Genomic DNA, 72,089 nt, shown 5'->3' with positions numbered 1-72,089 from the left:
CTACTGTTTTATTTATTAGTATCGTCAAATCAGTATTTACAGTGTTTCTGTCTTGTCTATTTCTTTTTCTTCTTACAAAATTGGAAAAATTTCAAAAATGATGATTAGCTGGAAAATGTAAATTGTCGGAAGATCTGTATGGCATATTGCACCAACACCAAGGAAAGGATTATGTAAACGTTTCTACTGTAGCTGTCGAACTTGGTGATTTACTACAAATTTAATTAAATGTTCTTACTTTAATATTCCACGAGGAAATAGTGGGCGACACGACATAGTATTAAATAATATTTATAGTACTTCTGAACAAATGCTACAATTTAACTTTTTACGTTACGAATACTGGTTCAAAATTCTATGGGAATTAGAACATTTTTTTGACGTATATTGAATCCGCCATTGTGCATGTTGAGAATTCAAGTATAAGTTCGTTGTGAATTGTTAGCAACCAGAAAAATCCCTGCCAACAATTTCCCAAACGTAAAAATCCGTACATCGAAGCGTATCAGCTGTCGCGTTAATGGATTTTCAGATTTTTGACATCTCAAAAACTAATTATTGGCTCAACTCGAAAATTTGTAATGTTTGATGTCTCATGATAAGATGTCATTTGGCAGAAAAGTCACATTGATGTACTCTTTAATCGAAACCTAAACTTCCAAGTTGAAGATTATTTTAAGGTCACGATATACTAGGCCAATGAATTTGTCTTGACAACAGTTATAATGTAACAAAGTTAAAAATAGATAGTGCGGTTTGAAATAAGCCGGTGACCTTGAAATCCTACAGAAATGACCTCGAGAAGAAGGTTCTTTTCATATATTGTGCGATTCTTTAAATTTTATTTTTATTATTATTTAATATTTCACATTCACAATTTATCCAATTTGGACATTTGGTAGAATTTCTTAGCTGTTTGATTATCACGTGGGTGGCTACCCCCAATGGGGTACCATCTTCATGTTTGTTAGGGTATATCCTTTATGAGATCTGCTGGGTGTTTACTCTTTAGTCTTCTTTCTATGTTTGTGTTGATTGTTTCCGCTGCCAGCCGGTTCGGGTACGTTGCTATTCTTTCTCTGTACCTTCTTGCGCATCTGCTAATCTCTTCCTTGACCGTTGGCGTTCCAAGGTCTTTCCGTATGTCCTCGTTTCTAACGTACCATGGGGCGTTTACTATTGTTCTAAGAATTTTTGCTTGCATTGTCTCTATTTTGGTTATATGGCTCATTGCTGCTGTTCCCCATAGTGATATTCCGTACGTCCAGATTGGTTTTATGATCGTTTTGTAAATTTTTAATTTGTTTTCTGTGCTTAGTTTGGATTTTCGATTTGTTGACCAGTGTATTTGTCTCCTTGCTGCCTGTATTTTGTCTATTATTGATTTAATATGCTGTTTCCATGTGAATCGTATATCTAAATGGAGTCCTAGGTATTTGACTTGCCTTGTTTTTATTATGTGCGTGCCGTTCAGTATAATGTTTGGTGGTGTCTGTTTTCGCAGTGTGAATGTAATGTGGTTGCATTTATCGGGGTTTGCATTAATTTGTTTATCTTGAATCCACTTTTCTATTTTTGTGACATGTTCTTGTAGTAATGTGACTGCTGTTACCGGGTTGGTGTGCCTGACTAGTACAGCTGTGTCATCCGCAAATGTCAGTGTTTTGCTATTGGTAGTTGTTCGTATGTTGGCCGTGTATAGTGTGTATAGAATTGGTCCTAAGACGCTTCCTCGCGTAATCCCTGCCTTGATGTCTTTAACTTCAGAGTATGTGTTCTTGATTTTTATTACGAAGGTTCTGCTGCTTAGGTAAGATTTAATTAAATGCTATATTTGCTCCAGGAATTGTTTCCTGATTGTTTGTAGTAGTCTTTCGTGGTTTATTTTGTCAAATGCTTTCTCCATGTCCATAAAGAGGGCTGTACAGTATTGTTTGTTTTCTAATGCTAGCATTATTTCATTTGTGAGTCTGTGCATTTGCTCTATCGTGGAGTGTTTGTTTCTGAATCCAAATTGGTGATCTGGTATTAATTTTTCCTTCTCTATTATTGGTTTTAAGTGGGCGCAAATTATTTTTTCTAGTATTTTAGAAAACACGGGAAGTAGTGATATTGTTCTGTAAGATGCTGTTTGGTGTGGGTCTTTGCCTGGTTTAGGTAACATTATGATCTATGTTAGTTTGCATAGTTTAGGATAGTATTGGATTCTTAACAGTGCATTGTAAATTATTGTGATTAGTCGTACCGTTTTTGGAGGAAGGTTTTTTTAGGATTTTACCATTGATTAGGTCGATTCCTGGTGCTTTATTGTTTTTTGTTTTCTCTATTATGTATCTAATTTCTTGTACTGTTGTTTTAGGTATGATATAGTGTTTGTCAGTTGAGGTACTAATGGTTACTGCATCCTTGTCGGTATGACAATTGAGGTTGCTGTTATTGATATTATGTGGTGTAAATGTGTTGCTTAGGTGGTTGGGAAATTCTTCCGCTTGTTCTTCATTGCTTCTTGCCTATGTTGTTATCTGCTTTTCTGATTGCTGGGACTAGTTTTATTGGCTTCTTTATTTTTTTTATTGCTTTCCATAGGGAGTAGTTGGTGTTCTCGTGTACGGATAGTGACTCTATGAATTTTGTGAACTCGTTGTTGTTGTGTTCTTTTATTTAGTTTTTTATTCCCTTTGCAAGTTTATTTAGGTGTTTTTTGTTTTCTTTTGATCTATGTTTTTGCCATTTTGCTTTCGCTTTTCTTTTTTCTCTAATTTTTTCGAGGATGTCTGGCGGAATTATTTTTCTTTGCCTATTTGTTGATTCGGGTATAGTGGATGCCCATGCTGCTTCCTGAATAGTTTCTGTAAATGTTGTTACTGCTTGTTCGATGTGATCAGGTGTTTTCAATGGGATGTTGCAATTAATTTTGCTCTCAATTATTTCTTTAAATGTTTGCCAATTGATGGTTTTATTGCATAGTGTCTCTGAATTGTTATAAGGTATTGGTTTGTTTCTGTATGTAATTATTATGGGTGTATGATCGGAGCTAAGCTCGAGGTTGGGTGCTATATTTAGTTTATTTGCGTTTAGACCCTTTGTAACTAGAAAATCAAGTAGGTCAGGTATTTTGCTCATGTCTGTCGGCCAGTATGTCGGCCTTCCTGTGGATAATATATTGAGGTTATTGTTTCTAAAGTATTTTTCCAAGGTTCTACCTCCTGTAGTGTACCTCTACCTGTAGTGATTCTTGATCCCCACATTGTGTGCTTTGAGTTGTAGTCTCCCGCTGCGATATACTTGTCACCTAAATGTTGAAAGTACTCTTCCCACTTTTGTGATGTAATTTTGTGTCGCGGTGGTACATATACTGCTGACAACTGAAAATGGTTGCTGCTAGCTTGTACTGTAACGGTGGTTGCTTGTATATGTTCCTTACTAACTTGGCTGTGTAAGTGATGTTTAATGTCGTTTTTTATTATTACTGCTGTCCCTCCGTGTGCTTTTCCTGAGGGATGCTTGGTGTCATAAATGGTGTAGTATAGAATTTTTAAGTAGCTTTTTGTAGTGAAGTACGTTTCTGATACGAGTAGTTTATCTATGTTGTTACTGTACAGGTATGTTTTGGTTTCTAGGGCCCTTTGTTGTAGGCCGTTAGAGTTCCAGGCTGTTATTTTAAGCGTGTCCATTTTTATTTCTTATTTTTTGCTCAGCATGTTTATAAGTAGTTGTAGCATAACTGTTATTTGTTCCGTTTGCTGTCTGAGCGCTGCGTTTTGTTCGCTTATCATTTTTGTAAGTATTTCAGTGCCTTTGATGGATTTTTTAAGTAGTTCTTTGATTTCTGTAGCATCTTCGGTGTTGCTTGTCTAATGTTTTGGGTCACTTGCGCGTAGCTTTGGTTTCCTTGGAGGTCTGTGTTTCTGATTATAGATTTTATTTCATTTTGAGTTTGCAATGTTTTTGAGTTTGCTTTGTTTTCCGTTGTATTTTGTTGTTGTTGGTAGTTATCAACTGATCTATTGCGAAGTGGTGGAAACAGTTTACGTTGTAGTTGTTTCCTGATTTCACATCCTTTATAGCTAGCTGGGTGGTTTCCGTTACAATTGTAACATCTAACTTCTATTTTTCCTGTGTATGGGCAGTGTATTGTTAAATGGTTTTTTGCACATTTAACACATGCTGGGCTTCTATTACAATAGTTTTTTGTGTGTCCGTATTGTTGGCACCGCATGCATTGAGGTATTTCTTTATTATTGGTTCTCGGTTCTAGTTCAATTAGGAATAATGGTAGTGGTTGCTTAGTGTCATATCTGGTCATATTGTTAATTGATCTTGTTTTATGGCCAATTTTTGCTAGTTCTTCGCTTAATTTTTCTGTGTTAATTTTAGGATGTAATCCTCTTATAACTATTTTGTAGCTCCTTTCCGTTTTGAGCTGGTACGTGTGGTATATAGCATTTTTTTCCTTTAGTTCATTTATCACTTTCCTATAACTCTCTGGGGAGCTTGTTTGGATTTTTACTTGTCCTAATTTTGTTTGTTTTGTTGTGTAATTATCCTTTCCAACTATATTGTTTAGTCGATCAATAAGCGGGTCTATTATTTGCGCCTCAACAAATACTGTTGGTGGTTTTGTAATGTGTGTTGGTTGAGTTGTGGTTTTGCTTGTTGGGCCATCGTCTATTTCTTCCGTTAGCGAGCTGAAGGAGTTTCTTAATGGTAATTATTGCAGCCATCGCTGCTTTTCTGAATCTAGATTACCTATTATTTTTCTTTTCTTATTGTAACTCGCCACCTTCCAGCTTCCATCCTGTTGAGCTGTTTCTTTATTGGTTTCCATATCGACTTCAGTTGTACATGAGCAGTCCTGATCTTGATTTATTTGTTGACTTGGTTTTGTTGTGTCTGTTGTTTTATTCATATAATATTGTTCGTCTTTATTAATTATCTTTATCGGTGTTATTTTCATTTTGTTTTTCTTTATAGTCTTCTTAATAGAAGACACGAGTTTCCACCATTTAGCTATGGGCGTAGCCGTTCGTGTCTTTATCGTACTCACTTGCCGTACTTTTTCTGACGCACTGTAGCACTGCTGTTTCACGTCCTCTTAGCTCGGCTGCTCGGGCAGAACTGTGGCAGTGACGTGGCCGTACATCCACACTATAGTCCCACCAATGACTTAAGATGGTACCACGGGGGTCGAGTGTAAGCCCGGAGGGAGTAGCGACCCCTCTGCTCGATCAATTGTGGGCTTGGACTCGTGGTGGCAGTAGTTGATGGCCAAGATGCTGGCAAGAGGGTCGATTTAAGGGGTACTTGGCTCCCCCCAATGGCCTTCGGCGGGTGAGCAACGTCCCATCTGCTCCGGAACCGTCCTGGAGAAACGGTAGGGCTTAGAAAACGCCCCGTTCGACCCTGAGACGAGCGACAGCCCCTGCCAGGCTTAACTAATCCAGGTAGCAAGGTACTGGGTGCCTTGTGCTCTGTTTGGGCGTAACCCCAACTCCTATGGCCCTAGGGGTGCCCGGGTGCTGTATGGCGATAAATTTGCGCTAAGGAAAGCACCCGTTACCAAAGATGACAATACTTGATCCTTTGTAACTACTCAGCCCTCGCAATTAGACACAGGGGAGTTTATCAAAACGTATCCGATGAAGTCCTGTTTTACATTGCACACAAATGTAGTGAGATTTTTTAAGCTATTTTTAGTGCTACAGATTATACATTGTCGCATGTTACGTTGTGGCAACTTTACTAAACCAATTGTTTCTTCTCTTACATCACCACGTTGAAAAACTTGTGCTTTCTTTTCCTTCATCACATTCAATTTCAAAAATAATATTCAAAATAAAATCTAACCGATTCATTGCTTTACCGTTGACTCTTTCCTCGTAAATTATATATGCATTTAAAACCATGCGACTGATGATGCTAAGAGTTACTTTTTTCCAACATTTAACTGTTCTTGGTTCATCGAGATAGGTACACAGGATTTTATCTAATTCATCGACACCATCCATGTAGGTATTGTAAGATTGAATAATAGTGGCTTTTGTCGAATGCATTTTTCTGTCGTGTTGCCTTTTTGTTATCGTCTCATTTTGATTCGCTATCTTCGTTGAAATTAGTAATACAGGATTTTTTACACTCTTCCTTTCGCCATACACACAGAACAACACTTCATTGTTTCGAAAATATTTTACTTCATTTATATTAGCTTTTTTCAAGTAATCGGGAATACATCTTTTACTTCTTCTAATAGTTTAACAACGTAACAAAATCGACGCTACTAAAGAAGTTGTCGAAAAAAATGTGATATCCCTTATTCAAATAATTACCGTCTTCTAATAAATTTACCACGACATCATATCCATTATTTCTATATTCTTCTATCGCTATCAGTTTTTAGTTTTGCGCCTTTGTAGCAATAAAACGTCAAACAATACTTTGAAACTGCATCGCGCAGCATCCACAATTTTATGCCTCAGCGATGATGTTTCTTATTTTGCAAGTATCGGGTTACGCTAGATTGACATAGTGTCCCAACTACCGATTCATCAATTGATGATTCTTTATGTGGTGTATAATGTAATTTGAAGATTCTGTTAGCCTGTCTAACAATTGACTCAAATTTTGCACAGGGATCGTTTTTCTCGTGAGCCGGTTGGAAAACGTAAAGAATTCTCAATCGGGCAAAAATATTTCAAAATTTGTTGAAATCTGTTTCTCGGGAACATTTTTCGGAACCACGGTATGCTCCGTGAATTTTTGGTTCAATACGAACATATATTGGATTTTTTGTAATTCCCATTTCTAGTAGTATTGCTGTTGTCACGAAGGAGACACAAGAAATCACGAAAATGAGAGATCACCGGTGATTTCCTCGCGTCGCAGTTCGAATGTTTCACGAATAAGGTGAATATATTGAACTTTAAATATGGTAATAGAATTTATTATGCAAATCCGACAGAGTAACGGTTCAGAGTGTTACAACAAAAAGGTGTCGAACGCTAATTTGGGAGGGTTTTTATACTGAGGTTTTAGTCCGTCTGGAGGGGTTAACGTCGGGTGTAAATCAGAGGCGGCTAATCCGATACTATCTGGTTATTGTTTCGATAGCTGTGGCGTGCAGGATATTTCTTCTACTCTATTATTGCTTCTGAGCGTGTGACATTTATGAGCATGGGACAGTGTAAATGCCTTCATCTCTAACGCAGTAACTGGTGTCCAATTCTCTATTTTGGATAATTATAATTCTAAAGATAAAAGCCCTGAATATTCCGCGTAGTAGTACTAGGTTGTCCTTAAAGTTTCTTTCGTTTTATAAGAAAATAATAGACGTAATGTTTTTTGTTTTTGTTACGACCGTTCGCGGAGAGACATGTGACATCAATTACTTCTTAACCCCATCAGAGATAAGACATCGACTCCCGACTGTCGGACGCCAAAGCTGCGACGCATCTTAGTCCCCATCAGAGATAAAACCTCGACCACCGACTTTCGGACTCCCTTGGAACCCACACCGAACCCCTCAACATCCCCAAGCCAGGGTGTATATAAGCCGAGACTTCACCCAGCTCGGGCAGTTCTTGTTCTAGTTGCTGTTCTTGTACAACACGCCTTTTTTTGGTTCAGCGTTATTCTATTATTGTAAGTGCCAAGGTTATAATAAAGTTCGATAAAAGAAAATTAATAGTTGGGTTACGAGTCAGCTTTCTTTTCTCTCACAACCCAAGTATCAATTTTACGTGACATTTTGGCTATCCGTGCCAGGATCCATCAACTTCGAGAAAACGAAATTAGGCATTTCGGCATATGTGCATCATTGAAGATTAAGGGATCAGCGGACCTCTGCATAGATCAGATCACTTTGCGTGAAAACGACTTCTACGGAAAGCGGACTACGGTCATCACCAAAACTGAGTAATTACCCTATAATGACGGACGAAGAGAGTATGAATGCCGAGGAATACCAAGGATCAACGCAACCACAGGAAGATAGCTTACTGTACGGTTCGAGAGGAATGACGGACCAGTAACGCACTTAGTCGGCACAGGAGCCGGCATCAACCTAATTAAAGAAAATCGGCTGATATCGACTGTTTATAGTACGAACGAACCACGAACATTTTATATGGGACAGAGTAAATACAGAACCAACAAATACGTCCTACTTAGAATATTTGGTAAAGACCATAAATTTTGTATTGTACCTAAGGATTTCCCATTAATTGAAGATGCTATATTAGGTCTGCCATGTCTAGAAAAATACCGATACGAAATATCAAACGAGACATTAAAATTAGACGATAACGATCTGCACTTCCAGAAACCCATAGTAATTCGACCAGGAGAAAAGAGAGTTCAAACGATCTACTTGGAGGGACAACCAACGAGAGTATGTTTCTTCAATACTGGTGAGAAAAATCACGAAATTTCCAGTTATATAGAAAACAATAAAGATTTAGACCAAATTGCAAAATTCAAAGCCATTTTGAGGACAAATCATATCGAACGCGAATTTAGAGAACCTATAGAAAAAATACTAATTCACTATATAGACGTGTTCAACTTAGAAACGGACGTTTTACCTTGTACGAACTTGACGAAACACGTGATTACACTGAAACAAGATAAAATTATTAACACCAAATCTTATAGACCCCCAGAATGTCACAAAGCCGAGATCGAGAAACAAATGAAAGAAATGTTAAACAAAAATATTATCGAGGAATCGGATTCACCTTACAATTCACCAGTTTGGGTAGTCCCAAAGAAAATAGACGCTTCAGGAAAACAAAAATGGAGAATAGTCATAGATTTCAGGAAACTTAACGAGCTGACAGACCAAGACGCCTACCCTTTACCTGACATAGAAGACATACTGAGTCAATTAGGGAATGCTAAATTCTTTTCCGCGTTAGACTTATCATCAGGATTCCATCAAATACCCATGGATTTAAATTCAAAAAAATACACCGCGTTTTCAACACCGCAGGGACACTTTTATTACAACAGAATGCCATTTGGATTAAAGAACGCACCCGCGACTTTCCAACGCATGATGGACACAGCTTTCAGAGGTTTAATCAACAAACACTGTTTTGCTTACTTAGACGACATAATAATATTCGGAGATACCATCCAGAAACATAATCAGAATTTAGCAATAGTTTTGCAAAGACTTAGGGAACTAGGACTCAAGATACAACCCGATAAATGCGAATTTCTGAAACCGGAACTAGAATATTTAGGACACGTTGTAACGGGTGAAGGAGTGAAACCTAACGCGAAGAAAATACAAGCAGTAACAGACTTTAGGGCACCGAGAAACCCCACAGAAGTCAAATCATTTTTAGGACTGGTAGGATACTACCGTAAGTTCATAAAAAATTTTTCTAAAATAGCTAAACCTCTAACAGACTTCATAAAAAAGGACGTCAACTTTCATTGGACGGATAAACAACAAAACAGCTTTGAAACATTAAAACAGAGACTATGCGAAGCACCAGTCTTAACATACCCCGACTTTACTAAGACTTTTACGCTAACGACCGACGCAAATAACCAAGGACTGGGAGCAGTTCTTTCACAAGAAGGACACCCATGCTGTTTTATTTCTAGAACACTGAACCCACCTGAAACGAATTATACGACGACTGAGAAAGAACTATTAGCAATAGTTTGGGCATTGAAACGATTACGACAATACTTGTTAGGACGAAAATTTATTATTAGAACGGACCATCAAGCTTTGAAATGGTTGAATAATCGCAAAGATCCATCGTCTAGATCAATGCGATGGAAACTAAAGCTAGAAGAGTACGAATACACAATCGAATTCGTTAAAGGCAAAGACAAGCCAGTCGCAGATAGCTTATCTAGATTTGACGCTATTCAAAAGGTGGAAACCCCTGAAGGAACAGTAGTCTTAGATTTCTTATAACATTTTACGAAATGGAAAAAGAAATCAGAAATCCCAAAACGATTAGAAATGAGACCCAACGGTCAATCCTGTCCTTTGACTCGAGTTGATGTAGACGCACTGATGAGATTTGACTGTTACTTGACTGTTCTGTCGTCGTGAGAACAAGTATAGAGATGAAGTGACTGCTCTGTCGTCCAGAGAACAAGTTGGCTTTCCTAGTCTAGTAGAAGAAGTTGAGTTGACCCTCCTGATGTCGTAGAAAAAGTATAGAGATCAAGTGACTGCTCTGTAGTTCCGAGAACTAGTAGAGGGATGAAGTGACTGCTCTGTCGTTATGAGAACAAATGCAGTTTGTTCTTGTCTGATTACGGTGAAAAGCTCGGAATGGATGTGTCTTTTGAACTCAGAACGTGGATTCGCTGTTCACAACTTTCGTTAGAAAAGTGTGGGTAACAATCCGCGATGCCCAACGTTATTAAATGAAGACTGGAGGAGGAAGCCTCCTACCGACGTGGCTCGGGGGTGACCTTGCTCATGGGAAAAACCGGCTTTTCCCTTAGGCAAACATCCACTTTTCCCGTTAGGTAACTACCCGCTTTCTCCGTAATTTGTAAGAACGTGCGATAAACCCAAGGACTGTTCTAAGGACCAGCCATAAATCGAAAATACTTCTAGGATTATAATATCCTTCAGGACAAATAGATTAACTTAAAAAACATGTGTTAAAACAATTAAGTTAAAAAGTTAAAGTTTATGGTGGGTCCTTAGGTTTATTCAGGGTCGGAATGATGGTATGTGGACCGTAGGCTGCCAGGTAATAAAGGACGTCGCACGGACCATCTCATGCGACGTAACAGAGTGCTTTTTTAATGTTATTTTAATTATAACGTTTAATGCCCAAAGAAATACAAATTACATTTATTATATTCTCAATAAACAGAATTTGGGTTAAGAAGTGGTTCTGACAAAAGTATCGTTAACGCGACGGTACGACGTAATCGTGCAATATTTGGTGTAGGATTTACACATTTTTTACATTGCAGTAATTGGTTGTATTAAAACTGCTCAGAAGCGTACTGTTATACGATATTGGATTTTTTTCCTGTTGTCTTGAAAATTTGATGATAAAACTGTACAAATCCGCAGAATATTTTTTGGTTTTTCTGAGATTGAGGATTTGAGTAAAGAGGGGTGTTGCTGGAGAAGGCAGGTTTACGTTTTCTTCTGTGTTTGTCTTTTGTGTCTTTTTGCGGAAGAAACATATTGTAACGAGAACGAGTGTATTCAGCGCGGTATGAGTGTTAGCTGTAGCAATTGCTTCTGCTACTTGATATTATTCCACAAAAAAATGTTTAGGAACTCGGAAATTAAGCCACAAGTAAATGTATGATAATGATCGAGCTTGTAGGCAACCTACTTTCTCCCGGTTTCAATGATTTTTCAACAAGCCGAGACGCATTTTGATATTCTGCATAATGGGTCAGTGCGAGCTTATACGTGTCTTCATTTATACCTTCGTTGCCAATGATTTGCTGTTTGTTTAGTTTGTGATACGCAGGGTATGTGTAATACTAATTGCTAGTTCAGTGTAGTTATTGAAATTCGTGTCTGGTGAATACAAAATTGTTTTTATAGTTTTTATAAATAAAGCATTCAATCAAATGAAATTTTTTAAATGAACTGACAAGAGATCTGTGCTTATATCAACTATACGCGAGTCTCAGAAATATTCTCTACAAACCACTACTAGAAGAAGAAAAACCTTGCAAAAAGCCAAATGTTATACTGAGCTACAATGAAGCGAAAAAGGAGTCGATTTTCCCGATCAAATGGCGGCTTATTATAACTCTTTCAGAAAAACAATAAACTGGTGTAGAAAGATGTTAATAGAAATTATTTGCGGTACAATGTTGGTAAACGCTTGGTGCCAGCATACAAAATTTGGCGCAGATACAAAATTTGGTATCTTGGAATTTCGTGAAAAGATAATTGACGATTTGTTAACTGAAAAAAAAAAAATCTTTAACATCATTCCCATCGAACAAAAAAAAACATATCTTTGAAAAATATAACCACAATAAAACGATGTAAAGAATACTATCATTCCCTAAGCAAGAAAATAGGGAGAGGAAATGATATAAAGTCAACAATTTACTTTATGTGAAATATAGCAAATATGTTAACTTTTACTGTCTTTCTTTTTTTTTTACTTACTTTTACAGATTGTAAGAACAAAGCTACACTTTGATCCTCATACTTTGAAAAAATTCATAGTTTGTTATTTGAATAATACTTGTTACTTTAAATTATTTACATTGAATAAGCTGCATATTTTCTGTACAATTGAAATTATTTAAATATTTTTGTAAGTAAACACTACATGTCATTATTTAGTCTTTTTCGATGACATTTGAGTTTTATTTCAGTTTTGGTTAAATTACATTTTTATAAATTAAAATTGGAAAGGTAAATTGCATGAATCACCGGTGACCTACACCGTCAGATAGAAGTATAGATTGTGGCCAACCGATGGGTCACGTCGGTTTGAACGTGTCAATGCATTGTAAGTCTCAGCATTTTTAACAACTTTTTCCTATTCATATAGTCAGTGCGGTGGTTTGCCTTAGTTTCCGAGATCTTCGTAAAAAATTGTCGGAACCACTGCAGCATATGGATCAGTATTGGTTGGCAAAATCCAACTCAAATTTTTATTATCCCTTATCTTCTGTTTATAGTATATAGCGATCGAAATTACAAAATTGATTACTAATGGACGTATGTGTCGTTAGATTTACAGAGTCGAACCGGCGAAAAATCACGTCCTGCATGACTATATACTGACTAGTGATGAGCGTTCGTTGAACTTGCGGCTACTCGTAGGTGAGAGAAGGATAAAATGATTCAGAAGCATTAACCGTATTCACACACAGTTGAAGATTTTTAGTCGATCGGCAAAAACAGATGGGCTCTTGTATGAGTATGTCTGTGTTCTAAAGCCTAGACCAAGGTAAAGCAAAAACTGCCTAGGTCGAGTTTGCTGCCAAGACACAAAAACGCGGGTGCTCGGCAAAAAAAGAATAAGCCTATGAGTCACTGGTCAACAAAATAAACTCGATCATTACAAACGACAATATAAAGGAAATTTATATCGATTTTTCCCTAACAATAAATAATGTCAATGCTTTGTGTACATTTATTATACAATTACATTATTTATATAAATGTCTCTTATGGTGTACAATTACATATATTTAAATAATGTGGGGAATATTGCTCTTTTTATATCTACATTCCAACAACAGTTTTGTTTTTCACTATACTTACATACACGTATCTTAAATGTTATACATACTTTGCATGTATCATATTTGATGTATGATGCGTTCATAAAGATCTTGTTAAGACGGCTTGTTAAAATTGTACTTACATATCTAATTGTACTCTACAAAATTGTACATACAATCATATCTATTATTCACTCTTAAAGTACAAATATTATACATTTATATTCTTATATAATCGCGCAAGTATGTGCGCAGGTACTCTGTTGTACTGCTGAATTATAGCCAATCAACGAGCAGTACTGTAAGCAATTCTAAATAATAGCGGTTGACCGACGCGAGGCACCGCACAATCGTTCTGTGGAAACGCACATGGTTAGTTGTGTGTCGTGTTGAAGGTTGCCTACAATGTGGATATATATCAGTTAGTAATGAATGCTAAACAAAGAATTACAAAGTTAATCTGTTAAATTTTGGTAGAAGAGAATATACAAATACAAAAGATGTAACACTTGATCGACTATTGGTTTATTTAAGGTAAATATTTTATATATGTTTATACAATTAAAGATTTTACTTAAGTTATTTTTATATGAAACAAACATGTTTTATATAATTTAACCTATATTATTGCGGTACACCAAACATATCAAACCATATATACAAGGTGATTGGTAACTGGTAGTACAAGCGGAAAGGGGGCGATTCTACGCGAAAAAGGAAGTCGAAAATATAGAATAAAAATTTTTCGTTTGAGGCTTTGTTTTCGAGAAAATCGACTTTGAATTTTCTCTCGGTACGCGTGCACTTTATCACGTCTCGTTATAACGGATCTCACTGTAGATCGTTGTCTCGATGGAAAAATAAAAAAAAAAAAATTAAAAAGAAATTTTTTATTCTATATTTTCTCCCCCTTTCCGCTTGTACCACCAGTTACCAACCACCCCGTATAAAAGATAAATAGAAGAAATCGTAGATCTAGACGATCTAGACATAGATCTAGATCGTAGATAAGAGAAATAAACGTGGAATATGTATTAAAAAATACGGGATTTATGTTCTTAATTCAATTATATTTTTATTAACTGTGTAGATGGGTTCGTACTTTTTTTATCTAATACTAATACACGACTACCTAGGAATATGTACAGAACCGAAAAAAATTAAGCGATAAAATACCTATTTGGGATTATTGGTATGGGCCTACGTGAGGATCGATAACGCTTAACTTTGCAATTTTCATAGTTCAGTTTGCGATGCGATATACGAAATTTGTTTAATTTCTATCCTTATTGCACAAGGTAATAGGTTTCAAAGTTTCATTTTTAAATGTAAAATATTTTCTTTTTCCTCCTTTTTTAATTAAAAGTTACAAATTTGCCATATTGTCGTAGTACCTTTTTACCACGTTTCGTCATACTATATAACAGCAACAAAATTTCTTGTCTATAAAAAATGAAAAGACATCGCAATGTAAATATTATATTAACAGGAAATACGTTCAAACAGTGCTTAAAGTCAGAAAGCGGTATGAGCTAGATTTCAGGTGTATATGAAATTTGTATATATTTGCAAATATGTATATACAAGTTTATATGCTCTTCTTATATCATGGTCTTGTAAAGTTTCACAGTAAAATTACAATATCAATTTGTTTATGTTGCAGAATAAATATAGGTAGCACCCATATATAGACGTATGTATGGAAGACCTTATGAAATCAGAAGATTGAACTGCCAAGACTGTTTCAAATGTATTTCAGCAGTAGTTAATGACATCCATATTGCTCATATATCACTGTTACTTTTCATAAGTTAAATTGTGAGTATAGATATAAAATTGTATTAGATATGAAATAACAGGCAGGAAACCACTAATATTGATACATAGATTTTAAACCATACTTATGCTATACAAACAACAATTTTTCAGTGCGTTAATATATGTTAAAACCTATCTTTATTTGTATTAACATTAATATATGATAAGCAAGCATTGAAGTATTGAACATTTATTTACTCTTCTACTTTTTGTCATAACTTATATGTACGATTATTATTATCATCAAATGTACAATAATGTACACCTTCATGAATTGTAAAAACTTTTAACACGCCAAATGTATCAAATGAAATTATATTTTAATAATCCAAAATATGTGAAGCGCTGATGGATTATTTTGCTTAAATATGTCAACATTTCTTTTATAAGTGTAAAAATATTACAACATTGCAATGTTAAACTTGAGAATGTTTTCTTTTTATGTAGATTAGATCGCTTTAAAATTATTTTTTTCTATATATTGTGAAACATTGATTATGGAATTCGTTAAGATTTTAAGAACAAGACCAATTTCATTGATCAATGATCAAACAGAAGAGTGTGCTTTAATCATGTATGTTAGATAACAATCCATTAAAAAGTTTTAGCAAGTGAAACAACATATATCCTGAGAATACTTTGCGAAATTCTGAATGTTATAGCTATAAATTTATTTATAACTTATATATAAATTACGCTATAAAGATAATACAATTTTATATTTTAACACTATGTTATTAATTATTATCAAAATTTTCTTATTTAAAAGCATTTGATGAAATTCAAACAAATAATGACAAAATATTGTAACCTAATTGTATGCATCAAATATGTAATTCAATATGATACTCTTATAAAATAATCATGTCTCAATTTTAATTTCTGCATTTATCTAGCTTGCTTTAATTTCTCAGGGTGCTCAAAGTCTTTGGATCTCCAGAAACCTACGTACGGATTTCGTGTTATTCAACTAAACCTATTCTCCTGTAAAGTAAATCATTATAAATCTTCTCTTACGTTGGTATGGTGAGTCTTTTTTTATTATCTTTATTACGAAATGCATGTAATCATGCGTTCTCCTTTTTATTATGACGGATTTAAATGATGTATTGCGTGTCTTTACCAATGAATGTTTACAAATGGCCATGATACTGCTCGATGCGATAAACTCTGTATTAAAAATATAATTAAAAACATCGGACCAGCGGAGTGACATCTCTATTGGTAACGTGCCGCCTGCGTATAGAAAAGAGTAAAAATCACCGTGACCTTGTCGCGAATAGCGGTTGAACTCCAATTTGAAATTGTTTGTGTCGTGCAACCCAACTGTTAACGCCACCATCGCAACCTTCCTTGCGGAGGTTGATCGCGCCATTTCGTTTAGCGAATGTTTTTCTTTTTCTCTTCTAATTAGTTAACTATGATATGGTATGGTATGGTATGGTATTAGGTAACTAATTAGTTACTCGATTTTATTTATTTATTTATTTTTTAATTCTTTGGTATATAGTTTACATAAACATGACGTATTCCTAAAAAAACGTTCTCTTTGTCCAACGAATCCTCGATTCCTATACAACCTCTCCTGGTTATCTTGCGTCCGCGTAACATTCACGTACCGTTACATGCGTTGTCATTCCACACTTTTCGTATTCTTCTTTTTATACAATTACTTGAATATAGAATTATAGAAAACATTAAAAAATACAAAAGTACAAAAATATAGAAAATATAAAAATAAAAAAATACAAAACTATCAAAATTACAGAAACTCTGATTAAACATTAGTACTTCTATTCTATACTCGTTTCGTGTTACATATACATTTTTTATTATATATATATGAACCAAAATAGAATATATAAAGTATATTTTATATAACATGTTTCATGTCCCACTTTTTTCTTAATCATCACATTTTATTTCAGACAATTTCCTCAGACTTTTCTTCTGAACCTCTACTAAGCTGCATATCATTTTTTGCTTTCCTCTTTTTCTCCCCCCCCCCCCTCATACGAGTCGTGATCGAAAAGATCGTTGAATTTTTCTCTTATTTGAGAAAATATTTATTTGTTCGTCTATATTTAAGTTATTCCCTCTGAAGATGTTGAAGTAACTACTTCATGAAAAACTCTACATCTTTATTTATGTATATCCGTGACCTAGAGTCCTCTATTACGCAGAAAATAGAATTTTGTGAAACAAAATTATTCTAAATAAGGAGAGGTCCATATTATTGTACCATTGAACACACATTTGTTTTGGGTTACAAGGTCTAGGAACAAAAAAACTAATAAATAGATTTCCATTTATGTTGCTTGTAGCCTTTCGCTAAAGCTACAAGGTTAACTTTTTCGGTAATGTCCTTTTGCTATAAATGAACGTGCTCCTTATCGATGTTATTGTATTGTAACACTAAGAGAGTAAGAATCTAAATCAGCATAAACTTATACATTATACTTATACTTATCCCTTTATTTATTTCAGTATATTTTTCCATTACAAATTCGACCACTCGTTCTTCTATCAGTCAACCTCAAGAGAATACAATATATTTTTGCCAGCGTATCTTTCAATCATTAACACATTTCTGAAAGCACTTTCTTCTATAGTGTATAGTTCGCATAACGATTTTTGTTTTATTTTGTCATTCTGGAGAATAACAAATAATCGCAAGGGAGCGATCAGGTGAATATGGCGACTGTAAATGTTATTTTTTGCGAGAAACTGCCGAGTCAGTAGTGACGTATGAGCTGATGTGTTATAGTAGTATAATTTCTACACGTTATTGTTTCACAAATTCTTCGAATTGCTTCGCGCAATTCAAGTGAAACGCTCATATAGAATAAATTTTTGGAGAGTTCAAATAAAAAGCAGAAAAGAATTATTTGTTATTTGAACAAGTTTAAAGACATTGTTTAATATAATGAAATTAATTGTTATTTACAAATACAATTTTATATTTTATTTATTACTTTTATTTGTTATTTATCGATCGTTGAGCAAATTTATTTCTACATAAATATAACATTTCAATTAGAAAGATCGCTGTAAATTATAACTTGTAATTTTTAATAATATTAGGTGAGAATAATATGAACTGCGATCTGTCTATTGAAAAACAACTATATTAATTATACGATTCTTTCATTGTACAAAATGAAACAGATAAGACAAAAACAAAACATATTTATATATTATCATTTGGGATCGGATTTAATTCAAATAGAAAATAAAATTTCATTTACAACTAAGAAATAATAAATAAATTATTTTTGGTATCGTCTAAACGATTATTATTTAAAGAAGAAATTTAATTCTTATTCAGAATTAAAATGCTATTTTAATTTATTATTTATTATTTACTAGACAAATCAAATTTTGCTCAACTGTGTTTGTAAGAAAACAGAAACTTAATATACGTAATTAATCATAAAAAACCATCTTTTTTACATTATTATTTTTTTATATATGGAGATGTAGTTCCATTTTTATCAGGAATTATGTATTTTTTGGCATCATTTGATAATGCTTCTCAAGATAAATTCTCACTAACCTTTCATGTATATTACCGATTTCAATTAATTTTTGAGATATTGTGCTAATAAATTGATTGCTTTTTGCGGGAAAATATTCCTCAAGTGGGCCAAAAGCGCGGCTGGTGGTCTTGTTCGCGTCTGAAGCGCTATGTATCAAATATTGCATTTTGTGAAATAATTACTATCAAATCATGTGAAGAAAGATATATAGTTTTATTTTAGTTTTATCTTGAACTTCACTGCGAATTTGAACTTTACCTCCATATCTTGGGGAATGATGATGTACACAAGTTAGTCTTTGTTAAAAATGTGCCCTAATTGTGTCATGCAATCGTCATGTGACAAATTTTTGCTACCTGCAATACGTCAGGCAATTTGATATATGTTGAAATGATTAAATCTGTTATATGTATGTCGGGGATGAAAGAACACCGGAGCCTTTGGAATTTTGGATAATCCCTTAACACCGTAAAGTAGATTCTATCATAGGCGTAATTGAACAATTGTCGTCATTCGATCCGATTGTATTTGTTCTAGATTTGTGATAATGAGTCGCCGAACGTAACCGCGGTCACGGGATGAACGTGTCACGTAAAATTGGTACTTGGATTGCGGTAAGGAACTTGAGTCGTAACCCAACTACTAGTTTTCCTTTATAAAACTTTATTATAAATTTTAACACTTACAGGAATGACACTGAACCGGGGAAAAGAGGTTGTATGAGTACAGCAACTAGAATAAGGACAAGAACTATCCTAACTGGGTGAAGTCTCGGTTTATATATGTTTTGGTTTTAGGGTGTTGAGCGGCTTTTTTTTTATACGTGGAGAAATCCTCATGGACACTGCTGTAGAGCAACAGCTGAGTAGTGTCGGACTCTTACCGACCAAAACTCCACGGTGGCCTCCTGACGTCTGCGGGGATGTCCCGAGTTCTCTTACGAATTTCTATCGATCGATATCCCCCGTCTTGTTCTTTCATAGAGACGACCTTATTGATGGATCACCAGGGGGATTACTCCTGGTTGAATACTCCCACTTGAGGTCTTCCTCTCCGTGTCCTCCTCTCTTCCCTGTCAGTTCTCGCTCTTTTGCCAGCATTACTTGCTAGCAGAAGGCGCGGACGGCAGAGTGTCCCTGGCGACCCCCGAGGACCACCCTAATCAGTGTCTCTTTGGGCCAGATCTTCACCCACCTTCATCCTCAATACCCTCCTTGGTTCTTCCCACGCCGGGCAAGCTGCTAGTGTGTGCTGCGCCGTGTCCTCGCTCGTCCTGCAGTGATGACATATGGACGTTGTTACTTTTCCTATGCGTTCCAGGAATTCCCCAAACAACCCTTGTCCGGTTAGTATTTGGGTCATCCTGAACGTTAGTGGAGCTCCATTTTTGTTCCTCCACTCCTCCCAGTTGGGAAGCACGGCGCATACTGCCCGGTGTGGTCTGGTCCGGGTTTCTTCTTCGAGCCATGCGTGCCAGCGTCTCCATATATTCAGCTGTATTTCCCCCAAGTCGACGTGCCTGGGTGTCTCCTAGGGTCCCTACCTGCAGTAGTATTTTCTTGTTTTCATATCTTTCTTTGAGTGCGAGGGCCTACAGCTATGAGGTCCCCTTACCAGGGCCAAGCTACGCCGGCTCGCACTCAACTCCCTTGCCCACACAGAGGCTCCATACAGGACCCGGGAACGCACCACACCTTCATAGAGGCGTCGTACTCCTAATCCCGTGTCTCCCAGGTTCGGCAGCAGGCCGCACAGCGCGCTTGCCGCCGTGGCCACCTTCGGCGCGAGTTGCTCAAAATGCGGCTCGAAGGTCCATTGGCCGTCGATGGTGAGACCCAGGTATTTCATTCGTTGTTCCACCATCACCTTTCCTTTATCTATACTTATGGCCAATCCTGGTGGCAGGGGGGGCTCTATGTCGGTTGTCATAGAACCCCAGCACTTCCGACTTGGTAGGCGATACACATAGTTCCAGCCGCTTAATCTCTTTTATCACGCATGCCACCGCATCCTCAGTCAGGTTGGCAGTCTCGTTCCACCACCGACCCCCGGCAAGGACTAGAGTATCATCTGCGTAGCAGACCACTTCCGTACCCAGCGGTCTCGGGCAGCGCAGCACCCGGTCGTAAGCTGTTATCCAGAGGATCGGTCCCAGCACTGACCCTTGCGGGACCCCCCTCTCGACCGGTCTTCTCTCTATCCCTTTCTGGCTGCTGAACTATACCCAGCGGTCGCTGAGGTAGATCCTGATCACTTCCACCAGGTACTTCGGTACTTGGTAGCGACGCAGAGCCTCCACGATCCTATATCAGGGAATCGTGTTGAATGTGTTGGAGATGTCTAGGGAGACTGCCATTGCCACTCCCTGACCGGATACCATCTCCTACGTGGTTTTCCTGGCATGCTTTATCGCATCGATGGTCGAGCGACCCTGGCGGAATCTATACTGTCCGTCGTGCCAGCCGGGCTCCCTCTGCTTCATATGTGTCTCCAGACGGGCGGCGATGATTCTTTCGAGTATTTTACCCACCTCGTCCATGAGGCATATTGGTCTATATCCCGATGGGGAGTCCGGCGGCCTTCCTTCCTTCTTGAGCAGCACCAGTCTCGCTACCCTCCAACTCCGGGGATACGCTCCTTCCCTCAGGCACCGGTTGAAGAGGTGTTGCAGGCGGGGGGCCATCAGATCTATTGTTTCGGCCCAGATTCGGCCTGGAATACCATCTGGACCCGGTGCAACGTCCCGGGAGGCCATCTTCCTTACTGCCCTCATGAGTTCTTCGTTGGTAATCCCTTCCTCCTCCTCCCTCCACTCGGAAGAACCTCTCTCTTCTTCTTCCTCGCTGTCCGAGTGAGAGGGAGAGGGGATGCTCTCTCGCTCCTGAGGGCGTGCCTCCTGTCTGGGGAACAAGGCTCCAGCCATCTTGTCCAGGGTTTCCGGGTCGATGCTCTCAGTCTGTGAGGGGGGGGGGGGGCTGTGGCCTCAGTTTCGGTAGTACGACTTTGTACGGCCTCCCCCATGGATCTGATTCGACTGCCTCGATCAGTTCATTCCAGGACCGATCCTTCGCCATCTTGATCTCCCGTTGTAGCACCTTTCTTGCTCCTTTATAGGCTGCACACGTTCAGGAGATCTCCTCTGCGTTTCTCGTCCACCTGCGACGTTGGGTTCGTGCAAATCTTCTGCGAGCCTGGTTGCGCTGCTCCCTCAGTTTGGCTATCTCTGGAATCCACCAGTACATCGTCCTTCTTGCATTCTTGTTTTTGGAGACGCGTGGCATCGCTGCATCACATACTACCTTCATTTGTTTTTGGAGATCGTCATCCACTGTCCGTACTTTGGAGACATCACGAGCGTCCCAGTTCCAGGCTGCGCCGGTGGCTGCCACTTGTAGCGCTTCTTTATCTCTGTCTTTTAAGCGCCATCTGGGCGGTGTAGGACCGGTCTGCCTCACTCCTATTCTGCTATCGTTGTCCTTTCCTAGCTTCAGCTCCATGCACACGTAGAGATGGTCGGATAGCGTCTGCACTCCCTCCGCCACATGCCAGTTCCGTATCTTTCGGTATAGCTCTGGTGTGGCCCAAGTGAGGTCGACGACCGACGCACCCCTCCATGCGACGCGCGTCTTCACTGTTCCTTGGTTCGCTAGTGCGAGGCCATTACCAGCCGCCCAGTCGGACAGCCACCTTCCTCTTGATGTTGTTCTGTCATTCCCTCATTGTGTTGAGTGGGCATTGAAGTCTCCGAGGACCATTACCTGACGGGGGTAGCATCTTCTGACACAGCCACCCACTTCGTCCAGGAAGTCCCCGAATGCCTCCAATCCGCAATTGGGGGAGACGTATATTCCCACGACTGCTATCCCTGCCCACTCGACCGCAACGTATCCGTTGCCTCGGTCGAGCAGTACGCCGTGGGGGCCCAGCCCTGGAGATCAGGGTATATCAGGTTCTTCCGCTCGTGTCCTGCGCCCAGTTGGTGGTGTTTGGAACGCTGTACGGCTCAGCGATAACTGCGAGAGCTACCCCGCTCTTCCGGATAGTCTGGTAGAGCAGATCCTGAGCTCTCTTCGCATGCCCCAGATTACATTGAATTATTTTTGGGTTGAATTTAACCCGTCTCCATGAACTCCCCCGAGTCGTTCCTCGTTACGCTTATCGGACCTCTTCTGTAGTTGTTATTGACTTCCTGACCCGGGGGTCTCCTCCTTCTGATTTTTGGGGGAACACATGCTATTCCCCCCATTCGATGCCCTGCTGGAGGGCCTAGCGCTTCACATAGAGGGCAGTTTGTCTTAGCTGCCGCGCATTCTCTGGCCTTATGGCCGCTCTTGCCGCATCGGTGGTACAGGTTGCCCCTGTCTACTGCCGACGTGCATGTTGCTCTCACATGTCCCAGCTCGAGGCATCTATAGCACTGTAGTGGGCGTTTGGGGATAGCCGTGACCGTGGCCCAGGACCATCCCACCGCTATTTTCCTTTCTCGCGCAGCCGCTCGCTCTTCAGCCAGTTCACGACGAAGGGTCGCGTTCTCTTCCTCCAGGAGTGTTACTCGTGCATCCGCGTTTTCGTCTTTAGCTTCCTTCTCCTTGCGTCTTTCCCTGGATCTCTTCCTCGTTTTATCTTTCCAGGCCGCAGAGAAGAAGGCTGCCGCATTCTTTAAATCTCTTATGTACGTGCCTTTCAGGTGGGTAGAGTTGATTGCCACCTTCATGACGATCGCCACCTGTCTGGCATGTTCTGCACTAACATCTGCCGGGGAGTTCGTGCCAAGCTCCTGCATGAGCTTCTCGGAGACCTTCGGGGATACTGATGAAGGAGCCAGCTTTCGTTTTTTGCCACTCACAGGTGGGGATGAAGCCACCGACGACCTTGATATTATTGAGGTATCGGATTCCCCATCCTCCGTCCTCGTTCTGTGAGCTTTCTCCTTGCTCTGTCTTCTTATCTTTTCTGCTGAGGCTGGAACGAGGAAGGTGTCTTTTATACCTTCCCCTGACCTCCTGGGACTCCTCTCCTTTCGGGTGTGGGACGTATCTATCTCCATTTCCATCCCACAATCCCTACCTTCTTTCTTGTTTTCCGTCTCTGCTGCCTCGCCAGGCGTATGGACACGTCCGAGGGCCTGGCGGTCCACCCTCGAACGGCCGTGGTCGTGAGATGACGACGCAGCGGAGCTCACTTGAACACCCATGCCTGCGCCGGTACTGGGGTCTCCCTCCCCTGCACCGCAAACGTATTTCTTTTCATTGTCGCAATCCATAATGCATAATGAGTTAATGCGTGTGTGTCAGCATATATTTTCATATATGCCGTCCAGTCGTCAGCAAATTCCCGTCCTGGTGCCACTCACTCTTTCGCACCATACCCCGGTCAAGGCCGGTGCAGGGTGACGGGGAGCCCCGCGAGAAGATGATTGGTCTTGGCAGGTATGAGCCCACCAACTTCTCCGAAATTCTCCGCACCGGATCAGCGAGCTGACGGGTACCAAAGGCACCGACCAGCCGCCACCCGACTATAGGAAAATATCAGATCCAGGGCGTGGTCCTACGCCCTGAGAACCCATACCCGTCTCGTGCTCCCCAGTGAGAAGTTTGCCTGTGGTAGTGTTAATTCTTGTAATTTCTATTGGTCTTCTGCAATGTCCATGACCATGTCCATGTCCATGCAGCGACCGAAATACGGTGCGTCGTAGCGGTTCCGGTGCGAATGGTCTTCGGTCGAGAGATCAAAACATATTCCGACATCCTGATCGGGAAATCGCACCTTCATTAATTGCAACGCGCTAGAGCCAGACTTAATTATCTCGCGCAACTCGGTATCGTTTTGTTGCGCTGCGGCTAGCGTTTGATGATCAACTGATTTCCCGATCGCTTCGATCCGGAATAGAGCATTGGCTACATTGTTGTCTATCCCTTTTATATGCCGGATATCGGTCGTAAATTGTCCGACGTAGTCAAGGTGACGATGTCAAGATGTAACCGTCGAACTCCTGCCTGTTCACATTGGGGGACAATATCCATTGATACACATAATGTCCTCGACTCTGATGCCAACCACCCCTCTCTTGCTGATCAGCGTCTCACTAGACGCCTGTCGTCCATTAAAAAGAGTGACCCATAGCAATGCATCCCGGACCGTATCATTGTACCAATACGGTAATTGTTTTTACGGCTCGGATACTTTCACTATGTCCACCCCGTTTTCGCACACATATTTAGCTAAAAGATCCTGCATTTATTCAGATTAATCTGCAGGACCTTTATCCTCTTAGTCCCTAGTCTCCACGCTGACCATCGGGCAGGCCAGCGAGCTCGTAACGTGCCTAACATTTGCACCTTCCTTTCTGGAGCACATCGCACATCTCGGCTCCTTCGTGCACTCCTTCATTGTGTGTTCTCCACTTCCATACCTCCTGTATAACTCCCTACCAGGTTATACCACGGTGCATCTCGCCGCCGTATGACCTAGCATGTGGCACCTATGGCACCTCTGCACATCCGGCAGGATCCTGGCCGATGCTATAGTCAGGTCAGTCCTAAATTAAGAATTTTTTGTGAATTTTTTTTTGTCTTTGGAGTTATATTAAATTTTGTAATTCTCTTAGCCTCTGCGAAGCCTGGTATAACAAAGGAAAATTTAAAAAAACATAATGCTATTCAAGGGATATGTGACGGATAGGTACCAGCAGGACGCCGACAGGTCGAGGCATCAAAGCGGTCGCAACACCTCCCGGGCGATCCGGGTACCAACCGCCAACACCAGAGGACCACTACGACGACAACGAGTCTGTCTATCTCGCTAGTGGTCGAATATACGGGCGCATGATACAAATACCGCACCTAGCGAGACTCCCTCTACGTCTAAGGCAGGGACTACCGGGCATAGCCTTACTGACGAGTCCAACGGTAGTCCCGGGACGAAACGCTCATTCCCTTTTCACACGGCAGTGCCATAACACTGCCAAAATGAATGCAAGTGTGACATGAATCTCATCTCAACCATGTGATATCGACCCCGAGCTTTGGACTCCTTTGGACACATCACCTTTGGACATTAGTAGTTGGGTTACGACACAGCATTCTTAGTACAGTCCAAGTACCAACTTTACGTGACATTTCGGCGGTCCTGCCAGGATAATGAAAATTGTAAAGAAATCGCGCAGATGCAAAGTCGCGTGGACCTTTCAATCCAACAAACAAATGAAGAAAACAAGCAAAAGGTTAAGGAAATCGAAATATTGGGACGGACGGTAGCTAAATTAAAGGTAGGACTGGACGAAGACCGAGCCACGTTAATGACAGAAGACTTTGAATCAGTCCACGATGATACGCCTCGGCGCACCCGGCCGTCTGCACCAGAGACGGAAAGCGATGACGATGACGTGCAAATGCAGCCAAGAAACACACGTGAACCTCTTCTGACAGCAGAAAAAGCTCTAAAATATATCCCGATACTAAACGGTGATGACGACATAGGTGTAGAGGATTTCATAGCAGATGTCAGAGCAATAAGAAACTTATGTTCGCAAAAGGCATTACTACTAACGGCTATTAAAATCGAGAAAATAATAGGCCGAGCAGCACAAGGCATCCGGAATATACGAATAGAGAACTATACTGATCTATTCGACGCATTACGACAGAGCGTAGCCGCACAAGTGACGTCCGACGAATACGCAGAACAACTCCGGGAACTAAGGCAAGGAAAAGAAGAGTCAGTTCAATTTTTTAACATTAGGTTCCGACAAGTGCTTAACAGACTAACATACGCGACAACCAACGAGAATCCGCAACCGTTGACACGAAAAGTAACACTCGAGAAAGTAATGAAGGGAGTAAGCCGGACATATCTGAGAGGACTACGCACCGAGATAGGACGAATATTAATGCCGAGTAAACCATCAACCTTAGTAGAAGCCGAGAAAGAAGCTGGAGATATCGAAAGATTCTTAAGGGAAGAACAACAAAGACGCGTACAACCTATGAACAGATACCCAGAGAAACGACCCCAAATGAAAAGATTCACCACGGGCCGAGGAGCTATACCGCGCAGGAACCCAGTACGGACGAATGACGCAATGCAAACTAAATGCTTCAAGCGTGGCAAAATCGGACACATCGCACATCGGTGCCCAAATTTTCAGTCACCCAGCCAAAGAAACCGACCACCTTCACGGGTCAACCAAATAAAGTGGAAACCGAACTACATAACGGAAGAAATCAACCAGGATACAGAGGAACAAAGTTATTGGAACAAGAAATACCAAGGGCCAACGCGACCACCGGAAGATTGCTCACCGTACAGTTTAGGAGAAATGACAGACCAGTAACGCACTTAGTCGACACAGGAGCCGGCATCAACCTAATTAAAGAAAATCGGCTGATATCGACTGTTTATAGTACGAACGAACCACGAACATTTTATATGGGACAGAGTAAATACAGAACCAACAAATACGTCCTACTTAGAATATTTGGTAAAGACCATAAATTTTGTATTGTACCTAAGGATTTCCCATTAATTGAAGATGCTATATTAGGTCTGCCATGTCTAGAAAAATACCGATACGAAATATCAAACGAGACATTAAAATTAGACGATAACGATCTGCACTTCCAGAAACCCATAGTAATTCGACCAGGAGAAAAGAGAGTTCAAACGATCTACTTGGAGGGACAACCAACGAGAGTATGTTTCTTCAATACTGGTGAGAAAAATCACGAAATTTCCAGTTATATAGAAAACAATAAAGATTTAGACCAAATTGCAAAATTCAAAGCCATTTTGAGGACAAATCATATCGAACGCGAATTTAGAGAACCTATAGAAAAAATACTAATTCACTATATAGACGTGTTCAACTTAGAAACGGACGTTTTACCTTGTACGAACTTGACGAAACACGTGATTACACTGAAACAAGATAAAATTATTAACACCAAATCTTATAGACCCCCAGAATGTCACAAAGCCGAGATCGAGAAACAAATGAAAGAAATGTTAAACAAAAATATTATCGAGGAATCGGATTCACCTTACAATTCACCAGTTTGGGTAGTCCCAAAGAAAATAGACGCTTCAGGAAAACAAAAATGGAGAATAGTCATAGATTTCAGGAAACTTAACGAGCTGACAGACCAAGACGCCTACCCTTTACCTGACATAGAAGACATACTGAGTCAATTAGGGAATGCTAAATTCTTTTCCGCGTTAGACTTATCATCAGGATTCCATCAAATACCCATGGATTTAAATTCAAAAAAATACACCGCGTTTTCAACACCGCAGGGACACTTTTATTACAACAGAATGCCATTTGGATTAAAGAACGCACCCGCGACTTTCCAACGCATGATGGACACAGCTTTCAGAGGTTTAATCAACAAACACTGTTTTGCTTACTTAGACGACATAATAATATTCGGAGATACCATCCAGAAACATAATCAGAATTTAGCAATAGTTTTGCAAAGACTTAGGGAACTAGGACTCAAGATACAACCCGATAAATGCGAATTTCTGAAACCGGAACTAGAATATTTAGGACACGTTGTAACGGGTGAAGGAGTGAAACCTAACGCGAAGAAAATACAAGCAGTAACAGACTTTAGGGCACCGAGAAACCCCACAGAAGTCAAATCATTTTTAGGACTGGTAGGATACTACCGTAAGTTCATAAAAAATTTTTCTAAAATAGCTAAACCTCTAACAGACTTCATAAAAAAGGACGTCAACTTTCATTGGACGGATAAACAACAAAACAGCTTTGAAACATTAAAACAGAGACTATGCGAAGCACCAGTCTTAACATACCCCGACTTTACTAAGACTTTTACGCTAACGACCGACGCAAATAACCAAGGACTGGGAGCAGTTCTTTCACAAGAAGGACACCCATGCTGTTTTATTTCTAGAACACTGAACCCACCTGAAACGAATTATACGACGACTGAGAAAGAACTATTAGCAATAGTTTGGGCATTGAAACGATTACGACAATACTTGTTAGGACGAAAATTTATTATTAGAACGGACCATCAAGCTTTGAAATGGTTGAATAATCGCAAAGATCCATCGTCTAGATCAATGCGATGGAAACTAAAGCTAGAAGAGTACGAATACACAATCGAATTCGTTAAAGGCAAAGACAAGCCAGTCGCAGATAGCTTATCTAGATTTGACGCTATTCAAAAGGTGGAAACCCCTGAAGGAACAGTAGTCTTAGATTTCTTATAACATTTTACGAAATGGAAAAAGAAATCAGAAATCCCAAAACGATTAGAAATGAGACCCAACTATCAATCCTTCTACCAATTGACTAAAACAGAATTAGGGGAGTCTGACGAGGCAATATGGTTACGGAAAATTAACGACATCCTACGAAATAACAAGAAAATAGGCATAGGAGGCAAAACGTTTGCAGAATTAGAAAAGGATCAAATTAAACTCATGCTTTTATATTTCAACGATAAACGACATCCTGTTACCTTTGCATAGTACCCAATTCAAGAGTTAACCGAGGAGGAGATAGAAAAATAATTCAAGAAAATCATAACGGTACGATAGGACATTTAAGAACCGAAAAGACATATCAAAGAATCAAAGAACTATACAAGATCCCAAATTTAATGAGTAGAATCGAAGACCTTATTAAAAACTGTGACGTTTGCCAAAAAGAAAAATTAGTCAGAATTCGACCTAAAGAAGAACCAGTAATTTCAGACACACCTTTATACCCTAACGACAAAATAGCCATGGATATTATAGGACCAATGACAAAGACCAAGCGAGGAAACCAATTCATCCTTTCAATTCATGACGAGTTAACGAAGTACCTAATACTAGTTCCACTAAAAACGCAACAAAGTGAATCCATTATCAACGCGCTATTAAACCACTATATTTATATATTCTCTGCACTCAAAACAATTCTTACGGACCAAGGACAGAATTTTATTAGTGAGCTCGTAATGAAATTTGACGAAGCTTTTAAGATTAAACATATCAAGACGACTAGCTTTCATCCTCAATCCAACGGATCATTAGAACGCACTCACGCAGTAGTTAAAGATTTAATTCGTACTAGCCTACGGGATAACGGCGATAAGGAATGGGATTTTTTATGTTTTTTGAATGTTTAGGGTATAATACAGCAGTTCACGAAGGAACAGGATTTACCCCTTTTGAATTAACGTTCGGTATAAAGGCTAATTTACCTTCCGCGATTGCAAAAACCACTAATTTAACATACAATGATATGTTCTCTCTATGGCAAAAGCAATTGAACAAATATTTGGAGTTAGCGAGACAAACACTAATAAATAATAAGAAACGATACGCTCGAGATCAAAAAAGAAAGATCGTTCGAACTCAAACAAGTTTCAAAGGAGACTTTTTACTAGTTCACAAGGATCACAAGAAAGACAAAATGGATACTGTAATTTCGACCAATCGCGGGGAGACGCAATCGCGAGGAGAGACGTCAACGGGAGTCGTAAATTCCCGTTACGATTATACTAATCGACACCACGAGTTGATCGATCCCCTGATTTCCGTTAAGATAATAGGGGTGATTAAGTTTATATAACACTGTGATTCACAGAATTATAAAATATATATTTCCAACACTTAAACTACACTGTTGAGTAGATACAAATCGTCGATAACACCTTGTCGCACGAATATGAGATAGATATGACTAATAGAGCAAGGTTCGTACAATCGAATTTCGTATGTTAGTGGACGTAGCACTAGAGGATACTTGATAGACACTAGATTTTGATGTTAGACTTCGACGTTGTAGTATGTAGAAGAAGTAAGTTGACTTGATCTAGCGGTGTTGACGAAATAAGTTGATTTGACCCTCCTAGTGTCGTAGGAGAAGTGATGAGTAGGAAGCCTCCTACCAACGTGGTTCATGAGTGACCTTGTGCATGGGAAAACCCAGCCTGTTCTAATAGATAGCTATTCGGTTTTTCCTAATGGGTGCGTACCCGCTTTCTTCGTGTTTTTAATTGCGCCTAATAAACCCAAGGACCTCTCTAAAAACCAGAGGTGCGTCGAAAATATTTTTAGGCTTAAGAAATCTTTCAGGACAACGGATTGAATGAAGACACATGTTGACACAATGAAAGAGAAAAGTTATGGTGGGTCCTTAGGTTTATTGAGGGTCGAAATGACGTTACGCAGGCCATCGGTTGCCCGGCCGCGAGAGATGCAGCGCCGATATATTAGGCGACGTAACAGATACCGAATGGTTAGGGCCATATCGAATCCATCGAGTCAAAACACCGTATTATGAGATAATAATTGATATAATCATTAAGAAAATTCATGGTAATAGGTTAAAAACTTATTTGGCAGAACGTTCATCGTAATTGCAACACTAACTTACGCTAAGTTTGGGACAGGAATTAACGTTTTACCATTGGATGGCAGTGGTATATTTCATGAGAAAATTAAGCAAGTGTATTTATATTCCGACGAAATTAATATGTATATAGGGACCGATATAAATGATATATTTGAAAAATTGAACCACATAAAAGCTAATGTCATGTTCATCGAAAAGGTATGCAAAAACAAATGCAATTTCCACAACGAGATAATCTCTCTGAACCGACGCATAGAAAAATTAGAAACCTTAGCACACCAATTGCGCCTTTTAACTCACGATTACACCATAACTAAGAGAGGATTATTGAATATTGTTGGATCTATATCGAAGAGTTTATTCGGAACTCTTGACACCGATGACCTAGACCTAATAAATACTAACATTGATAAATTATTTCAAGAGGGAAGCGAATTAAAAACCATAGTTGCGAATCAAACCGCGCTCATACGCAAGGTTATAAAATCTGATGGTATTAAACTAATCGATGAAATAAGAGTAAAATTTGATGAATATATGATCAATACCACCAGAGAAAGGCTAATCACAGATTTGATAATTCAAGCCGAAAGCGCGATTTATGATCTCCACTTTCAATTCGATGAAATATTCAATGCTATAAATATGGGAAAAGCAGGAATCCTTAGCCCTCAGGTCATTGATCATGTATTGTTAATCGAGAATTATAAAAAAGCATTAGGACATGTTAGGTAGATGATACATCTACACTGTACATGTGAATGTGTGTGTAAGCGTCAGCGGACGTTTCAGGTCATAGTTGAGACAAAAGACTGTTAGAAGCTTCTAGAATTGTCTGTTTAACAATAAGCGTGCGTGTAAGAAGGTTATCGAGGTCTTCAGAGTGTAATATATATGTATCGATGTTGTGTGCAAATAAAGCAATTAATTTATTATACCTTGATAGGACATCATCTTTATAACACAGTATTGGAACCTAAATACAAAAATTACCAGTTCATTCTAGACATATCAAGACTGACGGTATTCACTGTCAAAAGTAAAGTTTTCTTTAAAATAACCATACCTCTGTTAATAGACTCGGCATGGGATATAATACGAGTATACCCCATACCTACTAAAAGAGGCCGTGCATTTCTGACACCTGTAATCGAGCATCCAATATTCTTAACGCATCAAGTTGCATATATGAATGTTGGCAATGAATACCTCGAAAAAGATTGTAACACTAAAATAGGAATCACAATGTGCAAACAAAAACAAGTCACACACGATAAGAAATCCGTCCGCGATTGTGCGTCAGAAATCATCAATTTTAGCAGAAAGATAGACATTTGCAAATTTGCTGTTTACAAAATCGAAGATATAACTTATATTCCACTAACAGCCGAGAACCATTACATAGTCATACCACAAAAGGAAATTGAAGTTCACGTACTTTGCGACGCCACTCAAAAACAAATTAAGATAAGCAAACCCTCTATAATTCAATCTCCAGACGAACAATATCATTTAATATTTAACGACAGTATAATGAAAATAGGACAATCCAAAGTCAACGTAACGTTTGATTATAAACTTAAAACGATTCCTTTTGAAAACTATACCAGGATAAACTACCTGTTAGACAAGATTGAGAGAACACCTAGAATCTTTAGTCACATTCCAGAATACCAAAACGATTTAAACCAAATATATGATCAAATTGATCAACTGACGTATTCTCACCGAATACAATCGATTAAATCATGGCGAATTTCATGTCTACAAATAGCAGATTACGTTGCCTTAGGATTAACTGGAATCTATATCCTTAACAAAATAGGAATATTAGATTTATTGAAGAAATGTTTACCGACAAAATTATGTATCCACCTACTATGCTGTAAAACAAAAAGTAACATTCAAAATATCACGACAAACTCCGCACCCTTGACTAACCAGATAGAATTGTCAAGGACACCACAGACATCGACAAGACTCAAAAGCATAATATACCACGACGAAGAAGAACAAATACAAGTCGAGCCAACCAGAGTCCAATTCCACTGCACCATACTAAAGGAACACTAGGGGTTTGGAGGACCAAAACCAATCTAAGAAGGGGGGTGTGTGACATCAATCTCATCTCAACCATGAGATATCGACCCCGAGCTTTGGACTCCTTTGGACACATCACCACCTTATCATCATAGCCTACACAGAAGCTATGACACACCTTAGTCCACATCATAGATAAGACATCGACCACCGACCTTCGGACACTTCTCCACACCATAACCTACACCTAGCCCCTCAACATCCTAAAACCAAAACGTATATAAACCGAGACTTCACCCAGCTCGGGCAGTTCTTGTTCTTCTTCTAGTTGCTGTACGCATACAACCCCTTTTTCTCCGGTTCGGTGTTATTCTTTTAAGTGTTAACATTTATAATAAAGTTTATAAAGGAAAATTAGTAGTTGGGTTACGACTCAGCCCTCTTACTAAAATCCAAGTACCAACTTTACGTGACACAAGCCTGGATTCACGAGAATGAAGAGATCGTTGATCTCGTTGATCCTGCGGTTGCTCGAAACATATCAAGTAAGTCTAGATATTTTTCAAAATTCGATTAGTCGAAGTTGGAATTAAATTTACAAAATAATTTTTTAGCAACGCAACCTACAGTCGCTATAAATTCAAAAGTAGCTTCTATAAAACGGAAAGATCGTGAATTTAAGACTACGTCTGATGACCGTCTTATTATCACAGTAGATAATGAGAAAGATAATGAACCAGAACCCAAGAGAAAGAAGAAATCTGCACTTTTGTTGCACAGTGATTCAGAAGACGATTATGGTCAGAATTGGGGTTAGATTTGGGGTTAGGAATTGTAGAAAAATGTAAAGTAATTCAAAGAAACAAGTGAACGAAGCCAATGAATTTTTATGTTACATGATCAGAAGATGATGTTCAGTCTGTAGCCATGTCGCAAGCAATGGATAAAAAACGTAAATATAGCGATAGTTATGATAACATTAGCGTAAGGAGTAGATTCACATTGAAGTATCAAGATATAATAGTAATATATAATCTATTGTAAATTTTGGTCTGTTGTTTAATAACAATTTTGGTAAAATTTGGTATGGTATAGCAGGAGGGTCTGCAATACATCGACCATTGAAAAGATCAAGAACAGAATATATACCAGGAGCAGAATATAAAGCATCAAAGGATGGAGGTGATGTTAAAAGGAAAGGAAAACCGGATCCATATGCTTATGTACCTCTGTCAAGAGCAGCATTAAACAAAAGGTAAATAATGATACCATGAATTTTGATTTAAATTGAAGATACGCGTTGAATTGATTCATTTTTATCTTCAGAAAAAAAAGAAAAATGTGAGTAAATTTCAAAACATTATTAAAGGAGCGAAGAAAGGTGCGAAAATTGTAACGAAGCAAAGGAAAAACTAAAGTATAATATACCATACAAAAATTTTCAAAAACTATGCTTTTGTGGTATGAGTCTTTAATTATGATTAGGTTTCACTGGCTATAAATTTGTACATACATAAAATACATGATATAAAGATGTATAAGGAATGACATTGAATTAAAAATCTGTGACGATTAATAACATATGTGGATTAATTAATATCTGTTAATACAGATAAGCACTAGAGAAATTGACATATTGTTTGAAAACAAAATGACTTCGTTATAGAGCAAAAGAATTCTTATATTACTATTTATTTGTCTTGTGCAATCTGTTGACTACAAATTAGCGCTTACAAAAAGATCCTTTTACACAGATGGTTTAATTTATTGTATATTTCCATAGAACAAATATTGAAATCTTTACAACTGATACAAAATAACTTACAAATAATTATATTAACATAGGGACTAGTCTTTTTTTTTTAAAAAAATTAATTATATGATCCTTAATTATATCCTAGAATTAATTAGATCATATAATTAAGCACTTCTATTAAGCTAAAAGTATTTAAATATTTATGTAAACAGAAACTCACGTTTCTTTTGCATTAGCTCTTCTTAGGCAACATTCTTTCCAGCTCTCTAGATTTGTTCATTTCTTTTACAATATCCAATCCTCCAATGAGTTCTCCATTCACATATAATTAACGATACGTTGGCCAATCACTAAATTTTTTAAGTCCTCTAACATCATTATCTTGTAAAATATCAAACGTCTGGTAGTCTGTCTTACAAGAGTCTAAAATAGAGACTATTGTTCTTTTTTTTTTTTTATATTTACGTGGAGGAAATCCGCACGGATGCCAGGCCGCTTTTGGGGAAAGCGGCGTGGTAGTGTCGGACTCCAACTGACTAAAACCTCCACGATGACCGTCTCGGCTGCGATCGAGAGAGGCCCGGGAACCGGTGTGAGTGTCGCAATCGGGCCTCCCCCGCGCGCCTAATACCACCGCTGATGGAGCGGTGTGTGGCCATTGTCACACCGCGCCTCGTCGCCGGTGTAACGCCAATACATATCAGAGACCACGCCACTCACCGCGGACACGGTGGCACCCAGATGTCTGCACATCCTTGGCGCGTACCCTCAATAGTCTTAAGTACCCACCAGGGGCCTTGGAATTTTCATAGTTAAGGTCCTTCGGACCAAGCGAGTATTTCTTGTCTTAGATTCCCTTTTACGTTTATTGTCTACCACGTGTTAGCATAGAAAGTTGGTTTTCTTCGCATCTGGTATGTTCCGTTAGCAACTTTCTCGCGAGGGCGGCTAAAACCTTTCCTGGTCCACCAACCGTCTTATTATCCAATCGGAGACGGTGTCTACTGCCCTTACTTCCTTAACCAAAATTGTCATTAACAAATCCGATAGTCCCGTGTCCTCAGACACATCCACCCCTAGCCTTCCTCAGACACAGTATCGTCAGTAAGACTTACTTATTCTGTATCCTCAGAATAGTCAACATATCTTTATCGGTCTCTACCCTTATAACAGTCGCGTACTAAGTGTTATATAAAGTGGTTGGAATGAATTGTGATTTATGTTAATTTAGTGTGTATTACATTGTGCCTGCTGAATTCATAATAAAGTTCAATTAAAACAAAGTTAATAGTTGTGTTACGACTCAGCTATTTTATTTTATTTCATCAGCTAACCGGGGGGCGCGGCGGGCCCAGCGCGCTTCGCCAACGCCACACGGAGTTCCCAGGCGATCACCCATCCAAGTACTATTATCCGTGCCCGGCGCTGCTTAACTTTCGTGATCTGACGGGAACGAGTGCACTCAGCGTAGCTAGGGCGTTGGCTAGAGACTATTGTTCTAGAAAATCCGCAACGTGAAGTGGTAGGAGATCCTTTCATGAAAAGTATACAGGGCGTTTGATTTATTAATTTCTTTAGTCTTTCTTCGAGTTTTTCTTTAGGTTTACATGTGTCAAACGAAATAGAATCTTTATTGGTCAATAATTGGCGCTCAATTTTCTCCGTTATAGCTGCTGGATTAGCTCGATCGATTCTATCGACTATGGTGTTATTTCTTGTGAGAACAACTGTTGGTACTGCACTGATACCAGCTTTCAAGGATACATCAGGTATTTTTTCAGTTTCAATCTTGGCGAACCTAACCGCCTGATACTCGGCTAGTTTGCTCATTTCTTCGATCACATCATTTATTTGCGAACACTGATCGGCCCAGGATGAGTAGAAATGAATGACAGAAAGATCTTGTGACCTGACACGACAAACGAACATGACTGAAAATCACCGACTTAGCAATTTCCCAAGTTTATCACAAAATTACATCGATAAAAAATTGTGAATTGTGAACTTTTTCACATCGCACGAAAATAATATAAAGTCGTAGTTATCTTTTGTTATATTGCAATATTTAATCTATTTCATCATAAAAATAAAAATAGAAAATATTTTCATTTGCTACTTTGAACAATATTTCGAGTCAAATTGAATTGAGATTAACTAAATCTTTTATACAATAATATGTTAAACAATGAATATTCATCGACTAGGTTATATTGTTTCTAGAAACTGAATTACTTATTATTTAGAATTACTCACTTGATTCTTGAATTCTTGTATTCTTGTTCAGAATTAAGATTACTGATAGACATCCTGTCACTTTACTTTGTGTAATTGATAAACACGCGATAATATTATCAAGAAATATTTTGCAAATTCGTTTATTCACTACGACAGCTTCTACGCAACTTTTAACATCGCTCTTATAAACGTTTTATATTCACAAATGCGACACTACCGCGGCTGTGCAGTAGTTTGCCAATTTCCTACATTCTATAGTAGAATAGTTCTACTACACATGGTATTCTACAACAAACTTCATTAAATTATTTTAATAATTTGTGAACAATACTAATTTATGGCTTAATTATCGTTACTATTTCTCTGTTATTTGACGAATAAAATAAATTGAAATGTTGTTAAGGAAATTATATGTATGTGTCGGAGATGAAAGGACATCAGAGCCTTCCTTTTGGAACCTCGGGAAAATCCCTTAACACCGTAATCTAGATTCTATCATAGGCGTAATTAAACAATTGTCGTCTTTCGATCCGATTGTACTTGTTCGAGATTTGTGATAATGAGCTTGGGCACGAGGCGACAGCCAGTCGCCGAACGTAGCCGCGGTCACGGGATGAACGCTTTGTCTAACAAAGGTATGAAGTAATTCTATAGCTCTCCTTAAAAGAAATAGTTGTAGCGGCACGCGACAGTAAACATTCCAGCGGTTTCTGTCCCGTGACTCGCCATACGCAGACCCTATACTTCGGGTATGATGGTTACCAGATGCCGACGCATCTCCGCAGTACATGTTCAGATAGCCCGAGGGCCGTTATAAACATTAAGATCTAGTTACCTAAAGTCCTTCAAACAGGCAAACAGTCTTTGTCCCAACTACGGGAAAATAGGGGAGATCTATTTTTCAACGAACGACGCTTCCCGCTAGCAACCTTCCCTCAAGGATGGCTAGCATCCTTTTCTAACACCAACATGGAAATTGACCAATTAACAGCAACGTTAATTTCCCTCACTTTCTGAACGAGGGCTATCCTCGACGAATCCGGTGATCTCGTGTCCTTAGACACACCCCATCATAGTTTTCCTCTGCAGCATCATCGCGACGGAAAGTCATTCTCTCGTGAGGTCGTATTGGCACGTTTAAACAAAGAGTTAGTTTAGTTATACTTCCACCGTAGCCAAGCAAGTCGAGTACGATTTAGGCTTTAGAAGAAAGAGCATCCTGTTATCCCGTTGACCGCGGATTCGTTATTGAATCTAGGATCATTGTCATTAGCTTCTCGAGTATCTAATTACCACGGTTACTTGTCAAATTCTGTAATAATCGTATTTGCACTAGTTAATGTCTTCTCTATTGCATAACGGCAATGTGTAATCCAAACGAAGATTCGTTTCACGCCCCTAACCCTAACCCTAATCATAACGTGAACCCGACATATCCATATTTGTTCAAATGAAGAGCATAGTCCAGGAACATAGCCAGATTCGTCGTACTAATATGCCAAGTCCCTCCGAAAAGATACCAATCGTAATCCGTAAGAAAAGCCAATCCTCACAACAAAAGCGATCAACCCATGTATAGTAACAACTCTCACATAGCCTATAAATCATCAATTACTTTATAAGCAAAAAGTCTCTAAGTTCGCATCTGTCTGTCCTTCTGCCGCATATACCAACTTCAGAACTAAGTAATTTCTCGTTCAATTTTACTTTTTTACAATTTTAATTTTACTTTTACGTTCGGCTCGTCAGACACATTATTATTACATTATGTATGTCCTAACGATATTGATACTCCGAGGCAGAAAACAACAACATGACTTGAATTGTCCTCTAGCTCATGTGCCGCTACATGTACCTCCAAGGACCAAAATTTGCACAGTTCCGCTTGTGACACGAAACGAAGATTATCCTCTCCCTTCCTTTAACGCATTTTGCCATTGAAAGATGCTAATTTCTGTGACTTGTTTTATCTCTGTTATAAAAGTTCATATTTACAACTTTGTAGTTTTCACGCAAACGTAAAAGGTAAGTAAATATTAATAAATATTATAATAATATAATATAATACTATATAATAATATTAATCAATACTTCGCTATTTACTTATTTTATTTCCATTAAAGTATATTGTATTTCTCATTACAGTACTTTCATTTTTATTTAGTGTAATAATAAACATATACGTTAATATTCATTGACATTAGTGTAATTGTAAGCTTCACTGTAAATTTAATAAAATTGATAAGAACGGAATTGTTAAAAGGGTATATATGTATAATTAAACTTTAAATAATTAAAATTTTATTCTCAACGTTACTTCATTATTTTATTATAGTTTCATATAAATATTTTTTTTTTAAATAATTTACATATGCTTCCAAGTTAAGTGTTTGTATTAATTGTTATATATGTCACAATTTCAACCACAATATTAAATTATGGTATGTATTATTAAAAAGTATAGTTTAATGTTTATATTAAATACTTATAAAGAATTTATTTGTAGTTTTTAAATATGAGATCAAAGAATGAGATTAAAGCAATGATTACCAAAGATATATCGAATATACATAATTATAGCTTGGATGTTAAAAAATTTAAAAACGACTAGTTTGAAGATACTGTTGATTATTTACATAGTTTAATGCTGAAATACCACTATCAGTCTCTGGCCCTTCAATTACAAAGACGCCGAAAGTTTTGAAGAAAAAAGGTTATCATCGTATAGAGACTATCCCAGAAAATGATATTATCAATATTGATAATACAGTATCGGATTCTACTGCAATACATGGTAAAACAGAAAATAAAGATATAAAAACTGGGGATGTGGTAGAAACAGTTGGCTGAACAAGAAGAGAGGCTTCAAGAAAAGCTGCAATTAATATTAAAAAGCAGCAGTCAATGTCACTTGTTGCAAAATTACGAAGGCCATTAATTCTTGACGATGACAGTAATGTAAATGTTTGTATCATATTATGACGAAATTTAATACTTTTAATCTTACCTCAAATCATATGTTACTAATCAATACTAACCTTTATATATATTACATAATAATGCTTGATATCGATTAATTAATATGTTGAAATCTAATTACTTAATGTATGTACATTGTATATGTCGGAGATGAAAGGACATCGGAGTCCTCCCTTCGGAACCCCGGGAAAATCCCTTAACACCGTAGTCTAGATTCTATCATAGGCGTAATTAAACAATTGTCGTCTTTCGATCCGATTGTATTTGTTCAAGATTTGTGATAATGAGCTTGGGCTCGAGGCGATAGCCAGTCGCCGAACGTAGCCGCGGTCAAGGGATGAACGTTTTGCCTAACAAAGGTATGAAGTAATTCTATAGCTCTCCTTAAAAGAAATATCTCTGGCGACACATGACAGTAAACATTCCAACGGTCTCTGTCCCGTGGCCACACGCAGTTCCTATTCTTCGAGAAAGATGATTGCCAGATGTCGATGTCTCTCCACAGTACGTGATCAGCTAGCCCGAGGGCCGTTATAAACACTAATATCTAGTTACCTAAAGTCCTTCGAACAGATAAACAGTCTTTGTCCCAACTACGGGAAGATAGGGGAGATCTATTTCTTTCAACGAACGGCGTCTCCCACTAGCAACTTTCCCTCGAGGGCGGCTAGCATCTTTTTCTAACCACCGATATGGAGATTGACCAATTAGCAGCAACGCCAATTTCCCTCACCTTCTAAACGAAGGCTATCCTCGACGAATCCAAGAATCTCGTGTCCTTAGACACACCCCATCATAGTTTTCCTCTGCAGCATAATCGCGAAGGAAAGTCATTCTCTCTGGTGGAGTCGTATTAGCGAGTTACGTAACGTCTGCACGCTCGGTGGATATTCCACGTTTTAACAAAGAGTCCGACTTAGATTTTGTGAGCATGTTCATCCACCATCCCGTCGACCGCGGATTCGTTATTGAGCCTAGGATCATTGTCATTAGTTTCTCGAGTATCTAATTACCACGGTTCCTTGTCCAATCCTATAATAATCGTATCTGCACTAGTCAATGTCTTCTCTATTGCTTATCGACAATGCGTAAACCAAACGACGATTCGTTTCACGCCCCTAATCCTTATTACAATGTAAACCCGACATATATATAAATACTATTATAACGTTGTTAAATACATTCTAAATTTTTAGAGGGAACGTGGAAGCCGATCTAAAAAAAAAAGGAAAGTGGTAGAAGTAGTTCAGATGAAAAAACACACAAGGCCCTACAAAACATAGTAAAACAGAAAAGAATGTTTTAAGCGAAACAATTTCAAGGAGGATCGCGGGTACTTCACAGATACATTCACAGGATCATCTTTTTATAAAAGAAGATGCAATACAGCCAGAAAAGATTGAACCATTAAAGTTTTCAATGACAACAAAAAATAGTAATATAATGAGAACTTTTTCACAGAGTGAAAACACGAAGGGTAAAAATTCTAATATTAGTGATGATACAGTAATTGCACCAATAGGAAATGATATTGAAGAACTTTCAATGTGCGAGGATGCACTTGAGATATTTACTTCTCTTATGAATTCCACGATGGACATCAATTATACTTATACGCAGAAGATTAGATTAGAATCTTTATCACGAATAAAATTAAACGAAACTGTAGTAATTCATAAAAACTTGGCTAATAGTATAGGAAAAAATAATGAACCTAAATTTACATCATGGTCGTCAATAACTTTGCAGGAGAAGCTAAAAGAAGCGATGACAAACAAAGAGTTTGATGAATTACTCACAGAAGATGAGTCATCCCCTGAAGCGAAAAAGTCTAAAGCAAATATTAAGAAACAAGGAATTAAAAAACGACAAAAACGGCAGAACAGATCTATGACATCGAGCGACGATGCAATACTTAATACTCCAACAAAACGATTTCCGAAGGAAAAGAATACAATTACAGGATTCCAGGAATTAAGAAACACGTATAAATCGAATGCTCTATTCGATCCATATGTCAAGGATCTGTAAAAAAAAAGAATTGAAGCATTTGAACAGGCAGGCATGGACACTCCAAAACTTGCTGTTGATATTGATGCATCAACTAGAATAACTCGAACATAAACACGAGAACAATACACTAGAGCTGCTGCTTTGGAAAATGCAAACATTGTAGAGAAAGATATTGCTCATAAATTAGCACGAATGTCGGTTGCAAAAGTCAAAAAAATTCCGCTAGCAAAACAGAATAAGGATGTCGATGAAAGAAGAAAACAAGAAGAGCAACAGCGTTTACAACGTTTACAAGAACAAGAAGAAGCGGAGCGAATACTAGCTGAACAAAGACGTCGAGAACAGAAAGCTGAAAGACGAAAAGAAACCGAATTAAGAACTCAACGACAAGCTGCAGATGAAGTAATGAAAACTAAGCATCAGATGATTATATCACAGGTAACATTATAAACAATAATATCAAAGTATTCTTCTGTTATAAAAGCACAAGCTATTATTCATACAATATTTTAGACAAAATATAATTCCAAACAGCAAGGTCTAACCACTTACGTTTTGGATGGTGATCCTGACGACGATGAATCAGGTCATGAATCCAGACCAAAGCATACAATTCCACATTGGGCACAATGTAAGTATTGTTTTACTTAATAATACTTAATAAATAATTAATAAATATAAATTTATAAATATTACTTAATAAACATTAGAATGCATAGAGTACTCGAATTTTTATCAATTTTAGCGCACATACGTGAAAATCAACTTGCAATGCAACGATACATTCCAGAGAAAGCAGTCTGTAAATTCTTTGATAGCAGAAAGTGCACACCAGATTTAAGGGGGTATTCTGGTCTAGAGGCATGAATTTCGGGCGATTTTTGAAGCTCTGTACAAGCGAAACAAAAAATATTTTTGCTATCCTTTTTAGCATTTGTTTATTGATATTTCGAGATTACGTAAAAAATTCACTGAGAAAACTCAATATTTAAAAAGTTATGAGTTGGCAAAGTGGGTGTTTCCAAAAAAATGGGGTGTCGTGGCGTGCATGATATCAACCCTTCTGGTCATCTGAGATAAAAAATGCGAACGGATTCTTAATTAGTATTGATGTCGCTATCGTTTGAAACTTGGAAAAGTCAATATAACATTTTTTCACAAAATGACGGCCGTTTGAAAAAAATTTCTTATTTCGCACGTTTTTTTGACAATTCCGAACTTTTAAAAAATAGTAACATTAAAGATTTTGAGCTGAGCGTGATCCGGACGATAGAGGAGTATATAAGGAATATTCGGACCAAATTTAAAATAAATCGGTTCATTAGAACTTGAGATATCGTGCACGCCAACTCGAAGAAAGTAGTTTCGAGAAAAACGCGTTTAAAGTTTTGAGACAAGTTTATTCGGACAACATCTACCGTCTACTATTCATTTGTTCCGGTCAGACCGGAGCAGATGCCGCGTCACAAAAATGGCTGTAACACATAAAATAATTGAAATTTTGAAAAATCCTTTTAAGGGAATATTCTTGAACGTCTAAACGTTGGAAATATGAAAAAAAATATTTTTTTTTTTGACAATGCGTAAGTCAAGGTGGATGTAGGTCATGAGACAAAGGAAAGCGTAGATAAATTAGACAAAGTGTATTTCAAAATAATAAGTTATTTATTATAATTTATTTAATATGTATACAGGCCATTCGTATTATAGTAGCGATAGCGAGTGTTAAATTAACAATGATCAATGATAGTTGAATGATCGAATGAAAATGATCGAAGAAGAAACGAAGCGAATTAAAAACTATAGTTGCAAATCAAACCGCGCTCATACGCAAAATTATAAAATCCGACAGTATTAAATTAATCGATGAAGTAAGAGTAAAATTTGACGAATATATGATGAATACCACTAGAGAGAGACTACTAACAGATTCAATTCGATGAAATATTCAACGCTATAAATATGGGAGAAGCAGGAATTCTTAGCCCTCAGATTATTGATCATGTACTGTTTATCGAAAATTATAAGAAAGCATTAGGACATCACCTGTATAACACAGTATTAGAAACGAAATACAAAAATTATCAATTCATTCTAGATATATCAGGGCTAACTGTATTCACTGTCAAAAGTAAAGTTTTCTTTAAAATAATCGTACCTCTGCTAACAGTATTCGGCATGGGATATAGTGCAAGTATACCTCATACCAACCAAAAGAGGCCATGCATTTCTCGCACCAGTAGTTGAACATCCAATATTTTTTACACAACAATATACATACATGAGCGTTGATAATGAATACCTCGATCAAAATTCTAACATAAAAATAGGAGTCACAATGTGCAAACAAACACAAGCCATACACGATAAGAAATCCATTCACCATTGTGCGTCAGAAATCATCAACTTTTGCAGAAAGATAGATATTTGTAAACTTGCTGTTTACAAAATCAAAGACATAACTTTTTGTTGTTATTTCTATACTCAGAGGTAAGATCAGAATAGTTATTATTTTATTGAATGGATAAATCTATCACACCGTTCCGAGCCAAAAAAAAACCTTTATTGCACGCGCTTACAAAAACTAGGGATACAAACAAAAAGGTATCTTAAGCCTATCGATTAAATCAATCGATTGTAACTAGGATCATCCTCTAGTTACTATTTCTTATAACTAACGCATCTGCATATGGATGGCGAGCACGAAGTCACGTTGTCGTTTTCAACACTCCCGTCAAAGGAATTCGAATGCTCGTCAAACCAATGGTCTCTAGGTCAGCACTATGACCTGGCTTGTCCAAGCTTTTCGTTAGTAGATCGGCTGGCATCTCATTTGTGGGCATATAGTGAATTCCAATGATTCCTTTTTGGAAAATCTCACGAATATAATGATGGCGGATGTCTATATGTTTCGTGCGACCATGGAATACTGGATTTTGAACTAATTTGGCTGCACTCTGGTTGACACAATATATTTCAGTTGCTCTTTCTTCAGCCATCATATCAAACTTGCTTAGAAATCGTCGCAAGTATGCGGCTTCTCTAGTGACTTCCGTTATCGCCATGTATTCTGCTTCGGTGCTGGAAATTGTTACACTTTTTTGCTTTCTAGATTCCCATGATATAGCACCATTCGATAATTTGAATGTGAAGCTAGTTCTGGACTTTCTATCATCAATATCACCCCCCCCCCCCCCAGTCGGAGTCGACATATCCTGTTATATCATCACCAATATCCCTGAAGCACAGACCAATGTTAGACGTTCCCTTAAGGTAACGTCAGATCATTTTGACGGATAACCAATGATTTTCCTTTGTGTTGTTATTAAAACAACTCACAGCATACATTATATCGGGTCTGGTAGCTATAGCGGCATACATTAATGATCCGATCAATGACTGATAGATGTTCGAATCAATTTCAGGTAAATCGTCATCTTTGCTTAAATTTATTTTTGCTTACAATGGGGTAGTTGCGATTTTAGCATCTTCAAGACCGAATTTCTTGACTTTTACCTCTTGACTTTCTTTTACCTCTTTGGTCTCTTCATCTTGATAAAATTGCAGACCCAAATAAAAATTCAACTTTCCAAGATCTCTTATTTCGAACCTTTTTATTAAGTTTTTTTAAGTTATTAAACAATTTATGGCTATTAGTGGCTATTATTAGGTCATCCACATAAACTGCCAGTATGAGGATTGTATCTCCATCTCTTATTGAATAAACGCAAGGATTTTCTTCAATTTGTTTAAGGTTAAGTTCTTTCAAGTAGGCATTTAATTTTTCAAACCATTGTTTACCGGATTGCTTCAATCCATATAAAGATTTCTTTAGATGGTATACATAGTCTGCCTTGCCCGGTACCTCAAAATATTTGGCTTGATGCATGTAAATGTCTTCATTCAGATCACCATAAGTATATGGCACGGTTATATCCAATTGATATAATTCCAATTTTAATTTGGCAGCTGAGGCCATTATAGCTCTAATGGAAGTTAATCGTGCCACAGGAGCGAAGGTTTTGTGGTATCCAATGCCTGGTTTTTGAGCAAAACCTCTCGCTACTAATCTAGCTTTTCTGCGTTCAATTGTTCCATTTTCATTGTATTTGGTCTTAAAAACCCATGTTGATCCAATTGGAGATCTATTCACTGGACATTTTACTAATTCCCAAACGTTATTTTTGATCAAGCCGTCATATTCCTCTTTCATGGCTTCTTTCCATTTTTCTGCATGAGGTCCAGATAATAATTCATCTGTCAACGCCCGTTAGCCGTGCTGGAAACACTCGGAGTTGACCGTAAACCTCCGAACAGGACGGACCTCTCAGCCCAAAAAGGGACATCAGGCTTAGGTCCTGACAGTGTGCGTGTCAAAGTAAACAATCACTCACTAAAGGAAAAGGAAGAAGTGACAAAAAGTGAAAAACATTGCAGCGACATCATCGCCATAAATAAAAATAAAAAAATAAAATTATAAAATAAGACAAAATCAAAGTATATAAAAAAATAGGAGTCATCGATAATGAAGCAAAAAGCAAGGAAACCGTACCCACCTTGGACTCAATAAAAAAACTATAAAAAGGAAAACAAACTCGCAAAAAGCAACCATAGAAATCAACAATAGCTTAAGACTTTCCGCGCAGAAGACGCGGAAACTCAACCCACAACCAAACCTGGTTGCCAGGACCAAAGGACTAAAAAACATCCTGGAAAACACAGAAGAAGAATATCACTCCACCTAAGACGAAAAGACTAAGGAAATCAAAAACATGAGGCCCATAAAAGATACCCCACCTCCAGCGATCGTAACAAAAAATAGATTCAGCCTACTACAATCAGAACCACAACCTCAACCACAGCCGGGACCACCTAACAATCCTATATCGAGTTCAACATTTGAACAAATAAAAAAAAAAAAAAAAAATGAAATACTACGAGGCAAAATAGGGAAACACAGTCCCACCATATCGCCAAAACAATCTACGCAGCAGGGGCGGCAGACCCCATCGAACAACCCAGAAGGCCCAGCGCCACCAACATCACCACGAGGGGGCCGGGCACCGGTCGGACACCTTGCCAGACACACCGCAGAGGAACGTACAAACGTCCCAACCGCTACAAGGGAAATCAAGCCGCCCCCTATCAACATAACTCTACAAGACCCAAAGGACACGGTAACGCTCATTGAAAAAAAATAGCAAATATTAAACAATTCCATATTAAAAGAATACACACAGGTAGATATGCACTCTACCTCCGAAATCTACCCGATTTCCACAAAGCCAAAGAAGCACTCCTCGCAGCAAACACAACCTTTTATACCTATACACCCAAAACAGAAAAACACCACACATACTTGTTAAAAGGCTTAGACAATAGTTACACTGAAGCAGAAATACTCACAGACCTACAAGCCTTACAAATAGACGACGTCCAATTTACAAAAGTCTCACGGTTTACGACAAAAAGATCAAAGGAGAACAACATATTGCTCCCAATTTACATAATACAATTATACCCTCACAGCAATATAAGTAACATGTTTAAAATTAACCATTTTAACTACTTCAGGATAAAATGGTAAAAAATAATAAAAGAAAACGATGACATAACACAATGTCAGAAATGCCAGCGACTAGGTCACACAGCGCAAAACTGTAACCTAAACTACCGCTGTGTAAAATGCACTGAGCCCCATGGTCCAGTCGAGTGCAAAATTAAAAAAGAAGAAGCAGTAACCAAAGAGAAAATATTCTGCGTTAACTGCAAAAACTACGGACACCCTGCGTCATAAAAGGGGTGCTCCAAACTCGTAGACCTGCGCAAAAAGCTAGCCGATAAAATCAAAAAAGACAAAGAAACAAAGATAAAACGAATTGCTGACGTAGTAAAACAACAAACAAAACTAAATCAAATAATCGAAAACACATCACAAACAACAAACTTAGATCCGCTCTCAAACCAAAGCACAATTACAACCGATAACACCACCCAACAAAAAAATAATAAACGTCATCGAAGACTTTAAAAATAGTATTCTCCAAACGTTAAAAGAACATCAAATGCAATTAAATGAAATAAAAAAAACACTATCAACGCACGAAGAAAGGTTCGAAGCTTCAGCTCTCTTAATATCACAGATGACGAATAACCAAAATCCACTAAACCATTAATTACAGCAAAAAACATATAAATTAAACTTAAAACATCCGAAAATAATTGCAAAACCAGCCAACTCCCTAACTTCAAACCAAAAAAGATACAGTATGCTAGCCCTAATAAATAAAGAAAAACCCGGCATCGTACTCATCTCATAAACAAAACTAAATAAAAGACACAAAGTACACTTCAAAAATTACTGCATGATAAGACACAACAGACCGAACGCCAGCCAAGGAGGAGGAACAGCAATCCTCATAAAAAAGAACCTATAAAGTACAAAACAATTCTAAATGACAAAATAACAAGTTTCAAAATCCTAGAAACAACGATCATAAAAATAAAAATAAGCAATAAGGAAAACTTATTCATCACTGCAGCCTACGCAAGCTACGGAAACCGGAAAGAATTTAGCGACGAATTCAATAAACTTTTCAAACTCTTACAGCTCAACAAACCGGAAAACTACTATACAATAGCAGGCGACCTTAACGCAAAACATACAAGCTGGAAAAACGAAATAAACAACACGAGAGGCAACTTCATTAGAAACTGGCTAGACAATAAAAGCATTCACTACAAAACAAACTTATACAGCTCCGAGCTACCCTCTTACCCAAAAGGAGGCCCATACCTGGACATATGCCTAGCAGATGCGCGACTAAAATTTCAAAACCTACGTCCAAATAACACTCTCAAAACCTTAGCCTATGACAGTGACCATAACGCCCTAGCATTTCACATAAACAAGAATACATCGGACCTCCTAACACTCGAAACACAGACCGAGGCACCCAGGTACAATTACAAAAAGACAGACTGGAAGAAATTCCAAAACATGCTCGAACAGAACTGCGACCTAAAGATCTACAACAACGTCAACCTAACAAACAGTCAAATCGACTCATTCATAGACGAAATAGAAAAACATACACAAATCGCTCTCCAAAAATCCGTGCCAAACATAAAACAAAAAAATTCATGCGAGCCCTATATCAACAATAAAATAGAAGAACTACAACGAGACAAAAGCTACATACTCTCACAAATAAATATATAAAATACGACTATTCTTACGACAAAAGAGAAGAATTAGAATTCCTAAAGTACCTACTATATAAAATAAAAGTACAATTGAAACAAGAATTCGCAAACTCTATAAACCATTACTGGACAAACAAAATAAAAAACATCTCCAAAAACGACTCAGCCAACATGTGCCCACAAATAAATCAAATCTTCATACCAAAAGGACAAAGCCCCATCCCACCTCTCAAATTGCCCCCAGAATAAGCCTCCCTCATCCAAGAAGCAAGTATAACGACACACAACACCATCAAAGACACCGAGGGTAACTTCATAATAGCTAAAACAACAGAAAAACTAGACATTATCGGCACCCACTTTTCCAAAACACACACACAAAACGAACACCTGGACCGAGAACATCTAAACAGAATTATTATGGCCGAAACAAACAAACTCAAAAATGAAATGGAACAAGACGTAATGCTAAACAAAACAGACAACCCCAAACAACCGGAACCAGAAATAAACTACTTCAAAAATTACAATCAACTAAAAAAAATCTTCTCCTAGCTAAACAACAAAAAATCCTCCGGCTTCGACGGCATCCCAAACATTTTACTCAAGCGTCTACCGAACAAAATAAAATGGCACTACACAGTATTCTTCAACAATGCACTAAACAACACATATTTCCCCAGAAAATGGAAGAAAGCCAAATTGATAGCTATAACAAAAAAAAGATAAAGACGGCTCATCACCCGCAAACCTACGACCCATAAGTCTCCTCCCCAACATAAGCAAAGTATTTGAAATAATCATAAACAACCCCCTAACCTCCTTCTGCACAAAAAATGACATAATCCCAGAAAATCAATTTGGCTTCCGGCACAAACACTCCACAATTCACGTAATAAACAAACTTACGTCGGACATCTGTTGGACGCTAAACGCAAAACAACGAGTAGCCGCCTGCTTAATAAACCTCGAAAAAGCTTTCGACACAGTCTGGATCCCAGGTCTCATATACAAATTGATCAAGAAAAACTTTCCTAAATACCTAATTAAGATAGTCTGGGACATGATCACAAGCAGAACATTCGTAATGACCGAAGGTTCATACACATCAAGCAAACAATTCTCCATAAAAAAAACGGTCTGCAACAAGGTACAGTAAATTCCCCGTTACTTTTCAGTATTTACAATAGTGACTTACTAAATCTCTTTAATCTCAATACATCCACCCATAAACGCTTCATAGCTTTCGCAGATGACCTAATCATCTACGTAATAGGCCGCAAAACCAAAACAATAAAAGCGGAGCTCCAAGAACTCCTTGAGAAAATTAACGATTACTACCAAACATGGAAACTAAAAATCAACACAAGCAAATGCGAATCCATACTATTTAGTCCCAAGTCAAGTGAAATCGGCCCAATAGAAAGAGAATACTGCAAAAAATTGCAGGGGGCACTCATACCACACAAAAACTGCGTAAAATACCTAGGAGTAAATATAGACTACAAACTAAACTTCAAGCAGCGCACCGAAATTCAACTTGCTAAGCATTTTGGAAAATAAAAAAACTATTCTACTCCAAACATCTCAACAGCAAAGTAAAAATACTATGCTACCAAGCACTAATCAGACCGATCATAACTTACGGCTGTCCAATCTGGTAAAACATATCAGCCTCCCAATTGGAAAAAATTCGCATATTCGAAAGAAAATGCATCAGAGCTTGCTTGAGTACTTAGAAATCCGAACACAGCGGATTCAAAAAGTATGTTAAAAACAAAATAATCTACGACCTAGGCAACACTAGGCGCAAGCGGCAAAGATAAATGAAAACAGTTTAATCTTCAGTTGCTTATTTCCAAACGACGCATATTACAAAAACACTCTGACAACAGCTACATCCCCCCAGAAGCTTTCCTATACCTAGACGAAGGAAACTACCTCCAAGACCAAAGTAATATCTCAATAATCTATGACATAAAAAGAAAAATAGGGACCAAAACTATACTCTACGAAGAAAACATAAATGGGCAGACCGCAGACACTAAGTGGAGATACAACATGGCCCTCCCTCTGAAAGATACTAAAGACAAGCACAGAAAAAACACGAAAAAATATTGGTGGATACCGAATCCATAATAAAATAATAGAGAAAATCATTAAACCGACAGAACTCAATTCTGCCCCTGTATAACACAGGTGTAATCATTGTAAATATTGTAAATCTTGTAAATAAACCTATTTTACATCCCCCCTCCCCCTCCCTCCTTTCATCCTGCCCCGCCCCAAAATTACACAGCACCCAAAGTAGACTACCGAAGCGTCCGGTTTTGCGACCAAGTTTTCAGGACAGAAAAAAAGCAACCAAAAACAAAATCACATAAAAGCTCCGCTCGCCAGCGGCTTCATTCCAAAGAATAGATTTGAAACACAAAAATGTAAAACGCCGACACATAATGTAGTATGGCTACGTCGTACGGTCGCGTATCGGTACTTTTGCCTAACACATCTTATCGAAATTCACAGTTTATTGTGAATACCCAATATGTATTAAAAATTGTATCTTGGTTTAAATAAACATTATTTAAAAAAAAGCGCTGGAAACACTCGTTCCCGGCCGATCACGAAAGTTAAGCAGCAGCGGTCACGGGGCGGTCTAGGATGGGTGACCGCTCCGTGAGGTGTTGACGAAGACGAGACGCACTGAAGTCATTTTTCGCCCTTGGAGTGTGCCCCTCTGGGGCGCTGGATGGTCGAAGTACACACAAGGCACAGCCTCCCTTGAATATCAATAAGGTGCGACAATTCAATAGATAGGAAGTATTAGGACTGGCTCGAACAACAGGATGCAGGAAGGGGGTGCAACAGAAGTTAATTCATAAGAGGTTCCTGGAGCACCCCTGTCATACGCGTAGGATGGTCATCGTGGCGTTTTAGTCGGTGGGAGTCCGACACTACTCTGCTGTACGCGATTATTGCAACAGCGGAGTGCCCATGAGGATTTCTCCACGTACAAAAAAAAAAAAAAGATAATAATTCATCTATTGACTCAGTCGAATTATAATTGACTAATTGTACCGTTCTTGATCAATTGGGACAGTCTTATAAATTTTCCTTGGTTTGCCAACATTTCCTGTTCGCAGTACGTTTGGCCTTTCTCGCACCCTCTTGACTCCAGATCTATCTTGAACACAATTTTCATTTTGATTCATGCTTTCACCATCATCATGTTTGTAGTATCGTGGAAAAGGGCCTAAGAAACATCAAGTTAACCATGAACAATGTCGCGAGAGCCGAGGCGCCGTCAGGTCCATCAATGTGTCCTCGGTCTTTCAATTGTATAGTTTTGTAGAAAAGGCCTACATGACCCTGGCAACGAGCGTCTGCGGAACACGTGCGTGGTGGGCCTATGAAAAAACAAAGGGATGCTAGAACGGCCAGAATGTGAGCTTAGAAGCAGCAGAGTTAGTTGAGAAGCGGCAGTGAGTCAGTGGAGAAGCCGCAGAGTGTGAGTGGAGGAGCCGGAGTGTCTGAATCGGGAAGTTCAGAGCCGAGTATGATAATAAGATGTACGACGATATTGTAATCAGTTTTCTGTATTGAGTATTGCTTATTAAACTAAACTTAACTCCAAATAAAACATCATTACTTGACCCTACTCTAAGACCCATTCAAGTTACCACATATTTTGGGGGGCTCAGCCGGTATTTAGAGCGCCAAGTAACAAGTGAAGAGTTTAAGCGACGGTTTATTCGTGAAAGTGGTATCTCAGAAAAACAATGTCGCGAGCTACGTGAGGACGCAAAAAGGAAGATCGCTGCAACTCAAGAAGAGAATCGAAGAAATTATGATAAAAGAAGAAGGAGTGCGAAACAGTACCGACGGGGGGATTTAGTGGCCACAAAGAGAAACCAGTTTGGCTCAGGATTGCCAACGCCCTTGCCGCGCTGAGTGCACTCGTTCCCGTCAGATCACGAAAGTTAAGCAGCGCCGGGCACGGATGGTACTTAGATGGGTGATCGCCTGGGAACTCCGTGTGGCGTTGCCGAAGCGCGCTGGGCCCGCCAAGCAGTCCAGTAGGGGAACCGGGCTGCCTGGCACAGCGGCTCCGTCCTGTCCGGTGTGACATGGCCACACACCATCGGCTCCATCGGCTCCATCGGTTCCATCGGCTCCATCGGTTCCATCGGCTCCATCGGCGGTGGTATTGGGCGGGGGAGGGAGGCGCTCGCACCGGTTCCCGGGCCTCTCTCGATCGCAGCCGGTCATCGTGGAGGTTTTTGTCGGTTGGAGTCCGACACTACCACGCCGCTTTCCCCAGAAGCGGCCTGGTGTCCGAGCGGATTCCCTCCACGAAAAAAAAAAATTTGGCTCAGGGTTGCCGAGGATGGCCTGCAGGACTGCAGGATGGCCAAGTGTAGTATCGTGGAAAAGGGCCTAAGAAACATCAAATTAACCATGAACAATGTCGTGAGAGCCGAGGCGGCGTCGGGTTCATCAATGTGTCGTCGGTCTTTCAATTGTATAGTTTTGTAGAAAAGGCCTACGTGACCCTGGCAACGAGCGTCTGCGGAACACGTGAGAGATTAACTGACCAATATTATGATGAACCATAAAGCCAAGTGTAGATAAATATCTGCGAATTCGTCCTAAAAGGTAATAAAAAGAATTAAATTAACCGTTGTATATGGTAGATAGTTCATATCGCCGCATAATACGAATACACAGGAAGTTAATTATAACTAAATCAATGTTAAAGTTATTCGAAATAAATTTAGCTTAGAACAAAGAAGGTAAAGTTGAAAACAAAGGAGGTAAACTAACAATTAAAAGCAGGATATGCGGAAATATAATAAATGACCTATCGGTCATAATTGGTTTATCTAGTACTAAAAACAACAACGGAAATATTTATGATAGACCAACAATGGCATATAGACATCCAATGTCCAGCCGGAAAATATATGTCAGAGATGAAAGGACATCGGAGCCTTCCCTCTGGAACTTCGGGAAAACCCCTTAACACCGTAATCTAGATTCTACCACAGGCGTAATTAAACAATTGTCGTCATTTAATCCGATTGTAGTTGTTCGAGATTTGCGATAATGAGCTTTGGCTCGAGGCGACAACCAATTGCCGAACGTAGCCGCGGTCACAGGATAAACGTTTTTACCGAACATAGGGATGGAGTAATTCTATAGCTCTCCTTAAAAGAAATGGCTGTAGCGACACGTGACAGTAAACATTCCAACGATTTCTGCCCCGTAGCTCGCCACACACAACCCTATTCTTCGGGCAAGATGATTACCAGATGTCCATGCATCTTCACAGTACATGTTCGGCTAGCTTGAGGAGCCGCTATAAATCTTAGGATTTAGTTAACTAAAGTTCTTCAAACAGACAAACAGTCTTTGTCCCAACTATGGGAAGATAGGGGAAATCTATTTTTCTCACGAACGACGCTTCCCACTCGCAATTTTCTCTCAAGGGCGGCTAGCACCCTTATCTAACCACCAACGTGGAAATTGACCAATTAACAGCAACGTCAATTTCCCTCACTTTCCGAACGAAGGAATCTCTCCACGAATCCGATGATCTCGTGTTCTTAGACACACCCCATCATAGTTTTCCTTTGCAGCATCATCGCGACGGAAAGTCATTCTCTCGTGAGGTCGCATTAGCGAGTTACATAGCGTCTTTACGCTCGGTGAATATTTTACGTTTTAACAGAAAGCTAGTTTAGTAATACTTGTACCGTAGGCAAATAAATCGTGTCGGACTTAGACTTTGGAAGATAGTCCATTTGTTATCCCGTTGACCGCGGATTCGTTATTGAATCTAGGATCATTGTCATTAGCTTCTCGAGTATCTAATTACCACGGTTACTTGTCAAATTCTGCAATAATCGTATTTGCACTAGTTAATGTCTCCTCTATTGCATAACAATAATGTGTAATCAAAATGAAGATTCGTTTCACGCCCCTAACCCTAATCATAATGCGAACCCGACATATATAATAAATATTTAATAGATATGGTTTTTTATAAAATTCAATTTTATAAAAATATTAGCGTTGTCTTGGTTGGGTTATGTAATAATAACTGTTAATATATAATGCATATGTAGGTCCAGAATTGGGAATTAAACGATGTAGTGTTCTTATTTTTGATTAGCAGTACTGATATGTCAATGAGATTGAATCACTGGTATCGATGGGGCTGACTACGCCGTTAAAAAATTTGAAACAATTTAATGATTAAACTGAGTTAGAAAGTGTAATATCTAAATAAAGTGGTAACCGCTGACTAGGTATAAAGGTGTGGTAATGGTTAAAATTGGAAAAACAGTAGGAGGATTTGCGAATTGTAAATAAAAATTAGTTATTTATATTATTAATCTTACCTTGACAAGATGAAAGAAGATAAATTTCGTTATCACTGACAGGGCCAGATTTGCAGTTCCTAACATTAAATAAATTTGGTGTTCGAAGAAATCTGTAGAAGAATGCAGTAACATTAAACTAAATAGCAACAGTATTATTTTGATTATAGTTAAAACAGTTAACCTAATAATACAGTAGTTTGATTTGAAAAGTTTTATTGCGAGTATAATAGTATATGTAAATACTGGCTCACCTTCCCATGGTGGTAATACCAGCTAGATATTTATTAATAGGACTGTCCTTAAAGGGCCTGTCCTTAAAGTAAATTAAATTAAATTAAATTAAAATCAACTAATTAAATAAATAATATTGGATGATTTTAACTAATGGCTGCACAAGGGCCTATGGTACGTATCGGTTTGAGTGCAGGTAACGAGTCGAACGACTAATGCTGACGTTTGGGCTGTTGACGAGTATGTAAGTTTGTAATATGATTCTACCACTTTATGATACCTTTTGTAATGCACTTGATCGTCACGAGCAAAGGCGACGTTTATCGGAACTAGCATTCGGCGCTATATTGTGAAAAAGACCTGCTCTTCGGAGCTAGATTCTGAGATCGCTGCGCTTGCGTCGGATGAGAGTGCCGTTTACAACATTAGGCAGTTGACGCCATATTGGAGTGATGGCGTCTTCCTCCATTATCACATAGTGGCCTGCTGAGATATAGTCGGCTTGCAGTAAGTTCCACCCTTAAACATTTTGAATTTGAAATTGCCAAGATAGGATGAAATCTTTTAAATAATGTACAATATGCCGGTGCTGTTATGGGCTGTAATTGACAAAACTGAGAGTTTTTATTTATGCTCATGCTAGTTGTTTAGCATTACTTTGGCCACTGTATTGACTAACATTATGTAATTTACGGTAACTTTGGACATCAGAAAGTTAAATGATCTTGACTTCAAAACCAGAATGGTGGGTGATGATGGTGGTGTACTGAACGGGGCAGATTACTGATGCGTACAATGGTTAAAAAATGTGAAACAGCATTAGCCTCGTCTGGCTTCGGCACAGTCGAACGATGCATAAAGGGCATCGGAAACTCGGTGGTGCGTTGAGGTTTTGGATCTCGTAAGTGAAGGATAGCACTCACTTGGCACGGTAGGTCTTCTTATCGCGGAAGCCAACGGTATCGAGGTGAAGAGACGCGCACGGGTCTGTCAAGCGGTCGCCATCTTGGTATGGGGGCCCCGTTACTCAGGGCAGGGTTATAGAATCATCATCAACCTGGTGCTGATATACGAATTGGTGGTGCCACCAATACGCTGTACGTACAAGTTACGATATGTAGTCTTAAACGAGTATACGGAATGTGCCGTGCCATCTGGGGATTATTGCTAATCACGACAGTTAGCTATTCGAGCACCGAGTGACATCAATGGAGCTGAGCACGTACTACAGTGTATCGAGAGCCATATAAAAAGCTGTATTGTTAAGAGTATTATTCTCTTCACTTTTTGTTATTGGCCTGTCGCCTTGTTAGTTTCAGATTGGGAGAGTGAGTCCATTCCAATCACAAGGGTTAATAGCATGGAATAAGTTGGAATAGGAGGAATTTACTAAGCGAAAGTTCCCAACAAAATGGCTGTTTGCCAAGTTTTATTCTCGAGACACCATGTTGTAGTATGGGCCGGTATGTCTCCAGGCGCGGCGCTCGAGTTCCACTCGCAACCTCGAGTAGAGGTCGCCACATTACGGACCACTTGTTTGTTGACAGGATAGAGGCTGCTCTAAGCAAGTTCCACCGTTGTTGGGCTGTTACTTTGGAGATGTTTTCTGGGGATTTCCGAAATTTTCTCGCGGTTCAAATCTATTTTAAATAATGCCTTACAGTGGCAGCTGTCTACTTGCCAAGTCGCGTTTCAGGAAAAAACCTGGAAGCACGGGAAATTACTTTGTACTCTGAGTCAGTTGGCCTGATAGAGTCGGCTGCCCGAAAGTTCCATTATGATATTTCATTTATAAGCAGGGCAAGCGCTGTTTTCGCTTAAATATTTGGTTGATGTGAAACATCGTCAAGGAACAAAACATAGTTTAATAATGGATATACAGATTTAGCTTTCTATTGGCTACACGTGGCGGTAGGATATGTTTGAAAATCTTGAATGCTGCGAGCGATGCTCTGTTCTTACCGCCGAGTTACTTAACTCGTCTAGGGGATCGTCGCCCTATTACTTAGTGAAATGAGAGGAGCCGGTTCACTGTTGAGCTATGTTGCTGAGGCATAAACGTGAAGATTTCCCCTATAAGTTTAGAGTTTGAGCTTTGTATTGTAGTATTTAGCCGTTTCTCCAAGGACAGTGTTAGGGTTGTGGTTCATATTTAGCCATCAGATATATCGCGATGAAATAAGGGAATACAGAGGTTAGGACAATTATCTAGTTTATTATTCGATGGAATTTTACTGCAAGTAATTTTTGAGTCACTTGTTTCACGAACGAAACGTTGTTGCGTTGAGAGCAATCTTGATGTGAACAGGATTTTTTTTTTATTTAATATTTCACATTCACAATTTGTCCAATTTGGACATTTGGTAGAATTTTTTAGCTGATTGATTATCACGTGGGTGGCTACCTCCAATGGGGTACCATCTTCGTGTTTGTTAAGATATATCCTTTATGAGATCTGCTGGGTGTTTCCTTTTCAGTCTTCTTTCTATGCTTGTGTTGATCGTTTCCGCTGCCAGCCGATTCGGGTGCGTTGCTATTCTTTCTCTGTACCTTCTTGCGCATTTGCTAATCTCTTCCTTGACCGTTGGTATTCCAAGGTCTTTCCGTATGTCCTCGTTTCTAACGTACCATGGGGCGTTTACTATTGTTCTAAGAATTTTTGCTTGGATTGTCTCTATTTTGGTTATATGGCTCATTGCTGCTGTTCCCCATAGTGGTATTCCGTACGTCCAGATTGGTTTTATGATCGTTTTGTAAATTTTTAATTTGTTTTCTATGCTTAGTTTGGATTTTCGACTTGTTAACCAGTGCATTTGTCTCCTTGCTGCCTGTATTTTGTATATTATTGATTTAATATGTTGTTTCCATGTAAATCGTGTATCTAGGTGGAGTCCTAGGTATTTGACTTGCCTTGTTTGTGTTATGTGCGTGCCGTTAAGTATAATGTTTGGTGGTAACTGTTTTCGCAGTGTGCATGTAATGTGGTTGCATTTATCGGGGTTTGCTTTAATTTGTTTATCTTGAAGCCACTTTTCTATTTTTGTGATATGTTCTTGTAGTAATCTGACTGCTGTTACCGGGTTGGTGTGCCTGATTAGTACAGCTGTGTCATCCGCAAATGTCAGTATTTTGCTATTGGTAGTTGTTGGTATGTTAGCCGCGTATAGTGTGTATAGAATTGGTCCTAAGACGCTTCCTTGCGGAACCCCTGCCTTGATGTCTTTAACATCAGGGTACGTGTCTTTAATTTTTACTACGAAGGTTCTGCTGCTTAGGTAAGATTTAATTAAATGGTATATCTGCTCCGGGAATTGTTTTCTGATTGATCTAAGTAGTCTTTCGTGGTTTATTTTGTCAAATGCTTTCTCGATGTCCATAAAGAGGGCTGTACAGTATTGTTTGTTTTCAAATGCTAGCATTATTTCATTTGTGAGTCTGTGCATTTGCTCTATCGTGGAGTGTTTGTTTCTGAATCCAAATTGGTGATCTGGTATTAATTATTCCTTCTCTATTATTGGTTTTAAGTGGGCGCAAATTATTTTTTCTAGTATTTTAGAAAACACGGGAAGTAGTGATATTGTTCTGTAAGATGCTGTTTGGTGTGGGTCTTTGCCTGGTTTAGGTAACATTATGATCTATGCTAGTTTCCATAGTTTAGGATAGTATTGGATTCTGAACATTGCATTCTAAATTATTGTGATTAGTCGTACCGCTTTTGAAGGACGGTTTTTTAGGATTTTACCATTGATTAGGTCGATTCCTGGTGCTTTATTGGTTTTTGTTTTCTCGATTATGTTTCTAATTTCTTGTGATGTTGATTTAGGTATGATGTACTGTTTGTCAGTTGAGGTACTAATGGTTACTGCATCCTCGTCAGTATGACAATTGAGGTTGCTGTTATTGATATTATGTGGTGTAAATGTGTTGCTTAGGTGGTTGGGAAATTCTTCCGCTTGTTCTTCATTGCTTCTTGCCCATGTGTTATCTGCTTTTCTGATTGCTTGGATTAGTTTTATTGGCTTCTTTATTCTTTTTTATTGCTTTCCATAGGGAGTAGTTGGCGTTCTCATGTGCGGATAGTGACTCTATGAATTTTGTGAACTCGTTGTTGTTGTGTTCTTTTATTTTGTTTTTTATTTCCTTTGCAAGTTTATTTAGGTGTTTTTTGTTTTCTTTTGATCTATGTTTTTGCCATTTTACTTTCGCTTTTCTTCTTTCTCTAATTTTTTCAAGTATGTCCGGTGTAATTATTTTTGTTTGTCTATTTGTTGATTCGGGTATGGTGGTTGCCCATGCTGCTTCCTGAATAGTTTCTGTAAGTGTTGTTACTGCTTGTTCGATGTGTTCAGGTGTTTTCAATGGGATGTTGCAGTTGATTTTGCTCTCAATTATTTCTTTAAATGTTTGCCATTTGGTGGTCTTATTGCATAGTGTCTCTGAATTGTTATAAAGTATTAGTTTGTTTCTGTATGTAATAATTATGGGTGTATGATCGGAGGTAAGCTCGAGGCTAGGTGCTATATTTGGTTTATTTGCATTTAGTCCCTTTGTAACTGCAAAATCAAGTAGGTCAGGTATTTTGCTCAGGTCTGTCGGCCAGTATGTCGGTCTTCCTGTGGATAATATATTGAGGTTATTGTTTCTAATGTATTTTTCCAGAGTTCTACCTCGAGGTGTGGTAATTCTTGATCCCCATAGCGTGTGCTTTGCATTGTATTCTCCCGCTGCGATATATTTCTCACCTAAGTGTTGAAAGTAATCTTCCCACATTTGTATTGTCATTTTGTGTCGCGGTGGTACGTATACTGGTGACAGCTGTAAATAGTTGCTGCTAGTTTGTACTGTAACGGTGGTTGCTTGGATATATTCCTTACTAACTTGGCTGTGTAAGTGACGTTTGATATCGTTTCTTATTATCACTGCGGCCCCTCCGTGTGCTTTTCCTGAATGGTGTTTGGTATCATATATGGTGTAGTACGGTATTTTCATGTAGCTTTTTGAAATGAAGTGTATTTCTGAAACAAGTAGTATATCGATATTATTGCTATACAGGAATGTTTTAGTTTTTGGGGCCCTTTGTTGTAGACCGTTAGAGTTCCAGGCTGCTATTTTAAGCGTATCCATTTTTATTTTTTGCTTAGCATGTTTGTAAGTAGTTGTAGCATGAGTGTGATTTGTTGCGTTTGCTGTCTAAGGACTGCGTTTTGTTCGCTTATCATTTTTGTGTTAGCATTTCCGTGTTTCTGATGGATTGCTCTAACAGTTCTTTGATTTTTTTAGCGTCGTCGATGTTATTTTTCTGGTTTTGATTATCTAATGGTGTTGACTGTTTGGCTACTTGCGCGTAGCTTCGGTTACCAAAGGTGTTGGTATTATTATGGTTGATGTTCATTACATGCTGTACGTTTGTTGATGTCTCGGTTACTATGCTATCCTGTTGTGTGTGGTAGTTATTATATGTCCTGTTACGAAGCGGCGGAAAAAGTGTGTTTTGATGTCGTTTTCTGACTGTACAGCCTTTGTAGCTAGCTGGGTGATTTCCACCGCAATTGTAATATTTTACATCATTTATTTTTCCCGTGTGCGGGCAGTTCATTGTTAGGTGCTTTCCTGCGCATTTGACACACGCTGGGTTTCTGTTGCAGTAATTTTTTGTGTGTCCATATTGTTGACATCACATACATTGTGGTATGTCTTTTTTGTGTCTGAGTGGCTCGACTGTAATTATTGTGTTTAAAATTTTTTTAATTTCGAAAATTTCTTTGTTGTTATTTTTAGGTTCAAGCTGTATTAAAAATAGCGGTAATGGTTGTTTAGTATCAAATCTGGTTATATTATTGATCGTTCTTACCTGATGTCCGATTTTGGCTAATTCCTCGCATATGTTATTTGTATTTGTCTTACGGTGTAAACCTCTGATTGCTGCTTTGAAGCTTTTATCAGTTTTGGGTTGGTAAGTTTGATACCCAGCGTTTTTTTCTTTTAGTGCTTTTGTCACTTTCCTATAAAATTCTGGGGTATTAGTTTGTACTTCTACCTGATCCAATTTAAGTTGTTTGATGGTGTAATTTTCTTTTCCTGCCGTGATGTTTAGCAGATCAGAGGGGGTCTATTATTTTAGCATCTATGTAGGTTGGTGGTGGTTTGGGAATATGTGTTATTGGTTTTTCAGCTGGGTCTGAATCCACCTCTTCTGACAGTGAGCTGAAGGAGTTTTGTAGAGGAATTTCCTGTAGCCACTGTTGCCTTTCTGTTTCTATAGCCCTCTTAGCATTTGTGTTTGAAGTTATTTTTCGTTTTTTACTGGGAGTTACATTCTTCCAGCTTTCATTCTGATGTGGTAGATCATTGTTGATATTATTCTTTTCGTCATTATTTTGTGTAATTTCCATTTCTATTTCATTAATAACTGAGCAATCCTGAACTTCGCTTGTTGGTTTATTTGGGTTTGTTTTATCTATAGCTCTGTTTATAGAATATGTTTCGCCTTTATTTAGAATTTTTATTGGTGGTATTTTTTGCATGTTTTCCACCATTTAGCGATTGGTTCTATTATATATCACTTTGTTTTCCCACTTGTCGCACTTACGGAAGCACTGATTCACACGACCGTGTAGCTCGACTGCTCGGGCAGAACTTGAACAGGATGATCAGAATTTTTACACGACACGCAACAAGGTTGATTTGTGTTATCCTCGCTTTCTTCGGTACAGGAATCTGGGTCAATACGTTCATCTGGATTATAATTTATCGTTGAATTTTACGCTGCAGCAGTCTGTTGCAGTTAGAAGCCACATGGCCTAAACTTTGGCAAGTCTTACATTGCATTTCGTTTTGTCAAATCTAATTGCTGGTGAAAAGTCGGAGGCAAAGTACTGAAAATCAGTCGGAGATCAGAAATTGAAGAAAATTTCAGGCTGGCTTTTGACACTAATCTCATCAGGCCCGGTCACATGACTAGTTTTAAAAGTCGAGAAATCAATTAATCGGAGAATATAAGAATTCACATAAAGCTAGATGAACAAAAGAAATAACAATAAATGTACAATTTTAAATTAGATCTTTAAACCAGTCATTTGGCTAGCCCAGGTAAGGTTAGTGTTTATTAAATAGTTTAGTAGTTGTTGCGCGACATTTTGAATATACATTCGTATAATAATTAGCAAAATAACTTCCCTTCGTTCATTCCTCCGCCATAATTTATTTTCATTATTTACATCCTTCACTATACATTTCTTAATTCTCCGTATTCAAGATATTTCTAAGAATAAAAATCATTGGATTGGTCAAAATTTCAGAACTATGTCGTGATAATAAAAATGTTATAGAGAAAATATCAATGGACTTCAAATTTTCAACCGTGAGAAAATTATTCTCTTACCACATTTTTCGCTTAGGAATATATAACTTTTCTCTTTTATTATTTTTATATTAGTATTAAATGCGAATACGCACTTAAAAAGCGCTTAACCCTTCTTCTGCATACTGGGTCATTTCCGACTGGTAATTTTAAGTAATTTTTCATTTTCTCCATGCTGTTGTTTCAATCTTGCTTTGTTTAACGAAATTAAGGTTATAAAGTAAGGTAACTAAGGTAATAAGTTAGACAAATGTGTCTGTAATGTTACCAGTAGGGCTACGAATTATTGTACGATGTTTGTAAATATCGGTGTGGAGAAAGATTCGTGCTGCGCAATTCGAAAGATTCCTGCTGCGTAATTCGAAAGGAAGTGCTTCGTAGAATATGAATGTTTTTGTTGATGTATACATTTCTTTGTGTAGTAACGTGTAATCGTTAACTGCGTAGTTGCTTGTGCCACCGGCTCATGTGTCCCCCCTTCCCTCTTCACTTTGGAAGTTGCTATGTGAAACTAAGGTACAAGGAGTCATTTAGTCGTCTCATTTCGTACCGACAACGTGGAAAGCGTTGCGTCAGGTTTGTAACGTATTATAACCTATTGGTGGCGTCGGTTCTGTATTGCTTTCATTAGTGTGTTTTTCGCATTATTCATTACTATATTTTCTAACTTCGTAACATATATTTTTTTGATAGAGGTGACGCGCAAGTAAACTCAAGTATTTCAAAACAAGATTTCGCATGCGTTTCTGTAGTATTATTTAAGTATAGTTAGTTGCGAACTTCCGAAATCTTGCAAATATTTTCAACTGTTTATAACGGGATTCTAGTGTATTAGTGGAGTGTATATCTCATATTCTAGTAACGAACATTTATAACATAATTCTTGCAAATGCTCACATTGCATCCATGGTATTCGTAAACATTTGTTCGATATCGTGAAATATCTTATAATTTTAAATTAATATTTTTCATACGTAAACGAAATGTAGCAGTATTTTCTAAATAAACGTTCGATAGAGAAAAGAAGAAAAACATCGAAACTATATTTCGCTTCTTTTCTACTCCCCATCCCACCCCACCCCACCCACCCATAAACAATTCTATTTTTAGGGAATATTTGTGACCGCGTGCAATGCGGTTTGTAGAGTCAGTGTTTGCTCCGCAAAAGTATTTTTCAATATTTTCAAATCACGGTCATTTTGATTAAATCCAATTAATTTATCAAACAATTTTGTACGTGACGTTAGAGCTCTTGTTCGCCGGTTATAATTTTAGCGGTTGTGGTAATGTGGTCTTATTTTATATTCTTTTGAACATTCTTTTTCGGTACTAGAATCAGTGATCAGAGGTACTAGAATCATGAATCAGAATCATCAAGAGGACAAAGCCTCTGCAGGAGCTCAAGGATGTAAGTAGTTTTACATATTGCTATTTCAATTTGTTCTATTTATTATATTTTGTTTGAAATATTGTTAATTATACAATAAAAATGATTGATAATTTAGAAAGCTGTAAATGTCCTTTTTAATCGAAATAAAGTCTTAAAATCTTAACATTAATGTACAATAAAACTGTCTGATACGTATCAAAAATCAGTGAATGTTTTATTATCAAACTTTTATATTAGAGTTTCAATTTATATACTTATTAGAGTTTAATCTTTATTATTGTTAAATTTCCATGCTTATTATTGTGTATTAACAATATTAATGATATTTTCTGTTTTGTTATAGACATATCACAGCTTGAACTTCTTTGTCTTTTTTGGGAATACTCCAACGGTGGCTCAAAAGCCAAGAATGTAAGTAACTTTACATATCTTACTTGAATTATGTGTATTCTGTATATTCTGCTTTGAATACTATTGATTAAGAAATTCAATTTGATTGAAAATTTCATTGGTTAGGGTTTTCTGAGTTGAACAGATGGCGGCATGCAGAGAGAACTTGTTTACGTCGCTCCGTACTTTGCAGACTGGATGGAACGGGAAAGCAAGAAAAGAAGTTCAGCCCTGTCGTCGAAGCAGTAAGGAAGACATGTTAGAACGCACGCTAACAGCGTCGCCCCACGGGTACGCCTCGAGGCACGTATGGACAGACACAGACATTTTGCGACGCGCGACTGCAGAGTCGCCGCACGGGCAACCTCGGAAACTACTCGAGAGCACGTGTGCGGAAGGCCCCTCTACGTTGAAAGCCTCCAGACGGGCCCCTGCTTCCGACGAGGAGAATACTACTAGTAGAAAGCAGGATATGGAGGAAAGAATGGAGCCTGCATCAAAGGTAACCAGGGAATCCATGATGTTCGCAAATAGGATGGATAAACCAGAGGGTTCAGGCATGGATCTGGTCATGACTCCAAGCGACGAATCAGACGCAAGAAACACCATGGCTGGAAACTCGCAGGGAAGTGCGAGTTCGAACGTCGAAGAGTTGATGACCTATGGAGCCCCATTCTCATCAGAGACGTCCAGGGGAAGAAAAAGAAAGCTGACACCCACAACTCCAGACATACCTATGGAACTGACCTGGGAGAGGAGAACATCCTCCACAACGGACATAGGAGCCGAACTAATTCGGCGAGTAGAGGAGATAATGAAGGTGGCGACAACATCATCGAATTTAAAAAACACTTATATCAAGACCTTAAAGGAGGCAGTAAGCACCATTGCCGCGGGCACGGTGGAGCTGATAAGGAGGACGGTGCCAGCCTGCGGCACGGGAGCTGCCAGGATGGCGGAGATGTGGCTGGAGGTACTAGAGAAGGAGGCCGAGATCCTCCGGAAAAAGCAATCAGGAAAGACCGGGTGTGTCACGTATAAAAAAAGGAGGTTAGGGTTTTCTAAGATTATTCTTCTATTAAAATAAAAAAAGTTTTAATACCAAATTATAAGACAAATGACTAATATATTTAAAAATCATTAGATTCTTGATTTCTAGATTTTAAACTTTTATATTAGAGTTTCAGTTTCTACATTTATGGATGTTTATTAGAATTTCAATCTTTATTATTGCTAAAGTTACAAATGTAATAAATTTCCATTTTTTATAATCTCCAACTTTCCAAATAATTAGCGATCATTTATCCTATTTTGTTTTGTGACAGATTTTTCACAACCTCCATTTCCATCATTGGATTTTCGACGGTTCCTGCCTGATGTTAGTCTTTGAAATGATATTTGCTGAGATAGTGCAGTATCGATGGGAACATTTTCCGCTTCTTCGCTTCTAATGGTGAGTCGCATGCATTTTTGTTCCTCCGGCCACTCAATCATGTCGTAGGATGAAAGGTCCGAATCGGCACGGGTGACTGGTTGTATTATGTAGAATTTTTTGCGAGCATAGTGACTGCAGGCATTTTTTATACCCGTGAGTAGTAACATTTTTTTTTATATCTTTATTTATTAGTTCAGGATAGGTCTTCTTGCACGTTGCGATTATAATCATTAATTTTTTAATAATTAAATATTTGCAAAAGGCAAATATCTTGACGAATATACCTGTATGACATAAATGCACTTAATCTTAAGCAATGAATTTTAGTATAAATAAGAGATACCGAAGCGATTTCGTTTGAGTATTTTATAGCGAAGAAATCGGATGCCCTCCGATTTCGTTGGAATTAAAGATACAATTTTCACTCAATGATAGTGACGATACATGCAATGCACGATACATACATTTTGTGGCAATATTAAGTCACATTCTTTTATTTGACTTCAGATATTATAAACGTTAGTAGAATTTAAAATATGAATTAAAATTCATTTCTTTTCCGTACAAGAATGTGTGAAATTTTGTGTGCAAGAAGAAACTTCGCGGCAGGCAGATTTTTGAATCAAAGCAATGATTTTGAACACTGTTTCTGCATTTTCGGAAATGTGCTTTGACGGAGAGATTGCCTGAGATTATTTCTATCTTGGTAATACATTTAGAGTTATTATAATCCAAAACGAAGTAATAAAATGTAAAATCAAAGAACGTTAGTCCGTTAAATACAAATGAGACAAACTAATCATGTTTTTAGATTAGGATTTTCAGATTTAACCATTTCCGTGCCCATTGTCAGGATCTCATTCACGTGCCCAGGTGCTACTTGAATGGGAAAAAGACATTGGGCACGATGACTATAATTAATGCAAAAATTTCTCAGCTGCTGACCATGTGTTAGTGTATCGTGCACGACGTATTTTCCACATTGTGTGTGTGTGTGGTTAGGCTGTGGAATTGCGTCGTTTTTCTCATTCGCTACAACTTAAGATACGAAAAATGTGGAGACATATTAATTCAAATTATGTATCAATACAATCGCAATTTGTGGTAATATTAGCTACACGATTAAACGTAACCACGCTATTAATATTGCTGTAAATTACAATTATAATTCCAAGTTTACTTATATTTATTTTAACGATATCATTTCTTTAGATGTGTTTTATCACGTTTTGCGCAATGGTCACTAGCCTTCGTCAATCGATTTCAGGGGAAAGGTACGTATCTTAGAGTGTGCATACTGTGTGTTAAGCTCGGATGTCGGAGACGTCCCGGGACGTTCTCTCTAGTGTAGGCTCTTGCGCCCTGGTGTTATCTGTGAGAACTGTGGAGGTGGACCTCTGATCGGGTAGACGCGTTTTCGAGTGATCAACCTGCTTGAGGAATTTCATTCGAATAATCGACGGTAAAGCTGGCACGAATGGAACATGTCATCGTCTCTGGCTTTCGTGACGTCTCGTCTCGTCGTGATCGCAAGTAGTTTTCGAAACGAACGTTAATATTGCTCGAGCATGCAGATGCGAACGGACAGCGATCGCTATATGATCGTTGTTCATCCATATGCACTTGGATCAATTTCCGCGATTTATGTTTTTATTTCACCTTTGTACTTTATTTTTTGGTTTGCGATTTCGAAAGTCTCGAGCTTAGATGTAAGTTTCAGCGGGCATTGCGCCCGAAGAAAGAAGAGGTTACAAGCCAAAGAGGCCCGGCAAACTGCCATAGAAGAGGGCAATTACCCTCCAATGACTCTCCATCCTCTGGACTATCCAGAGCACGGGAAGTCATTCTTGTTACTACTTTGTCACTATGCTCGCCTTTAGTATTTGTAGTAGTAGTAGTAGTAGTACTTTTTTTTGGCCGATGTATATAACAGATAGTAAAAGTTAAAAGACAAGTGTTCGTATGTATCATCGGAGAAAGGGATGAACGTAACGGGTTAAAACGAAAACTAGTCGGACGAGAATGGGTGGAAACTTTACCGCGGCTTGGTAGATAAGCTAGATTTATGCAACGAATACAGAATACAGAAGTTCGTCGTCAGATTACGATCGATCTGTCTGTACTCACGATCGCTTCGTAATCTCCAAGTTCGCATTCGACGAAAACGAACAGCATCGTACTGCCGAGGATTAAAATAGTTTGACTTTCGATTGATTATATTGGTACAATGCAATTACGTTTCAGGAGTTTCGAGTTGATCTGTACGTTCTATCGTTTCGGTTTTTTAAAAAAAGGGAATTCAATTCTTTCAACTATAATTTATATTACATAGTTAGTCTTCGATATAATATTCATCGTTATTAATTGCACGCGTATACACGAATTTTTATGAAATTGTTAAGGTATAGAGAGGATTCGTAAATACAAATAGTTTACTTTATTTCACACATAACAGCTATACATATATATTACACTCCGAAGACCTCGATAACCTTCTTGCACGCTCGCTTGTTGTCGACCGACTCTTATAGATTCTTCTAACAGCTTCCAATCTTCTTTTGTCTCAACTGAGACCTGGACGCCCTCTGACGCTTACACACACATTCACGTGTACAATGTAACTGTATCATCTACCTAACAGAAATTACAAGAAAAGTTCTAAAGTGATATTCAAGTTTCCATATACATATGTATGTGTATTATTGAAACAATTGAAATAGCTTCTGAAGTTTCTGAAATATTCTAAAACGTATATTTCTAATGTGAACGATCACAGATAGAACTCAATATGAACACGTAAATCATTGCGTGTCAAATAATTTTACAAAGCTTTTGACTCTGGTCGATGTATGTTTCTTATCGTTGCAATTATTTTTTGTTGAACGATTCCGATAGCTAACACACTAAAGTGAGTTATGAAACACAAGTTTGCGCACCGATTTTACATCAAACACAAAAAATCATCAGAACATCAGGAATAAATCATGAATATTTACAAATGGAATAATTTATTCCTATCGTGAAACTCCCATCTATCTATAAATCAAGCGAAACTACCACAAAAAGTAACAAGAACAATGGTCGCCACCCTTGGGTGCCATGTGGAACAGAATGAAGTATGCGTGCTCGCATGCAAATATTTAATTAAAGCATCGCTAGTGGCAGTGGCATATGGGGTCGTGCCCGCTGTGTCCGCGCCTCTACACCCGACGGGATGGCTCGAAGCTGACAAGGGGATCGCTCGGGCGGCTACTGTAAATATATGATTACGCATGAGATTCGCTGGTGCTGAGTACACTTTGACAGTCGCGGTGCTGACATGCCGCTGTATTAACCCAGCCACGTGCTCCGCGAACTATGAATTATGACATTTTACCGAAACGACATCTGCGACGCGCTGATACGGCAGGAACCAAGAGTATATTAGGCACAGGGGGTTCGATTCAGTGCTCGAATGATAGCGATGTTAGAAGTGGTGAGACGGTCGGCTAGCTGATGAGATCAAAGGATGACTGACTGTGAGATAGACATTTCTATGCGCTATCATTGGTAGGATGAAAAAGTGATATTGCAAGAGATTTGAACAACAAATTGTCTATTTACGATGAGCTTGACGATGTAATCCAATTACTCACATACCTACAGTAACATGTATACCTTATCTACCTAATTTTTAAGTTCTTTTAAATGCGTGATTTTATGGAATCACAGGATTTTCACAAGATACACAGTCAGGTGTTACATTTCCGCCAATGGCGTTGAAATTTCGACTCATGTCGAAACAGAGTGCAAATAACAAGGAAATTTAGAAGAGGGTGTCTCACCAATAAAGAAAACTGATTCGTAAAATTCTAGCATTCAATACGGCAATGGTAGACATGGAAGAATTTTTGTCGGTGAAACAAGACTAATGTAGACGTGGAAAGTACTTCATTGACTTGTAGAAAAACACGTATGATATCGTACGTTATATCATTTCTGATATCTACTATGTTAGCAAAAGTATTATATAGAAAGCTAAAATGGTTTTGTACGCGACAAGAAATAGATCGCATCTTTATGATTAGTATTAAATTGTAAAATTAATCATCATGGAAAATATGCCACTAATATAGAATTTAGAAAAGGGAATTTATAATTTAATATAGGTATTATTAGTACCGCTTCTTTCCTCGAATCGATTATTTCCATTACTTCTTATACCATCGTTTCTTTATTTACAAACAAATAAATCGGCATACAGGCGATATGTAAAGTTAAATAATCATCGATACGAAATTGCACAATTATGAATCAGAAGTCTGTAATCTATAACTTGTAACTCATCAATTTACTAATATCGTTCGTTGGCTTTTGTGTCTTATCAAGTTATTGTGCAAGAGGGTTTAGCTGTCCTGATGCGTGTAAACCATGGTAGATGAGATGGGCTACGTATACAGGGTGGTTGGTAACTGGTGGTACAAGCGGAAAGGGGGCGATTCTACGCGAAAAAAGAAGTCGAAAATATAGAATAAAAATTTTTCGTTTGAGGCTTTGTTTTCGAGAAAATCGACATTTAATTTTCGCTCGGTACACGTGCATTTTATCACGTCTCGTTATAACGGATCTCACTGTAGATCGTTGTCTCGATGGAAAAATTACAAAAAAAATAATTTTTATTCTATATTTTCGACTACTTTTTTCGCGTAGAATCACCCCCTTTCCGCTTGTACCACCAGTTACCAACCACCCTGTATATAAATAATCATTGCTAAGCTTTCGAGTAACTGATTCAAATAACTGGCTATCTCAAATAACTCTATCGTTGGTTAATACAATTATTATCTGCGCAAGCAAAAAACCACAGAGTATCGACGACAAATAATCCTTCAGAATGAAATTGCTCGATCGAACAACTGGAATCGAGTTCCTAATCGCCTTCCACGGCCCGGGAAGAGAAAATCGTTCACTTATCGTAGAATTCGATCCTGCACGCGGTCTCGCTAAATCAGCGCTAAGCAAGGCCGGAAATGCGTCTGCCATGTCGATCGCAGAACCACAAAACTCTAACTAACCGCTGCGCGATTCAAGTTTGGCAAATCGAACGACACGACAACCTCGGGCTCGCGTCTGGCCGTCCCGCAGAATTCACCTGCAGGTCGTAGCCGTTCGTTGAACACTACGAAGTTGGTGGAGGAGAGGTGATCGAAGGTCCAGAATGAGCGGCTGAAAAAAAGAGGAGGATGTCACTTCGGAGACACAAGAAATCACGAAACCGATGGATCGCCGGTGATCTCCTCGCGTCGCAGTTCGAACGTTTTACGAATAAGGTGAAGAAATTGAACTTTGTACATGGTAATAGAATTTATTATGCAAATCCAACAGAGTGACGGTTCAAAGTGTTACAACAGAATGATTCAAAGTGTTATAAGAGACCGATTCAAAATGTTTTAACAGGCTGGGACGAGCTTATTTTGGAGGGTTTTTATACTGGGTTTTAGTCCCTCTGGAGGGGTTATCGTCGGGTGTATATCAGAGGCGGCTATTCTCTTACTATCTGGTTATTGTTTCGATAGCTGTGGCATGTAGGATGTTTCGTCTACCCTATTACTGCTTCTGAGCGTGTGACACGCGCGTGTATATTTAACTCGCGCGCAGGGTGCCAGATATTACGCGACCGTTAGGGTCGCTCAGGCGAACCTTTGTTTCATTCATGAACATTCCAATTTTTCGGACGAAAACTGCAGATGGAAAAT

General features: G+C 38.4%; 2 long non-coding RNA genes and 3 pseudogenes across 5 annotated transcripts in view; 4 read left to right on the top strand and 1 right to left on the bottom strand.

Annotated features, from left to right (window-relative positions):
• The first annotated feature begins 13,198 nt into the window (after positions 1-13,198).
• On the top strand, positions 13,199-15,830 carry LOC138187976 (uncharacterized). 2 transcript variants are annotated; one of them, XR_011175306.1, is made up of 3 exons: positions 13,199-13,734; positions 14,337-14,498; positions 14,690-15,830. It is a non-coding gene; the product is annotated as an uncharacterized LOC138187976 (long non-coding RNA). The 2 variants fall into 2 exon arrangements; XR_011175307.1 differs by having other exon boundaries at positions 14,592-15,830.
• A 20,261-nt stretch (positions 15,831-36,091) lies between these two features.
• Positions 36,092-36,213, bottom strand: LOC138188567 (uncharacterized; annotated as a pseudogene).
• A 2,518-nt stretch (positions 36,214-38,731) lies between these two features.
• Positions 38,732-42,823, top strand: LOC138188328 (inner centromere protein-like; annotated as a pseudogene).
• Positions 42,824-53,091: 10,268 nt separating this feature from the next.
• On the top strand, positions 53,092-53,210 carry LOC138188559 (uncharacterized; annotated as a pseudogene).
• Positions 53,211-64,362: 11,152 nt separating this feature from the next.
• Positions 64,363-72,089, top strand: part of LOC138188110 (uncharacterized) — a 9,447-nt gene continuing 1,720 nt past the window's right edge. The window contains exons 1-5 of one of the 3 annotated variants that reach the window (XR_011175365.1): positions 64,363-64,477; positions 64,508-64,547; positions 64,873-64,940; positions 66,245-66,372; positions 67,567-67,628. This is a non-coding gene — a long non-coding RNA (uncharacterized LOC138188110). Of the gene's footprint in view, positions 64,478-64,507; positions 64,548-64,872; positions 64,941-66,244; positions 66,373-67,566; positions 67,833-72,089 lie in introns of those variants that run through there. The other 2 variants (XR_011175364.1, XR_011175366.1) reach the window with 2 other exon arrangements.

Source organism: Bombus flavifrons, chromosome 16, assembly GCF_040668555.2.
Source record: "Bombus flavifrons isolate JBK064 chromosome 16, iyBomFlav1_principal, whole genome shotgun sequence".
Classification (NCBI taxonomy): Eukaryota; Metazoa; Arthropoda; class Insecta; order Hymenoptera; family Apidae; genus Bombus; species Bombus flavifrons.
Note: the sequence above shows the minus strand (reverse complement) of the source record. Positions and strands in the feature narration are given on the sequence as shown.